Source organism: Cinclus cinclus, chromosome 6, assembly GCF_963662255.1.
Source record: "Cinclus cinclus chromosome 6, bCinCin1.1, whole genome shotgun sequence".
Lineage (NCBI taxonomy): Eukaryota > Metazoa > Chordata > Aves > Passeriformes > Cinclidae > Cinclus > Cinclus cinclus.
In genome coordinates, this window is record NC_085051.1 from 13,106,570 (window position 1) to 13,178,658 (window position 72,089).

Below are 72,089 nucleotides of genomic sequence, written 5' to 3' on the forward strand. Positions count from 1 at the left end.
CTCCCAATACTTCACGTGGTTAAGTAGTAAGAAAACATTAAGTTAAGCTATATGGTTGTGCTTAATGTTAATTCTCTAATCATAAACATTATCCATTAAAAGATATTATCTTTTATGTGAGTTTATACTAAAAATAGGTGTAAGCAAATCCACAGAAACAGGATAAATGATGACTCAAAGCTAACTGGAGTTTTGCCATTCACTCAGAAGAAGTAAAACTATTGTAATCTCATTGTGCTGCCCATCAGCTAAATTTTTGTGAAATTAAAAATAAGAGTACTATTTTGATAAAGCTAATAATGATGAAATGCTTGCAGGCTCTTTTTAAAAAAATAAAAATTAGAAAAAATGCAAGAATTAGATACACTTTATTGAGTCTTTAGTTAAAGTTCTAAAGTTAAACCTCAGTTATCAATAATTTCACAAAAAGACCCATTTTAAATTTAAACTAGAAGGAAATAATTGCCCTTGTTGAAGTTTAGTTGAGTAATTTCTTTTTCTACTTCTGCATTATCTAATTTTATGCTAGCAATGTGAATGCGACCAACGAAATTTGCTTTCTTTAAGTTTGAAATCTTGCACTGTTAATTTTGATTTTGTGTGCCATGTGTTGTTCTTTGATATTGTTTAAAGATGCATCAAGTATTGTGTTGCTCTCTAGGAAACTGAATAACAGTGTGATAAACTTTGAACAGCACTTCTCAAGATATGTCTAAGTTCTCTTTGAAACATATCCAGATTTTCCATTTTCTGTGTTGATGTTCATGGCTTTTCTTATACTTTTAGAAATATTGAATTCATGTTGTCTGATTATATTTGCTATTCTTCTTTTTTTGTATAATTGTTTACCTTCCAGCATCATATATTTAATTTCTATTCATGTGATTTAACCATCAATGTTTCTGTGCTATAAATCTTTCAATTAATAATCTTGCTGCAAGTAATTGCCGTTGTTTATATTTTTTTTTTTAAATCAGAAAGTTACTATTTTTAAGTGTCTACAAGTTCCTCATTCTTTCATGGGCAATGCCACCAATATCTCCAAAGTTTTATAATACAGGGGGAAATATAGAAGAAATAGTATAAAACTTTTGACTGTAAGTGAAAGAATTAAGTATGAAAATCAGATATTAAAAAATAGAAAAATAGGGAAAAATAAGAGACGTTCTCTAATGCAATGCAGTTCAGTTCTTCTGAAAAAGAGATGTAATTGATTTATATATGTTTTTAGTATATTAAGATAAACAAACTGGGGAATTGGGATTTTTTGTTTTGTTCATTGCTAACCTGCCAGCACCTTTATGCTTGTACAGAAGAGTGCAGATAACAGCTCTTCAGGACACGTGAATTTTGCTTGTTGTGTCAGTGATCATTATGTGTACATCCAGTCCAGATTGCACGTGAGGGCCAGCTGTGAATTAATTTGCCTGTGCCCAAACAAACAAGCAGAGAGTTAAAGTCTGAGAACATCCCTGCAGTGGTAAGGGAGTGCCTAGAGGCTAAAAGTTCTCAACTGGCCTCCTGCAAGTCACAAATGTTTTGCACCTTTTATGCTTTGAAGCTCTTCTGCTCTGACATGTGTAGAATTCTCCACAGAATTCTGAGTACCCAAATATCTCTCTCAAAGCCTCTCTGCTGTTCTTTCTTGGTCTGCCAGAGATAAGACACCATGTGGCAGGTTCCCTGGTGAGATAAAATGAGACCAGGGCTGAATCTGGCCTAATCACTGTCTCCACGAACTGGCTGTTAGTGTGACTCTCAGTAGTGGAACACGTCAGCTTTAGGAGATGAGCTGCCAAGGCTGGTTTAGCAGATGCTGAACGATGGTTATCCACATTAACAGCATGGCATTGACAGAGAAGTGCTCTGACTGAAAGCCAGGGATGTGGAGATCCGCAGAGGAAAATATCTCAGAAAATTATTAACTATGAGAACAGCTTCATTTCTTTTTGCAAACCTGCAATAAGCTTGGAGCAGGGCATGATGAATGATGTAGAAAATGTGAGTAGGAGGTGGCATGTTCTCGAACAGAAAGTTCTCCAGCATACTTCCCCACCTCCCTACGCGATCTCAGCTTTTAAATGTGTATGCGAATACATGGCTACTTGTCTGGTACTGGAAAGACAGTTGTGTCTTAATATTAGCATCAACTTTCCCTTCCTCCTAAAAATTCTTTAAGAATAAGAATTGGGGTGTAATTTTGGTTTTGCTCTTTTGTCCTCCTCCCCAAAATAGACAAACTACAATGAAGATCATGAGGGACTCACCTTATTGACATAGTACCGATGGAAACGCACTCTTGTGAAGCACTGAACAGAGGTATAAGGAGTCTTCTCCCTCTGAAAGACAGTACTTAAATTTTAAGCATGGTTAAAAAAAGCTAATATTTAATTAAGGAGTATAAAGTGTCTTGTGGTAATGTGATCATTTTCTCTATTTTGTTTTTTCCATCAAATATCTTCAACTACCCTCCCTGAATCTAGACTATTTAGGGAATAATTTAAAGAACAGTTTTCTAGAAAATCAAAACTATGTCCACTTGCCTTGTTAGCTCTCATCATGTCTCTGGCTTGTTCATTCCTGACACTGATACGACTGATGATTAATTGTCTCTCTTCTTGTAATAATGCCTCAACCCAATCCTGTTAAACACATTTGATGTTTAATTGTGTTAATAAAAAAGAGTAATGTGATTGTCCAAAGAACACAGAGTGCCCCAAAAATAAACTGTTACTTGAATAAGAGAATGAGATAGAAAGTAGTGTTAATGTATGGTACAAAAATTTAACTCTGACTAGTGGAAGTTTTTAATTCTTTATAAAATCAAAGACTTGAATGAAGTCACTAAACTGCTCTGAAGTGAAATCTCACAGGTCCAGTCCAATACCTAAAGCACTGCAAAAGCTTGATCCAATGCAGAGAATAAGACCAACAGGTTGAGCTAACCTAACAACATTTTTTGAAAAACTGCCTGTAGTTCTGAGGCTCGATATTTTTTACTAAATTGTTGGTTTGAGGCAAAACTGTGCATTGATTTCTTGTAATCTGACAGAGGTCTGTACCTTATTCTTTTGTCTCTCTTCAAAACTTCCAGTTATATTCCTGAGTGATATTATAACAGTTTATATATTGCACAATTCTAACCTCTTAACTCACTTTTAATAGTTGCCAGAGGTAGCATGTCTCTTCCACTACTTGTCACTTTTGTTTCTACTTAGTCTAGTTGCCAGTTTCCAGTTGACAGGATGACTATGAGGAGGATTTGTTACACTTGCTTCCTATATTGTTTCTATTTTTTCTGACTTTCTCACTCATTGCCTTTTAAGCATTTTTGCTATAGAACAGGGCTGTTTTTAATTATTGAAGAAATATTCAGTCAGTAAACACTTTGGCCAGGAACCCGTAAACCATTTTGGTTCTGTATTCTAATTCAGAAGATGATCTGTCAGAATTAATTGAGAATGTCTTAATGCAATCAAGTCCAGTTCATTAGGCAAACACTTAAATTATTAATTTAAATACTGGGTAGTTCAACAGCATTTATGAAAGTAACAAATACCAAAGTATTTTAATTTTTAAATTCCTCCTCTGTGCAGAAGTTGATGTCCTTCTATAGCTGCTCTTAGTGCTGTTAGACATAAAAAGTTGTCACCTTGCTGGTATTTAAGCTTCCCATAATCTGCTAAAGATTTATGTTCGGAAAAGACTTATGAAACAAAAATGTATCTTTTTAAACGCATGGTGCTTAAAATTAATCAAGCCTAGAGTGTCATTTTCATTCTTGCAACTCTATTTTGGATCAAGTAGAATTATGCCAGATATGAACTTGAACCAGAAAGTTCAGGGTCATGCCATTTCATCAATTTATAGAACACTTAAATTAATGTATCATTATTTACCATAAATCTACTACTTTAGTACCTTAGGCATTCCCATTTCTTTAGTGCTGAGAATTTTTTTTTTCAATAAAATGAATTAAGCTCTCTTCCATTTTTATTTGCCTTACCTAGAACACAGAGATTCCCCAAATAAGAAAACATTAAGAGGGGAAAGGGGAAAAAATGATGAGGGGAATTGGTTAGAAAGAGTGGAGAAAAAGAAAATGAATAGTAATGGCTTTGAGTAAATGAAAAGCCATTGAAAAGCTCGTGTTGAAAAGGGTGCATATGTTCAATATGTTTCACAAAAACAAAAATTAGTTTGGGCTGCAAGAGAGCTTTAAAGTTACTCTAGTCCAAGCCCCTTAAGGTGAGCCGGGACATTTTCAAGTAGAGCAGCTGCTCAGAGTCCTTCCTACCTGCCCCTGAATATTTCCAGGGATGAGGCATCTACCAGCTCTCTCCCTGTTACACCATCCTCCGAGTAAAACATTTCTTCCTTGTGCCTAAGCTGAATCCTCCCTCTTTCAGTTTAAAACTATTAACCCTGTCCTGTCACAACAAGCCCTGCCCAAAAGGCTATCCCCATATTTCTTACAAGCCCTCCTCAGGTACTGGGAGACCACAAAAAGATCATGCCAGAACTTCTCGATATTCTCAGCCTTTCCTCATAGGAGATGTGCTCCATCCCTCTGATCATCTTGGTGGCCTCCTCTGGATTCACTCCAGCAGGTCCTTCCTGTGCTGCTCTGAGCTGTCAGTGTACATTGCCAGTGAATGTCCAGCTTTTCATCCACCAATATTCCAAGTCTGGCTCCACAGGGATGTTCTCACCCTATCATGATACCAGGGACTGCCCTGAAGCAGGTGCAAGACCTGGCTGGTTTTGAACCTTATGAGGTTCCCAAGGACACACTTCCTGAGCTTGTTCAGGTCCCTCAGGTGTGTCAGCTGCTCAGCCTGACAAGTTTGCTGAGAGAACTAATCCCACTGTGGGTGTCACTGATGAATTTATTGCACCAGACTGGTCCCTATCTCTAGGTTCTTCCCTCTGAGTTGCTCACCTTGACAGCCGTAGCAAGGTTTGCATACAGGGTTTTGAGTGACTGTTTTGGTTATGTGCATTTTAAACCCTTACCTGCCTGAGTGGAAGTGAGAGCAGAGCCTCTGGGGCTGATGTATCTTCTTGTGAAAGCACAGGTACAGGGAGTCAAGGAGTGACAAGTATCCTTACCCCATACTCCAGGGCTGCATGTCATGCCAGGTTCAGGTAGCCCTGAAAGGAAAGGAAATTCTCTTTGCATAAAACAACTGGAAGCCGAGAGGCATAGTGGAGTAATTTCCAAAGAATTTTAATTCTTGGGCTCAAAGGACCTCTTGTTAATGTATAGTCTTGCCTTATGTCACCTTAACTGCAGGAATTTTAATACATACTTTGTTATTTAAATAATTCTTGATGCAACGACTTAACTTTGCATTCAGTTGTAATCTTTTTATTCAGTTTCTCTTAGCCTTTAAAACATTTGCGCTGTGTATGTATTTTCTACCCTTCATTTAAGTAATTTGAAATGCTTTAAAGTTATTTGGATCTAGGTTTCATTGCCAAACTATATCAGTCAAATATGACACAGACCATTCTTAATAACTGAGTGTGGCTTGCATTTTTCCTCTATTCAGATTGCCTGGAATATTAAAAATATTTGTTTAGTAATAAGTCTTTATAATTTTTTAAACTCTAGTTTGTTTCTAGAAATATTTTATTGCAAGAAATAGGGTATTTCCCACTTTGTATTCTCCAGTGTTGGAAGGAAAATAACTCTATCTGTAAAGAGGAAGTTTCGCTTAATAAATGGTGTTCACAGATCTGACTAAAAGAGACATTCAAGCTGAATGTTGCATCTCAAACAGGAGCAGGATCAGCAAGCAATACTGAGGAGGTGGATTTTAAAAATTCTTCCAGACAGAAATTGTAGCACTGGGGAAGGCGCAGAAACAGAAAGTAGTTTCACAAAAAGCTCAGGAAGCACTGGAAGCAGAAAAAAGTCAAATCAGCCTGGCAAAAGCAGCCAGCGGCATCTGAGCTGTCAAACAGGCATAGCAGGTGCCATCCTCTTAGGGTGAGCATCACTCAGGGGGCCTCTGGCTTGCACTCCTCCCTCTGGAACCAGTTTCAGGGGGCACCGCCTGAACGCTTTGCAGAATTCTGCACACCTGCAGAGCCCGTGGGCCAGGGCTGCTCAGGGGCACAGGGCACGTGAGGAGCAGCAGCGATGCCAGATGTCAGTGCTCTGCCACTCCAAGAGATGTCTCTCTTAGGATGCACACGGGAAACAAAGTGTGGCAAAAGGGTTTGCTCCCCAAGAGCTCATCCCACAAAGTCCTCTCCTGTCCCTTGTCCCAGCTCACACATAGATGCACACACACACACACACAACCACCCTTAACCATGGCTTAGCACACAGATGTGCACGGCTATTATGTGACCTCCCAAGCATGTAATTTTTGCCTTTTTTATGAATCGCCTATTTAGATTAAAATTTTAAAGTATTGCATCTCCTCTGGTAAAAAAAAAAAAAAAAAAAAAAAAAAAAAAAAAAAAAAAAGAATTAGGGAGGAAAAAAAATTGAACAACAAAATACTGTGAGATTAAATTTTTGGCTTTTTGATCAACTGATTTATATGATTCTGTTGTTAGGAATGGGATATAAAAGTACTGTAGAAGCCTTCCTATAAGCCTTTTATTACTAGTATAATAATGCCATATGCCTACTTAATACTTTTACAATTCTCTCATAAGAGTTTTGGAATATAAACAGAAATATTTTTCTTTAATCAATTTTTAGTCTCTATAGCAAAAGGAGTCCATAGCTGCATCTGTCATTTCTGTTTGTCTTAAAAGTTTAGTGCTTAATAAGGAGAGGTCTAAAGAGACTTAATTTCCTGTCTTTCCCTCATTAACCCTATCAACCACTCCCTTTTGACAATGGTGCTGTTTGACCTTCAGATTTAAAATTGCATTTAAAATTCAAAATTTGAAACGTGTCAAAGAGAGAGGAAACCCAAGACAAAATTAAAAAGTGGCAGTGGGAGTTTAAGCATCTTTCCCAAATGTTTCATCATTCTGAGCAAAGAGAACGAATTTATCTCCATAACTTCTGTGGTTGTTTAAAAGCATTAAAAAGCATTAACAATGAGCAGTAAATAGATGAAGGAAACCTCTTGTGAACAGCCCACGGTTCAAATGTTATTTATGCTTTTAGGCTGTGTGGCACACACCTGTATTTGAGTGGAAAAGTACACAAAATATGACAAAACTGACTCATTAAAAGAAACTCAGTTTTCAATTTTTTTCTGCCTTCAGAAATGTCCTGAGGAAGATTTCCCCACGCAATCCAAGGAAGAAAAGAACATGGATTGTACTAGAACTTATGTATTCCCAAATTCCATCACAGTTAGAAAAAAAACCCTATCGTTCAATAACAATTTTAGTTCTAATTGGAAGACTAAAAGTAACACAAGATTTTGGGTCTTTTTTTAATATTATATTAAAGCAGTTCTGTTTAAAATGTTAAGAGATGGCTTTGATGAGCAGTGAGATATTAGATATTAGATAACTACCATAAGAAATGTATTAACAATTTGTTCTTATGTGTTGGTAGCTTTGTCAGTGATTACATGCAGGTTGGAGTGCAGTTAAATTTTCTGTGTTTGCTTAGCACCTCTGTGTCAGTCTCAGGAGTTGAACTGGAGGGTCTTAAGCACACTACCTACCAATTTTTTTTGCCAAAAAAGACCAGTGTTTCCTGAGGCACTACTGTGCATGTTATTACTGCTTTATATCACTTTCTGATCTGAGTTGTCTGATGTATTGAATAATGAAATTAAGGCTTGTGAAGGCTGGCTGAACCACAAAATATCCCCTGGGGTGAGCTTGCATTTAACAGGGATTTTTTCAGGGGTGAAGGGGGGCAGAGGAAAAGAAAAGACCTCCACTTAAAAAAAAAAAATCTGCAATAGAGCCAAGATCATCCTTTCCCCCCCACCCTACTCCCTCCTCATTCTCCCCTGCCCATTTACCAATATTTTTCTTGTGTGCTTGAGAAGCCCTTAGCTGTGCTCAGGGGAAAGGGCTCACGCTGAGAAGTAAGGGATCCCAGTTGTACACTTAATCAAAGTGGCATGCTCCGCACTTTGTTTCTGAATAATTTCCGTAGCAAACTCATGTGATCTGTACGTTGTGCCTGCATGAATCAAGTCCAAACTTTGCAACTGACTCAGTTGTTACTCCTGCTGACAGGCAAAATGTTCTTTTGGGGGAGGCAGGGGGTGAGGTTCAACTCAATTTGGGTTGCTAAAAGAGAATGAAAAGGACGATTTGAAAGCCACAAAGACTGGGATGTAAGATTACAGATGCCAAACAATAACTGTCCACGGTAAATTGTTGATTGGGGTATCTATATCAGGTGATGTTTGCAGTCACTACATGTAGTATGATGGAAAACAGATTAGGGCAATGAAAGTAGAACAACAATAGAGTCTGATTCTTTGTTTTCCCTTTTCAAAGGCTTTTTTCTGCTTCTTTCCTTCTTCTTCTGCTTTTTTTTTTTTTTTTTTTTTTTTTTGATAAGGCCCAGGAAATTGTTAGCAACATGCTGGTGGGAACCTATGGAAAAGAATACATGCTGTATCAATGGTGCAGCTCTTATCCCAAGAGCTGTGTTGGTGGGTGTGGGAATAGTATGCTTTCAATGTGAGCTGCTGCAATGAGATAGCATTGAGAAACCAGGGCAGGGAACAGCACATATTTAGTCTGGGGAACCAAGGGCTTTATCCAGCAGTAATGTGTGTAAGGACAGACAATGTAACACTATAGTTGGTTTCACAACAAAGAACTGTAAAAGGATTTGATAGTAAGGGATTGGCAGAAAAGCCGAATATATCTGTATAGTGCAGTAAGTGTTTTTTTTTTTTAAAGATATTTAGGTGAAATAACTTAAAACGACAGTATTTAAAGTTTTTTTTATAATAGATATTATTTTATAGTTAGGGTCATTTAACAGATAGTAAAGGAGTAAAAGACCTAAAAGGGTATTTTGTTTTAATGAGGGAACAAGAAGGCAGAAGAGGTATGTGTGGTAAGACAGAACTGACAGGTCTTTTTAACAGAGGTCTGTTTACTAATTACATTTGATATCTGAACATCTCTATGGCCATCATCACCAGCAAATCACTAAAACATTTCCACCTCTATCACCCACTATGGATATGTCTATATTCTTTTCATATTTAAATTGCTGAAAGTTTTTGCTGCAACTTCAGCAAGACCCCACATAATCAGTAGAGCTACCTGGGCTTGAAATGAGTATATGGTTTTATGAAGCTTGTGTTGTAAGAAGATAGCTATTGCCACAGCATATTAATGCTGGCTGTCCTTCAGAATGAAACAGCATTTCTTTGTTTTTATTGCAGCTGTCATGACCAATGAAACTTAAGAAAGCTTTGGGAATCCTCAGTGTGCCACTGCTGGTGTATTTGGCCAAAGGTGTCAGTGATTAAGTGATCCTATGTGTCGGTAGCAGTTCTGCTGTGGGAAAGATGACTGAGTAGGAAAATCAGGATGGAACTATATTTATTTTGACCTTGTGTCTGGTGACCTTTCTAGCACAGGAAAATACTCTGGCAAGACAGGTAAAAATCAATTAGGAATGTGGGAAAAGTTTTGTGTTTAGTGTCTGATAGTTGCTGGTCAGGGTTTTTTTGAAGATCCCAGCAAAAGTACCTCTGACTAAAAGACTGTACAAAGGGAGGCTTAAGTTGAAAGTATATACATCTCTGCTGTACAGTTAGAGAAATTTCTATTGAATTGGGAACAGTGGAACCTGGTCTGCAGTGTGTGGACCTACCTCTGAACTTAAAACACCAAACTGTATTTTATGGGTTTATGACCTGCATGACTTCCATTAGGGAGTGAACAGAAGCATCAAAACCCACTGCAATACTCTTAAATGCATAGATGCCCTTAGGAATCCCTCCTGTACAATTATGTGGTTAACATTTTGAAATGTAAGTGAATGGCTGCCACTCTGTCAGTACTTTTCGATTAATATTGTATAAAATTCTAGCCACATTGTCACTCTCCAGAACAGTGCATTTTGGACATCTGATGTTCCAGAATAATATGGCATCTTTCTGACCACAAAATAGCCTACAGGGGTCTGCAGCCAGTTTGCCTGATGCTTGAATGCTATATCATTTATCAGGCAAGATACTTATAAACAAGAAATAGAAAGATTCTGACAATCCAGTGCAAACTTAAAAGACAAAGCTTATAAATTTAAAAAAGGCAAATATGACTAATAAAATGGGTTTGCCTACATTTGCACAGCAAAACTGAAGAGTGTTAAGTTTTTCACATTGTCTTACATGCATTTTTATATGAACTTTATAGAACATTCCATTAATTCCCTGTGAATAAACAGACTACATGATGTATGTCTACATTCCCATAGCTTCTTGTTGGACATTCAGTGCTTGTCAGCAGGCAGCAAGGGGCTAAATAAAATTAATGAAAGAAAATGCTTTTTGCATGGGGGAAAGGAAGGGTTAGAGGCAAGATTAGGGTGAGTAGAGTCTTCTTGACAACATATTTTCATTTATTTCACTGTAATATCTTTTTTTTTCCCTAACTGCATAAACTTCAAAGATAATACAAAATTGGAATTACGAATATAACTGCTTTGTAGTGAATGTATTGCAAGATTCTTAAATAATTAAATTATTCCAGTTCTTAAAATGGAGTGTAATTAGTCATTAATGAGCAAAATCTGTTGCTGTGCAGAGTTGTTATACTCTATACAGACCATCCCTAAGTTTTACAGGATTTGGTTTAACTTCTGAATGTATACGAGTGGTAAAAATCAACTGTTGTATATCTTGTAAGATAATAATCACTTAATGAGCTAGTAAGTTACATAACATATCAAATATTTAATTTTTGCATAATAAATCATAGATTTGTCAATTACTAAATTTTCTGTTTCTGTTTAACGGGCAGCTTGGTTTAAAAACATGGTGAGGAAAGGTTTGATATTAACAGGGATTGATAAAATTAAAAGTGATAGGCATTGCACGTGAAGATGACAGTTTTCACTCATAAACTCACAGTTCAAATTCATGCTACACAGGTCCTGCAGGAACAACATGGATCTGTAACAGCCACAGGATACACAAGCACATTATACTGCATCTTGTTCTAGAGGGTTAATACTGGTGGGCAGAGGTTATTTTCTCAATTAGCACAAACAACTAAAAGCTTACCTTTGAAACTATATAAGCATAAAGGGTAAGGAAGGAATGGAACATGGTGCCCTGAGAGGGGAGGTCAAGGCTGCTGCACATTCAAGACACTGTTAGAAATTTGCATTACTGCGTTTGGATTAAATTCCCTATTCCTGAACTAAGAAGGTGTCTCATTAGAATCAGTGAACAGCTCCTACCCTTAAAAACATTTAGGGTTATGTACCTTGCAGGGTTAAGCCAACAAATAATGGAAGCATCTTTCCATTGTTAAAAACAAGGTGGAATAAGCAGCAGCAAAATGGAAATGGGATCACAGACTATTTCATTAGGAAAACACATTTTCTTAATGCTGGCACTTCTGCAAAATACAGTTAATCTTGGATAAATAAATACCATGTGTTTAAAACTGTGGTTAACCTGAATAAATTGTAGGAGTTTGCTCCACAAGCCAGTCATTAAGAGCTCTATGGTGTACAGCACAGACTTCAGTGAGCTAATTAAGCCTTTTTCAAAGATGAAGAGCTTTTAGACCGGTGTCTTATGTTTTGTTATTTTTCATCTCATTTTCTTTCTTGTCAGTGGGTCAAATCCTTTTCCTAGTAAAGTGCTGAACCTTTGCTTTAGTCAGTCATACAAATGAGTTACAGAAGGGAAATGCTGATATTAAGAATACACCATTTAATCATTGCAAATACTCTCTGACCCTTTAGTGAAACACACACTATGTACTATGAAAATACAAATACTTCACACTCAGGTGACTCTGCTTGATATAATCATATGTTCTCTTTGTAGTTCTTTAGGTCATGACTCAATCTCAGTAACGCTAGGCAGAGAGTGATGCTAGTGTTGCTGAAATATTCTTCTTGCTCTGTATAGAAATTGGCATAACATTAAGGGCTAGTGTGCAGCAAATGTTCCTCATCAGAGGTAAAGGAGAAAAAAGAGGTGTAATCTGTTTCCCTTCGTTCATCTTTCCTGAAATTGAGGAAATTCAACTCAAGACTTTTAATTTGTTTGGTTGACTGGGTCACTTGGAGTTTTTTTATTTCTAACTATGAGATTGGTCACATGTTTGCACAGGTTGCCCAGAGGAGTTGTGGAGTCTTTGTCCCTGGAGATGTTCCAAACAGAATTGGACATAACCCTGCTGTAACTGACCCTGCTCTGAGCAGGATGGGTATCAGAAAACGCCTCAGCTGTTCTCTGATTCTCCAGTTAGCATGAGCACCTGTGAAATTAGTGAAGATAGAAATAATTAGAAAAAAAAAATTATTTTGTTGAAGCACTGGTCTTCCTAAGGGATTGAACACTTTAGAACATAAACATAAGTTTGGGTTTATCAGCGAAGAAGAGAGAATAATATTCAACATTTCATCATTCCAAAATATCCTTGGTGGGACACACTGACCAGGCATGCTGTACTGGATCACGCGCTTCAACATAAACAGAAAAATGGCGAAAAATTCAAAAAGACGATGAGAGAGAGCATGGAAACTTCTACAGCAACAAAAAACTTAAAATTTCCAAAATAAGTTTTAGACCAAATAACAAAGAAATTATTTAAGATGTAGAAATCATGTAGGGAATTATACAACTGATTTGGGAAAATTCAACAATTTGCATAAATTTGATCTAGGCATGAAAAGCTAGAAGTGCAGATTGTTAAAAGGGTTGCTTCCATCAATAAATAATTCACTTTGGAAAAGAGACTCAGGATGCCAAGATACCTTTTGTGTTCTATTTTTCTGTACTATATTCAAATTGCTGATAAAAACCACATCTAGAATATGTGAACATCAAAGTGAGGTCTGATTTGGAAGTGCAGAATTGCCCTCAGTGTTTGCTTTAGACTTCCTAACTTTCATAATCATTTTCATGTAGGAATTGTTCTGCAGTAAGAAAGGGTAATAAGGTCTTGTTGTGTTAGAAGAGCATTTTTTTTTTCCACTGGCATGTGCTACCAAGGCCATCTTTGCCCTAAGAATTAGGGATTTCATGTGAGGGATGAAGTATATGGTGGTCATATATTCTCTGGATAAATTTCTTCTCTGTTCAGTGGAGCTAAAACTGCCCTGCTGCTGGTTTTGCCTTCACTGTATTGTTGTTCTAAATGCAGTCAAAATCGTGTGGAATAAAAAATTATTTCCTTTCAGCATGTTATAGAACATAATTATTGTTAATTAATCAACTCATTTTTAAAGCTTTTCCAAAGGCTCCAATGAAGTCACTGTAAAAGTGCAAAGCATTCTCATTCAAGCACTTAGTAACCCTTGTAACTTCAGTAAAAAACCTTCAAACTCTTAGAAACTGGAAAATTAGCTGTTTTTTTGGGTAATGTTTGCAAAACACACACACTGTAAAATGGCTAATTTTAAATTTATGTTAAACTGGTAGTAAAAATACATATGGTTACTTTCTTTGCTGAAGATGTGCTGCTGTGTGTTGATCATCCTTTAGTGCATTTTGAATGATAGTTATTCTGTGGGGACCAGTGAAGACCTCCAATTAATTATTACTGGAGAACATGAAATCATAAACAAAATTCCTTGTAATAAATTTTTAAAATGAGATTGCATGTTTTATTTACGGTACTGGTCCATTTTGGGGCTTTAAATCTATGAACGAAAACAAACATGTTTTTTATCAAACTGAAATAAAAAATATCAATAGTATTTCTTTCTTATCAAAGTAGGACACAATATATGAACTGGACTTCTAAATAACTGCAGGGAGAGAAGCAAGAGGAGAAGAAAAAAACATTTGCTTTTCTCTGATTCATAGAGAGAGACTGAGAATATATATAAACAATGTGGATAACAGCAAGTGCTTCCAAGCATTGTACAGTTTATTAATCTTTCAGGTAGCTGATATGATGGAATTATTTTAAAGTAATTATTTGTTAAAGACATAGCTAATAACTAAGAACTCTCATAAATGTCATGTTTCCAGCAGAAAATGGGTTTTGTTTAGACAGAGGAGAAGCAATGCTGAGAATATGCAATATTTTGAAACATGTTTGGTGACAAAATCCTGCCACATACACACAGCTAAGTGTGCTTCTTATCCCATGAGGATTATAGCTGAATTTTTAAAACTCAAAATGCAATATTATTAATAACTAATAAAACATAATAAGCACCCAAATATTTTTTTTTTATTCTCACTTTTATTTGTCTTTTAGATTCAGTCCATGCTGCAATTTAATAGACACACGTCAGTAGATGAGATGAAGGGCTTCTTTAATTGAAATGTGTGTAAATCCTATAGCCTCTTTGCTGGGTTTTTTTTCCCTTTCAATTGAAAATCTATTACAAGCAGTATGGCTTCTTCCCTATGTTCCAGCAAGAGAATTTACTTCTTTCACCATCAAACTGTTCACTTTCTTCACAGCTCTGACTCTAATTCACCTACACCTTCCCGGGACATGGATATCTCAACGTGCATTCTTGCTCTGGGAGTTGTGTGATGACACCACAGTATCTAAATATCTTTTGAGCAAAAGCCTTTATCAGAGTGATAGCTGTCTACTGGAGCCTGCAGACCTTTTGTACAGCTTAATCCAAATGAATCTACATGTCTTGCAAGTGGGAAGCTGCTGGTCCAAGTAAACCCAGTAATTCATCAAAGGATTATCTGGGCTTTCTTTCTAATGGCATGAATTTCTGCACTAGCCAGACAGGCAGTGATGTCCATGACCTATATTGCTGCCTCTCTCTTTATTCATATGGAATTATAAAGTTGTAGCATAGGGCCAGGGCACTGCTGTGTCTCAGCTGAGTTTTCTTAAATTCTTAATTCCTTTAATCTCTCTGTGATAAAATTGTGTCTAATTTATGCAATCCCTTTCTCCTTCATTAGAAAAGACATCATCAAATCATTTCCCTGTTTCTCATAATTTTCTTCTAGGTGCTGGCTTTCTCTCATGCATGGAGCTGTCACTACCAGGCAGTATAAGATTCTCTCCAAAAGAAATTCCATTTCGAATCAATGCTAGTATTCCATGAGTAATATAGAATGCTGGAAAGGCATTCCCCATACATTCCCCATCCCCATACAAGAGGAAGCTGCAATGAGCTCAAGCCTGAACATCTTAATTAGGTGCATCTTATATAACTTCAGTTTTCTAAAGGTTATCTGTCTCACATAAACTATTCTGGGATCTTTATGTGCCAAGGGAGGTGAAACAGGTACCCAGAGAAGGGAAAAAAATCCAACTCTATTAGACAGCTGCAGTAGCAATAAATGATCCTCTGGGTGAATTCTGACAGCAGAATCAAAAAACTAACATTTTAACATCTAAAGTTGTTTAAGGTGTCTATCAGAGCTTGACAAACACATATATTTTATTTGAGAGTGACAGAAGAGAGGTTTTAGTCTCTGTACTCGAAGATTTTCAAAACCTGGCTGGTATGAGTCCTGAGAAATCTGATTTACCTTTGAATTCAACCCTCCCTTGGGCAGGGAGGGCCTTCATAGGGCCTTCCTAAACTAAGGTATTTTGCAGTTCAATTAATTCCACCCTGGTGCATAATTTCCATTCTTTGATAACAAAAAACCCCCTAAGAGTTAAACGATAGTATCTGCAGGCCCTCTTCTGTGCTATTGCTTTGAAAAGTTTAGTAACCCTACCCTATTCACAATGAATAATTGTTGTTGTTGTTCTCACAATGAAAAATTGCTTTTGCTATTCAGTTGTTATCATATTGATGTGTGCAGCATTTTAAGAAATATGTTGAAAATATTTGAGATAGGATTTATTAAGGTAAACTTTACTTGCTAAATATTCTACATACACTTTAAAAGTGTTTCAAACAAATAAAAAAATTAGAAACCTAATGAAAAATTTTCAAAAAGGTATGTTAGGTAGTAATGTTAATTGCCAGTCTTGTGGGATAAGAACATTTGAAAAGAAAATACACAGTGTTTGTACATTTTTTATTAATTTTGTTTTTCCAGTGCATCCCATCTCCTTTCTTCCTCCTTCCACTATTTTGAAATAATTCCCCTCCTATGTTGCTTGAGCTTTATTCAGTTTGTTGTGCTTTTCCTTTTCAACCCTTAATTAGAGTTTCTGTGACACCCACCTCCAACAGCTTCCAACCTTCTCTCAGCACTCACATGGTGAGTAACCTCTTTAGATATCAGGTTATTGTCATCCCTGCTCCACGGTTGTACTTCCAACTCAGAGTTCCTCCCCTTTGCCCAGACTTCTCCCATCTTTAATGTGTATTCTTTCTCACTCTGAAGATTGCAGGGCAATAACCCAGCTGCTCTTCCTTCTAAATCGAGTTTTCTTCTTGCTTTGTGAACTCTGTAATTCAAAGTCTAAAGAAATTATGTTTCTATTCTCACAAAGTTCCAACAGAACAAACCAGGATGATGTGTCAAGTTTTAAGTGTTTATTATGTTCAATTGTTGATAAAGCTTTTAAGCTTAAGTTTGCTGAGATGTTGGTAGCACTAAACATCATATGGGGATGCTCAGGACTGAACCTTCCAGATCAGCATTTTCTGATTTTAGCAGCTGAAGAGGACCCTCTCTGGCTGTAGCTGCAGCACCAATAAAACAAACAAAATATGAGGCAGTAAGAATTGTAATAGATATCTCTGAGTTTTAGTAAAGGCTGAGGAGTTTTGATTAGGCTGAGGAGTTGTCCTACAGAGCCAGTATCTGAAGAGGACTGGTGCTCTGAGATGGACACAAAGCATGTGTAAGAAACCACAACATGGGTGGTAGCTGTGGGCTTATTGTTCCCGTGTTACCACGTTCCACAGGGATTATTTCTTATTCCAAATGAGGCAGAGAGATGGCACTTCTGGTTGCTTAGAAAGTGAAGCTTATTTTTCTTATCTTCTGCAGAAAATGTGTGTTCTTATTACAGGTGTTGAGAGTGTGACCAGTGGTCACAAGACTTAGGGCTACAAGGTCTTTTAAGGACTTATTAGCCAATTAAACACTGCCAACAGATCTTCATGTTTCTAATCCAATACTAAGAAATTTCATCGAATTACAGAATGACCTTTCTCAGCCAATCCTGTTCTAACACATAGATCTATTCAGGCTATTCCATCACCTTTACACCTACTTTATTCTTTCTATATCTTAAACATTATAGACAAGCTTTTCTCAACTTAACATGTCTCTGCTTTAAGCTTTAAATCTGCATTCTTGCTTCTAGCACTTAAGCTTGGAATTTTTTCCTAAGGCCTCAGTTCAAATCCTGTCTTCTTTTCCAAGCTTTGATTTACAGGCCTAAAGTTCTGAGAATTTCTTGCTTTCTGAATTCCAAAAGGTAGCCATGTGATGGATTGGGGCCCCTCAGGTAGTCAGTCTCTTAGGCACCTTAAATGCCACAGAAAAGTGGGCAGATGAAGTTACTAATTTTTGTTATAATTTTCATGCAGACTATTCCTCATATTCTTGTTAAAACTTGGTGTTACAATAGTGCGTTTTCTGCTCTGCTGCCCCTCGAATAGTCCATTCAAGCCTAACCCTCTAGACTTTTGCAAGTGAGAGTGAAGATGCTCTCAAGTCCAATTTTCAGCAGTTTTGAAAAATTTCAGCATAAGAAATCCACTTTCTCACTACAGGTTTCCCGTATTTTTCCAAAATTTCTATTCAAAACAATTAATACTAAAAAGCTTTCACAAATATTTTCATGTGAATATTTAAATTTATGGGTTTGGGTGGTGGGAAAAATAATAAGATGGAAAAAAATATTCCTTTGTGGTAAACATTTGTTTTATAAAAGTAAACAAATAAAATATTCCTGAAGTACTTAACCATCAGTATTTGAAGGCCTGTGGCAGCGTCTGAAAGACAAAAAAGGAAATAATTGATTAGTGGATTTTGTTTGATCTGCTCAGGGATCAAAGGGACAAATACTGTCTACAGGGATGAAAGGATGGAGAACTGCTCTCCATGCTGCCTCAGTTATCTGGTTATTCAGATGTTCTTGCTACGTGGTAGTGATGTGTGTACCTGACCCTCTGTAGTGCTTGAGGGGAAAAAAAGCCCAAATTAGGTATACTGTACTATTGTGCTGCGATTCTGAAAGGTGTCTCAATAATCAGACAAGAAAAAATACAGTTTAAAGCCTGTGAGAAGGAATACTGAACCTGTTTTTCAGTTTGTAAGCAGTATTGACTTTAATTGTCTGTAATATAATTGTGACAATTTTGTTTTTAATTGTTTGCCTCTTCCCACACATGGAATGTCTAGAATTTGGTTTTGGGACATCCTAATGTATCATAGCAAAATATACACCTATTTTATGTGTGTATGATGCTAAAACACTTTCCTCTCCTGCTCTTTCTGTTGATATTACTGGTTGGTTTTGGTTTATTCTTATGGAGGAAGAATGATGCATTTCAGAATCTTGTCAGTTTTTCCTTCTAAAGGTTTCAATTGCCAATTGGCAATTTAATTAATTCACAGTTATGTGTATGCACATATGGGTGTAGGCTGTATTTTGAATGTTGTTTATTTTTAGGTTTTATTGTAATAATGTCTTTTGTTATGCAAACCCATAACAAAAAAAAAGGCACAGCTTTTACCATTCTCCAATAATGGACAAAGACCAGAACAACTCATCTTAAGAGGAATTTTATTACTCTTAGCAGAGGTCTAAATTATTTGTCATTGGTCAGAAAAAAATGTAGCTGCTGTGCACTCTCGACCCTTCAGCAGTAGCTTGCTGTCTAAGTTGTTTATTCACTGAAAATATTTATGCAAGGGATAGTCATGGAGTAGAGAGGCTGAACAGAAACTCTGAAGGGATAAGGGTAAATCTTATTCTTTCTTAGAAGAATTTGTGAAGCAAGAAGTTCAGATTTCTTTCATCCTCTTAACCAACCTGAGGCTCTCCTTTTCCACCTTCCTCTCTTGCCTTTTAAAGCATGCAAACAGCACATATCACACTGGGTATTCTTAGCTAGGTCTTCATCTCTTGCTGACTAGATAGGATAAGCTTGATGCTGAGCCTCAGCTGACACACAGGAGAAGACCCTGTTTTATTTGGAATACACATACCTTCTGTTGCAGCTTGTTGAGCTACACCTGTGAACTTTTCGTGGTTTGGGTTTTTAAATAAACATCACAATGAACTTCATATCTCTGAGCCCTGCAGAAGTCTCAGTAGGATATACAGGAATTTGGCATTAATTAGAGCTGTTAGTAGAAATGTCAGAAGGGGATGCAGCTACCCTAAACTGTAATACAAAATTAACAGTTTTTTAAACTGCCATATTTCTCAACAGCAGGCTCTTTTTATGTTGAAAGACCACATAAATCAGGGCACATCACCTGGAAAAGTAAGAAACTCCAATGCTACTTTCAGATAAAGTCAACATAAAACAACCTTTTTCTTCACTACTTTGTTCCTGGGTTTAGGTTGAAGCTGTAACTCTTGGAAAGTAGCAAAAATTATAATTACTATGTATTAAACACAGAGTTCCAAATTGCCTGCTTGCATATTTAATAGTAACCCTTTCCAGGTGCAATACCAGTAATGATTGCAGTAAAATATGTATTAAACTCAAGTTATCTAGTACAAATTCAAAAATCAAGTAAACCTTTCTTGCATAGTCATTTCAGGTTAAATGTGGGGGTTTAAAAGTAAGAACAGAGGTGCTAAACAAAGTAAAAGTGACTTTGTGTCTACAACATTTCTTTCTGAGGGCAACAGAAACACTGCCATTTTCCCATTGCAGTAGTGTATGACACTTGGAGAATTTGCATTTCCATCAAGGAGCTACTTGTGAAAGGAGATGGTGCCCACTGTGAGAGTGGAGGACACATTCATCCTTTATGGCTACACTGGTTTATTTTCCAAGGGTGGAAAACTGTAAAAAACCCAACTGTTCCATTGGTGCAGTTTCCACTACAAGTTGCAGAGGATGGTCTGGTAACACAGATAAAAATCCACAGCTGGGATTAATCTTATTTTAGGATGTTAGAGCATAGATATTTGCATCTGAACCACATGCTCTGAAATGCTTTTTTAGACTGTGGAGGAAAAACCAGTCATTTCAGGAATTCATTAATTTCATCCAAGGGAACACTGAAAATAGGTGAGGTGATTCCTACCCTTAGATGTCTAATAACTCTCTGTTGATGTAGGTGCAATCCAGACAGTTTAGAGGGGGAATGGACATGTGCAATGCAGACATCTAAGCTAAGATGAATTCCAGTTCATATGAGGACTTCACTGTTTTGCCTAGATCTACTCAAACCTAACTTCCATTATTTTTTCTCAAATAGGAGCTCTGTTTTCTATGATTCCTATAAAACTGAATTACATGAAAGCAAGCTCCTCTCATATGACCAGGTCTCTTATTGTTATCTCAATGATATGAGCTCTGGAGAAGTAATAGTAGAAATCATGAAGATAGACTCATGCAATGATAATTTATTTCTTCGGGAAAAAAAATGACTATAGTATTTATTGCAAAAATAACCCACATTGTCTGTGTTAACTGCACTGGATGTAAGCTGCAGGCAGAGGTGGTTACAGTCCTAGTAATGGTACAAACCATGGTGGAAATGCAGAATGGTTTCATTTACTCCTATTAGACATGCAGTATTTGTGGACAGGTAGAAGTATCTGTCTAGCATAGTATTCTGAGTTAAAAGTATTGTAAACAGGGCCATCTGGAATCCAGCCCGTTTCCCCAAAAGAATGTGAATAAGAGTGTCCAAATAGTTGGAACACTGTAAAATAACCTTTTAGCAAACTTCTGTGGCAGTTTTGGGTTCTCAAAAGTTCCCATGAATTAGTGACACCATAATTCAGGCATTGCAAAAGTACTGCACTGCAGATTCACTGTGGTGAGTTGTGAATCAGTACCAGATTCACTGACCTGGGGGTATAAATATGGACATTTAGTTTGTCTCTGTGTGTGTGTGTAACAGATGAAACGACAGAAAAGGGAAAGATAGAAATGCAATGGGATGATCTTATCAGTCAGTATCTTTAATGAGCATCCATTTCCAAAATACTGCCTTTGAAAGAACTTCAGCTTTTCCCCAGATTTTATATCTGTCTGATGTAAGACCACTGACTTGGGCACAGAACTATTTATTGCAGGTTCCTGAGAAGAGAAAGTATGATGAAGATAGAATCAAAAGGTACAAAATCAGATTGATTAAAGTTGAAATGGTATATCTCAACATTTTGAAAAAAATACGTAACCATATTATACATTTGGATGTCAAGCTCTTTGTGAACACTTTTAAGCTCATGTAATGTCTAACTTTAACTTCATATACTGGCAATAAGTATTTTTAGCTCTTTCATACATCTTAATACATTTTACTGCTCAGCTTGCCTAAAACTGAAGTTAATTTCCTTGGAAGCTTCTTCTTTTAAGCCCATTCACCTTCAATATTTTCCTTTTTAACAAAATCTGTTTCCGAGTCTTTAAAAAATACAAGACTGAATAAGTTTATCCTTGCATACATTTTTTTTGTCATTTATAAATATTAAAAGATAAAAATACTTTTTCTTAAATTTAAAAAGGTATATTAAAATGCTCATGATAGAGGCGTGCAGGTAAGGACAATTTAAAGCAAAATGAGCATAACAGCTTAATTTTCAGATACAAGATTTTCCTGAGAGCCTAAAGAAACCTCTAAGTGGGTAACAATTATATTTACACCCCTTTTAATCTGTTGCCTTGCTGCAGTTTTATGTTAACATCAAATCCTAAGATTCTTTTTCTACCTGCCTACAAGTTTTTCAGCTCTTTTTACTCTCAGATGAAATACTCCTATGTTTGTGTAATTAAGAAAATCATGAACATATTCTGCATTTGTATATAGATAGGTATTAAAATGATAAAGCTTGAAAATAGATTCTGCTGCATAAAACATCTGAATAACTTCTATCACGTTGTAAAGCCTGGGGAACTTTCATTGCCCAAGAAAAATGGGAGACATCTCTCAAGAATATTAGCAAATTACCTGCTTTTTTTGTTATTATAGATAGATTTTTATTTATGCAGTCATACAGTCCAATTTTCAGTCCTAGCTCTCAGCTTTTACATCAGTAATCCTATCTTATTTTCTTCTGGCAATTTATTAGTTGTGTGAGATTGTGGACACAATTCTCTGCAGGTGAAAAATTCCACCTACTGATTACTGAAGATCACAATGTGGTATAATAGGTGAGAACGAACTATGGTTGTAAAGATCAAGTCTATTGTAGGTACAAAAGCCTATTTTATGTACATTAAAGAGCCTTGATTATTTAAAGGCATTTGTGCTGTTGGTTATTTTACACAGGTTATTTACACTGCTGATTAAATTGCTTGCAAAGCAGTCAGATTTCCATACACAAGTAGTCTAACAGAAATATTATGCAGCCAGCAATTTGCCAGTTGTCTGTTGACAAAGACAGAGAGTAAGCCACTTACTACTGTTTTTATACAATGAATCATTTTTGTAAAAATGGAGCAATCTAATGAAAATTCAAATGTATTGCTTTTCCCGATTCAAACAGAAATCCAAGCACTTCATATACTCTGCAAATAAGCCTCATTTGCCACTGTGTATCAACTAACAAACCATTTCAGTTCTACATGCAGATTTTAAATAAAATTCTCTGAATTTAAACAGGTAGTTCCATTTTGCTTTCCTAAACAGATACTTTCAAAATATTTGGACATCTGTATACGCTACTGTTTAAACTGTTTGTTCTAAAACATAAATAGCTATCTCAGTGTTTGAGTTACCACCTGATGTCTTTCTCATTTAAGGGGAAAACATAAAAAATAATTGGGGTAACTAGAGTAAGGAACAATGCTTACACAGCATATCAACATCCTTTATTGTTCCTTAATTGTAAGAACAGTTGGAGGGGAGCTGTGGGTGGACTGGCTCTGCAGGAGATGTGAAATGCCAGGTCTCAGGGAGGTTTTGTGACATTGCTGAGGGTTTCACCAGTGCTTGTGTGCTCAGCTGACATAACCCAGAGCAGTGCTACTTTGAGGGAAGGGGCGTCAGGCCTGGAAACCAGAGCGCAAAATGAACTTGCAGAAGCCTTCTGCCCCTCTGAATGCCTCAGTGCCAGGATCAGAGCCACCTGTAAGGCTGAGCCCTGCCCACTTTCTCTTTTTCAGCATTCCAGACAATCATGCTTCACTGCCATTACCAACTCTACAAATGTAGAGGATCTTTTGAACTCTGGTCTGTGCTATTGCTGCACAATCCTTTAGGATGACTTTTCCCTACTCACCTGTGCAGCCACACCTTGCTTCTTTCCACCTGTGTGTGCTGCATGTCTGGCTTGCTACATGTTACACATCTGCTGCATTGCATATTTAGGTAGCTGGATTACTACATGTTGCTACATATTTTCTAATAGGTAGGTATTTATGTCTAGAACTGTATTCTTTTTTCTGCCCTACATATGAAGAAAGTAGTCCAGATGTCTGTGAAGTTAATAGAAGCTGGATCAGGTTCTGATCACGAACATTTTTGTCATGTGTCAGTTGGCACAAGCATTAAAGAAAATCAGATTTCAACCATATTTATGTATTGGTGAATTGGAAAAGATCTATGGTGTGCTAAAAATCTAAATTTGGAAAAGTGTAGAATTTTCTTGTTTATTTTGATCTACTCCCTTAAAAAAAAATCTATCTGGAAAAATTGTGTACTCAAAATTATTATTTTTAAATTTTCCCCAATGTGCTTTCTGTAATCCACAGTATATTGTGAAATGTCTTTATTTTCTTACAGTTTCACAAGATCTTTCACACAGCATGTGAGAATACAAAGACTTTGAAAAGTGCTTATAGCATACGTGAATTATGATTGAAAGTTCAAAGAATCTGTCACAAACATTCAGAAATGGATATAAAATACCTGGAACTGCTTTTGAATCAGTAATGGGAATTGACTGTATTATCAACTGAAAGTAACCTTTTTTTTTTTAAAAAAAAAAAAAAGGCTATGTATGTCTGGTATATTCAGTAGTTCATTTTGAGCACAGGGAACTTGTTTATCACTGTCATGACACTCCTGTTGTCTTTGGCAAAACCATCACTGAAATGGAGTGTGATTTGTATTTTCATCTGATGTATATAGTACGCATTAAATGTATAAAATATCTATAAGTTCCTGGGTTGGAAGGGACCTTTAAAACTGCCCAGTTCCAACCCCCTGCCATGGCCAGGGACAGCTTCCATTAGCCCAGGCTGCTCAGAGCCCCATCCAAGCTGGCCTTGAACACTTCCAGGGATGGGGCATCTGCTACCTACCCTGGGCAACCTGTACCAGAGCATCACCACCCTCACAGTAAAGAATTTTTTCCTAATATCTGATCTAAATCTACTCTCTTTCAGTCTGAAGTCGTTTCCCCTTGTCCTGTCACTGCCTGCTCTTGTAAACAGACTCTTTCCCTTTTTCTTGTAGGCTCCCTTCAGGTATTGGAAGGCTGTAATTAGGTCACTCTGAAGCCTTCAATAATAATATATAATATAATAATATATATATAGTTTGTATCTATACAAAGAGATTATGAATTTGTCCTCAGAAAGATTAACTCACAGTTTAAGTAAGGTTGATTCTATGATCAATTAATAACTCGTCATAAATTACCTTAGGCCTCCACAAAATGATGGAGAATGAAACACACTTGCTAAGCAATGAATTTCAGATAAATGCAGCATGCGAGCTAACCTCTGTCTTGCCCAGGAAATGGATTAAAACGTGTGCTTAAGTTAAATAGATGCTCTAGAATTTTGCTGTGTCAAGTTCTACATATTGAATTAGTACTCTGGATGAACAGAAAGTTGTTTCTTGGCAAGAGTCGAATTGCAATTCAACTCCCTGCAAACCTAGAAACTACCTTTTTAAAAAGAAGGTAGGCCCAGCCTTGGGTTCTTTCCCCCTCTGCTCTGAGAAAGAATAGAGATGTGGTATTTCATTTTCAAAAAAAGAATTGATCCATAGGTAGCCATAGTATTTTTAAGCACATTACATACTGATGTTGCTGTCACTGCTATCAGTCAAGCTATCGGTCTCAATACAGAGATTTACTTGTGTTAAATATGTGTTAAATACATATTAAAACATAATATTCATTATAGGATTCTTGCAGTTAATTTGAGATATATTAGCATGGCTATCAGAAATTAAAAATGATAACTGTAATGTTTTTGTTGTAACTGGAATTGTGGAAAAGCACCTCATTAACTGTGTGCCTTCCATGGAGAAATACATTAGAATAGTTGCTGCATTTGGAGCAAGTGGAAGTGAATTTCAGCAGAATCACCCAGACACTGTGGCCATGTGCTAAGGTGACTTCTATATTTTCAGAAATAAGGATAAAGAAGGTTGTGTATTCATGATTTATTCATAGGATTCTTCAGATACTGCCCCCTGAAAGAATACATTGTTCTTTGACCACGCTAAGTCTACCTTTTAGAGATATTTGTATACCTTGGCAATTGTTCATTTTGTGGGTAATGGGTGGTGTGTGTTGTTGAAAGACTGAAAACTGGTTTTCTTTGTCTATATATATACCCATATTTCAGAAAGTTGCATGTTTTTTGTATTCTTGAATTCTAGTCCTAGAAACAAGTTGAAATGGCTTTAAAAGGAAAAAAATCTTCTTGAAAGAATTAAAAAGATAATTTTGGAAAAGGTAAATAATCAGAATTTATTAATTTCTATGGGTAAAAAAAAACAGCACAGAAAAATACTCTGGCTTATGCTTTCAAGGTTGACTCAGGAGAGCAGATATTTTCTGAAATATATGTATTTTCGTATATATATTTGTCAATTATTCCCTTTCTTTTTAAAGGGTAAGATAATTCCTGCTCATTTCTTTATCTGGGGTTTTGCAAAGCAGCAACAAGTCCTATAATGCCAAGCAAATAATTTGAGAGGGAATTATTATTTGGATGTCTGGTTTGAGAATATCTTTTCTGCTGAACTGAAGTAAGGTGAGAATTTTCCTTTACCCAGGGTGTGTATGTGTGTTTCAGTTAACTTTACGTGAGCTAGTAAAAATATTTTGATTACAGGTCATATCCAGGATTGATGGATCCACGTACATATGCACTGAATATAATTAAGAGGAAATGTGTATGTGTTTGTATGTAGTTTATAATATATGTTTATACTTATATGAAAAGTTTTATGTTGGAAGATAAGCACTGCTACCTTCCACAGAAATATTAGGAATAGGAAAACCCTCAGTGTCTCTGGAAATAGTTCAGGGCTATCATATGTCTAATATAAAAAGTTAAAAAATTGTAATAACATTACTGAGTTTTAAGTTAATACTTTAAGTCATTCTTAACATATCATTTGGCTAGTAGAATCCTCCTGTGGATTATCATGGAAATTAATTCTTTTATTAACCCCAAAATGAACACAAATCACATGGCAGGAAAAAAAAAATTACTTTTATATTAGCCATTAGTGCTTTGCAGCTGCATAGAAATATCTATCTGAACAGAATTGCTTTCTGTGTGTCTGTTGCTTATTTGGTTTGATACTGTGGTAGCAACATTTCAAGGGAGTCTATCTCATTTGTTGCTACTTAAGAAATACTTAATTTACTTTTTAATGAAGTTCTTTCCTTAAGACTTCGTATGTTACAGTATTGTTGGAAGATGGAACCTGACCCCACTTTGCTTCTTCTTTCTTCACATATTTGCTTTTATTCCATCAGTTTTACTCAAGTGACTTGGAAATATGCGGATTTTTTTCCCTTTTTTTTTTTCTTTTTTTTTTTAATTTTTTTTTCTGGAAGGAGCCTATCAGTTGCAAGGCCTAGATTGTGAATGTGAGCTTTGATGTTAACAGCACCAGTGCTTTCTTTTTTATTCGGGGCATTAAGTTCAATTACATATTCAAAGTATCTGTCCAATGCTTTTGCTGGAATATTCAATAATTAAAATAACTGAGCTTTTTTAAAGTACACTTTTTCAGTGTTTCAATCCTAGGACAGATGTGACTCAGACTAAATCCTGTTCTTGCTGTTAATTTCATTGATTTCAAATCTCTGTGTTGGTGCTCATAGGCCAATGTAGAATGCTTCAAAAGCAGGACTTTAAGGAGTTGCCTGAAAAACAATCAGCCAAAAGAATATTTACTCTCTTTTGTTTCCTGATTGGAAAAAAATTATACACTCATAACCAACTGTAATTTAGAAATATTTACTTCATGAAAAATATACTGAGTTTGTCCTGATGTTTACTGACCAGTGTAATGAGAAGCAAGCTATAAGTCAGTGTTACAAAGATGATGTGTCTGATGGAAAAACAATAATTACCTCATATATTTTAAGACACAGCAAAAAAAAAATCCAAACACAAAAAACCCTCACCAGCCAACCAAACCCAAATATCAAAATAATTCTAATTGCATGGCCATGCATAAGTCCATATTTTAAAACTGCTTTTGTCCACTAAACCTTTAAACAGTGCTTTTATGATCCGTTTACAGAGGTCCCTTAACATGATAAGATAGCTTATTTCAAAAAGAAATTTCAATAGATTCAAGAGCTGTCTGAGTCTTCAGATACTCTATTTCCACTTCAAGCTCTCCAAGCAAATTCCAAGCCTAGGCAGTTTTCCTCCAAAGTCCCTAGCTGGGAAAACAAGGTCTTGAAAAAAATTATATCTTCTGTTGTTACAGACAGACTGATATTTTTTTAAATTTAGAAAACATTATCAAGCTTCATTTAAATCTTTTGGGAAGGTAAAAAAGAACACTGGGGAAAAAGCAGAAATAGTCACAAAAAACAAAGTAACAATCATAGGTGGTTAAAATACGCAGAGGGTGAAATACGCCCGAGTATTGCATACTGAGAAATATTGGAGGTGGTCAGAAGTTGCACATTACAATTACACCCACTAGTCCCTGTCCCAGTGAGTCAGTCAGAACAAGAACCTGAGCATGAATTTTGTGTTTCCTCTTGGTTTGGAAAACCTTAAAATGTTATTGATGAGGTTTTACAGAGCCAAAATCTTTACTTTCTCAGTTTATTTCCCCTTAAAAACAAAAAAACCCCAGAAAATCTAGTGTAAGCAGGTGAATATACAGTTGTAACTAGAAAGTCAGGAAACAAGGCAGGGAACACAAAAAAAAGGAAGTATTTTGAAAAGATGAGATAATACATTCAACAACTTAATTGAAAATCAATGTTTTTGTCACTACAGAATAAGAGCTTTTCAGCTAATATACTGTGAATTAATAGGACTGCTTATCCTACGATATTGTGCAAATTCTTTTCATGCCTTTAGAGTGATTGTTTTAGGTAAAGTGGAAGTTCTACAGAAATTGTGTCTCAGCCCGAATCAGTGTTTGCATTGTGAGGGAGCATAGGGGTTAAAATTTTATCTCAGCAGGAGAGTGGAAAGTGTAGTTTGGCTTTTATCCTTAGGATGTGCAGCGGCATCAACAGGGAAGGATGCAGTGGCAATGGCTTTCAGGACATCAAGAGTCAGCATCACAAACCAGAGCAGCACGAGCAGACTGTGCTGACGCTGCTCCTTTCTTCCTCTGCCATTAGAAAGTTGGTACTTGCCAGCAGCTCTCACAAAGTGCAATCCAAATTGCCATAGTTATTTCCAGCCCTGAACTTCAGCAAGGGCTGCCCAGCAGTGACAGAGACTGGAACACATCATTCTGGGCACTAGCTCAGAGGCACAGCCATCCTGGATCAGCACAGAAGCAGGGACTTCAGTGGAATGACATCAGTTAATGCCAGCTAGAGATTTGTCCCTGTGCTGTGTGATCCCCTCCTCTAACCCCCCCCGAAGACAGAGCCAAGGCCTCTTCCAGCCACAGAGAGCAACATCCTGGCAGCTGAGTCCAGTCTAATTCCCTGCCGTAAATATAACGCTTCAGGCTGTGAAAAGCAAAGAAGAAATGGTACGGAGTTGTGTACTGTTTTCTGTGACGAGAGCTAAAATGGGTAGGAACATCATCTTTCTGTGGAAGGTTTTGTTTTAAAAAGGAAAAAAAAGCCCTGGTAAAATCTTGGTTGGTATTGTGCTTGGAAAAATAAAAACCTCCATAAAGTATTGGAGACAGTGCCTGCAATTAACAAATATTTTTTTTATTTCCTTAATATTGTGTAGCTCTTCCCTGAAGAGTCTTGAGAAATTTGTCCTCAGGAACGATTTCGGAAAAAAAAAAAAGCTATTCTTTTGCTATTTAAAATTAGTTTGATTAAATATTTCTCACCAGTTGTCTTACAAACTTTTATAACAACTTTTAACCTACAAGTTGCTAAGGTAAAAATAGAGACAACCAAGATAATGTAATTTAACTAAATACTTCACAGTGGAGTGCATACTTCGGCTTGTAGCAAAGTAAAACCAGGTAATTTGTGTAAGTTTTTTATTGATGCGTGGTAACTCAGCTGGGCAAAAAACTTCATCTCTGAGCCTTAATTCTTTTTGCATATATGAACTATCACCAGAGAAATTACTTTTGTGATTAGTCTGATACTCCTCAGTGACCTGCATAAGCTGTGGAAGCAGTCAGTGCACAAGACTCTTCATATATAGTTTCCTCATATAATTAACTATGTATGTTAACAGCTTGACCCCAGTTAAACCAGTGGAACTTGAATAAGAAAGCACAGTATATAAATAAGGAAAAACAAAAGTATAATGTAAATTAACATTTTGGAAATATGAAGATTTACAATGTTATGATGGCACTAGTCAGACACTTCTCATTTTTGGTAGCCAGGAATAAGTTCCTGTCCAACTGATAGGTCTTTTTCTCTCTGTTCAGAAGTTTCTCAGCAAGGAAGATTTTTTTTTCTTTACTAGAATTACATTTTTATTTACCAGATCAAAGCATCCAAGGTTTTTTGTTTTTGTCACAGGTGAGAGGTGAGCTAATAAAATCATCACCCCACTGGATGGATAATGGATTTGACTGATAAAAAGTGGCTTTGGCTATAGCTTGTAATGTAGTCAGTGGTTGTAGATGAAATTTTAAAATCAACAAGCTAATGTGAAACCCTCAAACATCAGCAAAGTAAAAATGTTTTTTAAATTCCTCTAAATGTTGTTGGAATCAGACACTTTTTAGGGCTTACAAGGATTACTCTGACACCACAATCTTATATGTGAAGATATATCTATATTTATATTTATATATATATGTAACATTTAAAAAAACCTTTCAGTGTATATTAATTTGGGAAGAAAACTGATAGCTTAGGATACAGCTAGTAGAAATTGGCAATGTTTGCAGCAAATTCTTATTACTGGTGTCTTGGTCTTTGGATGTTTTTTGGCTTCTTCAAATATGCAGGCCTGCTTGTGATTATGCTTTGTCAAATACTTGCAAGATTAGCCCAGTATTAACTAGGTGATAAGTAAATCTTTTATTTGGACTGCTGGGCTCCCATTTTAAGCCACTTGTAACTCAATCTTGTTGCATCAAAATTTAACCCCAGCTGGCAACTGAGCCCCACTCAGCTACTCCCCCTCAGTGGGATGGTGGAGAGAACTGGAGGGGTAAAAGCTACAGAATTTGTGGGTTGATGTAAGGGCAGTTTAATATGTAAAGCAAAAACTGTGCCCTCCAGAAGAGAAACAGAAGGACTTTATTCACCATTTCCCATGGGCAGGCAGGTTTCAGCCATCTCCAGACACGCTGGGCCCCATCACATTAACAGTGACTTGGGAAGACCAACTCCATCATTCTGAGCACCCCTCCTTTCCTCCTTCTTCCCCCAGATTTTTGTGCTGAGCATGATGCCGCGTGCTGTGGGATATCCCTTGGGTCAGCTCTCCCAGCTCTCTCTCTCCCCAGCTTCTTGTGCACCCCCAGCCTCCTCACTGGTGGGGTGGGGGTAAGAGAGGCAAGAAAGGCCTTGGCTCTGTAAATGCTGCTCAGCAAGGATGAAAACATCATATTATAAAGCCTGTTTTCAGTGCAAATCCAAAACAGCTCTGTACTAGCTTCAGTGAGGGAAATTAACTCTACCCCAGCCAAAACCAGCACAGAGGTGAGCTGCAAAGCTGTCATTGTGAAGGTAATGAGCAGTTCCATGTTATTTACTGCTTCTCCAATCTCACCTATTAGTAACTTGGAAAAGAGAGAAGAGATATAATAAAACTTAGGCTTTTGTTCAAGCTTGTTCCCGACACAAGTATTTTAAAAGAAAACGCAAGGATAATAGAGGAATAAAACAGAAGGAGATTGTAGTGCAGCAGCACACCTCAAAAACCTCAGTCACCTCACCAAAGTTCAGCACAAGTTCAGTACAAAGGATTCTCTTGCCCTTTCACAGGGGTTTGGAGAGTGGGAAAGAGCAGGCAGGACAGTGAGCACACAGTGACAGCAGGAAAAGTGTGGGACCCTACTCATAAGCAGTGACGACTGGAGAGAGTGAGGCTGCACAGTTCAGTGGGGTTTTGGCCCAGAATGCAGGAGGAAGCTCTCACCAGGTCCAGACACAACTTACAGCATGGGCACCTCTTTGGAGCTGCAGCAAGCTGGTGTAGAAACAGAAGGTGTGCATTGCTAATGTAATTACTGGAGATTTAACATGGGAGACAATATATTTGGGTACTCTTTATATAATTTCATCATCCAACATTTTTTTTTTTTTGTTATTTCTACAGGCAGTGCTCTACATACAGACAGCCCCTTTTAAAAAAAAGGCAAGGAAATAATTTCTGGCTGACCTTTCTCTTACCTACTCTAAAGACACAAGAATCTGACGCAAATATCACATTTACACTAACCAAATCAACACTAAACTCTCTGTGAAGTGAATTGATGTTTTTTTTGTAGCTGAATACAGCTTTCTTTGAGTTGTTTTTTTTTTTTTTTTTTTTTTGGGGGGGACACACTGCTGTTGGCTCTACTGAGCACAAGTCTTGATTTTTGCCAAGGTATTTTGTGATTCTGAAGTTCACTTTGAAGACAGTGTCTAGTCTGTCCACTCCTTAGCAAACAGAAAATTAAAAAAACAGGACAAACTACATTAAAACCATGAATGTAGCCCATCTCTGAAATAGAGAAAAGTTTACATGGAGTTGACTGCTGCAATTGCCTTTCTGTGATGTTTGGAATATGAATGTGAGTTTAACAAGATAAGCTTTTTCCTTCCTCAAAAAAAAAAAAATATATATATATATATATATAAAACTAACCTTCCACAAAGCTATAAACTGACCTTAGAGACAGTGGTACTTTGTGATCACATACCCTCTGCATTACACTGATTCCTCCAGAGCAGCATAGGAGGGGGCATTTGAGATCTAGAATAACAGGAACATGCACACTGAGTAGCATTCCTCTCAGCAGTAGCCACCCCTGATGTGTGTATGTCTGTCCAGGCTGTCAACACCTCTGGTTGTCTTTCAGATCAAAAACCAGCAATATAAGGTCAATACCTTGGGAAGTTTTGCCTGTAAATGGATGTGCTGTACATCTGCATGGCTCTGCTGGATGTGAAATGGGAAATTTTGACATCCCAACCAGTGCTAAGAAGGCAGGACGTGGGGAGGGGAAGGAGGATTGTTCAGATGTGGCACTTTCTTTCTCAATCAGTATGAATTTATGTCTGATTTTTTTTGACCAACCAACCTCCTTTACTGAGATGCTAGATTTCTAATAAAGTGGGACTGAAAATGTATACATGGGTGTCAGTTGTGTCAACCTGCACTGATTCTCTTCACATATTATTTTAATATAATTTTTTTGGCTAAGTGATGTCTTTAGTTGTAACAACACAACTGACATTAGATGTTTGCCTTTGCAAAATGAGCTTCATTGTGGTTCATTATTATGGATTTGTCCTTATTACACACATTCAGCTTTCATTTTCAGACTGGAAATTAGTGAAAAGACAATTGTGTGGTAAACCCATCAGATAGTGTTAAAAATTTATTGTTGCATTCAATGACTAAATACAATCTCAAACCACATATTTGACCAGTATGGATACATTCAGGACATCTGCAAGATTTTGTCACTGTTTGTTATCAACAAAAATTACTATTTCACTTTCATGTTAGGAAAATACAAGCCTAAAATTATATTTTATAACACTGTAAGTGCTACTAGCATCATACACAGAGAATCTTTCCTTTCACATGTCAATCCCTATGAAATTCTCATACTTTAACATTTACTGTGGGTCAGCAATAATCAATGAATATTGTGATTTTCATTATGGATGTCATACCTCTGTGATAAGCACAAATATTTTTAGATTAATTACACTCTAGAATTATAAATACATTTAAGATTAGTGTTGTGTGGTACCAGTTAGAGTGTCATCTCTTATCTTACACACCCCTGATAACTGTTTTTGAATGTAGTTGCATTAATATAAGTGGGAAACTTGAACTCAAAGGTTTGAAATAGTGAGCAGGGTAAGTTGTAGGGTCTCAAACAATTCTAAGAAAAACATTTTTCTTGTAGTTGGTTACTTCCTGGGTCCTAGTGAAAAAGCCTGGACAGAAGCAGGAGATTTTCCCTTCAGTTTACCCAACATAAAGGAAATGGAGTTAAGAAGAAGCAAATAAACTGTACTGTAATTCTTGGTTTGAAATTTGATGCAGCATTTACAGCTTAGCCAGTTTGGGGTTGGGGATTTTTGTTTCTTTGGTTATTTGGGTCTTTTATCCCAAAGAATTACTGTCGTTTCAGCATGTTTTGTGGAGAAAGCATTCATAATTCTTTGGGCATTTTTTCTACATGGGTAGAATTTCTACCTTGCTTGTATTATATTTTCTTACTTATACAAATTACCATCTAGCTAGATTCCTAATTGCTTAAAAATTTGGAGCTAATTCAATTTTTTTTTTAATTTCTAAACTGATCTTAATAATTACTTACTAGACCCTTCTATCATGTCTCCAACTTTTCTTGTGTACCTCAGATATCCTAAAAGATTCAGGTGGAAAGATTACCTAAAGTGAACACGACAAGTTTTGTGGAAAACTCTGAAAGATTATTATCTCAAATGTTATCCCACTTGGCATAAATACTTTAGGTAGTACAAAAAGTTCACTTTCTGGTTAAAAACATTAAAAGAACAAACCTGGGTGAGTTTCGTTATTAGTAGTATTTGTGGCACTGCCTAATAAGTGGAGATTTTTGTGAATTAATATAATTCTGTCAAAACCTCTATTTTTTTCACTGTAACTAAGGACTTGTTTTGAACCATCCCCAGATAATGTTACCATGAAGTACTACTATAAGAACATCTAGTAAGATGTAACAGCTATACAGTGTTCCATCCATTACCTCAACAGCAGCTTTTTGTAGGCAGTAATGCTTGTTAAGTCGAGCAATGGGAATGATGGATCTGCAGGCTCAAGGAGGTTAATGTTGACAATGAGCAATTATTATTTTTGACAAGAATACCAAAGGGTTTCAAGATGAGTCCTCTAACTGAAAGCAGATTATGACTTCAGTTTTATTGCTAAATGTCAAGCATAGATGTCAAGCATATAAACGTGTGATATAAAGGAAGATAATTTTATTGTAGTAAGAGACAAAGCAGGGATCGAATAATGACCTTTTTTGTGGGTTTTTTTTCAGTTACCCACAGGAAGAAGGAAGCAAAGTCCTCAACATCTTAATAAGGGAAATGGGGGAAGAAAACATCCGGAGAGGACACTTTCTTACAGATAAAAAAACTGAGAGAAAAAAAGCACAATATGATTTTAATGAAGTCAATATTTGCGGATGTCTGTGGGTACTGGTGTGTGACTTCCGTGTCTTTCTTGTAGATAGAGTGTAATAGTAGGGGGGTGGGACAATGAGCCTCAATAACCTTCCAGAGAGCAGTTCTCTGTCTGTTTGATAATCATAGCTACAAGGGATTTTTTTTTTTTTGTTTGGTCTTTCAATGAGATATTTTCTCCTCTGCTCTGTTGGTATGTGTTGCTGTCTTGATCTTAGACATGCTGGTCTTTGTCAGAGCTATTATTCAGACCACACTACTCTGATGAAAGACAGAAAATATTTATTAGAGGCAGCTCCACCTCTCATTTGTTTTATGTGTGGCTGTGACAATAGCTGGTAAGTTTAGTTTCTGCTGAGAATTAACATTTGAGCAGGTTTCCTTATTTTATCACGCTCACTGGAACACCAAAAGTACTTCTGATCAAAACACTTGAACTCAGTCTAGAACTACATGAACATTTGAATTTAAAACCAAATTTCATTGCTGACCCTAGCTGTAGAATGGTGGGGGGGCAAGTAGGATTCCTTGTTAAAACAGCCTTTGCAGCTGTTAAAAGGCATTGCTTTGTTACTTGCTTAACTTATCTTTATATGGAAGGGAAGTCATCTGTGTTTTTCTGTGGGTGGATTTGACCAGGTAAAGGTTGCAAGAAGTCAAGGACATAACAGAAAGCGGTGTTAGAACTTTTTTGAATGGATATAATGATTAAACTGGATATATCTGAGACTGTGTTAACATTTTTCTATTTCATTCCATTACTCTGCTGGAGACACCATGGGAACACAGTCTATAAGAACTCCCTTCACATAATCAGCAATTGTTCTGATATTTAAAGATATATTTCCTAACCATGAAAAATAAAACTAAATTGGCAAAGCAAGCCAAAAAAAAAAGCCAGAAATGGCATCTTATAGACACAAGCATTTATAGTGAAGCTGAGTTTTTTGAAATTGCAAGAGTTAATTTAATGTGTATCAAGGATGGCAGACTCTCCATGAATGCTATTTTGAGAAAATCAAGGTACTTTCACACTGGTTGAGTTTGTTATGAAAGTAGAGTAGGTATATTTTGATAAAGAGAACAAGCCCCAAATTTGTTTCTTTACCACTATAGTTGTAAGATAATTCTTTCATCTACAGACATCCCTCAATTGCTCTTTCAGATGTGCTATGTAGGAAATCATCACAGTAGGACCCTTTAAGCCCCCAAATACACCATACAGGATCATTAAGGTTGGAAAAGACCTCAAAGATTGTCAAGTCCAACCTTTGACCAATCACCACCTTGTCAAACAGACCGTGGCACTAAGTGTCACATCCAGCTGTTTCTTGAACACTTCCAGGGTTAGTGATGCCACCACCTCCCTGGGCAGCCCATTCCAATGTTTATCTGCCCTTTCCATGAAGGAATTCTTCCTGATCTCCAACTGAAACCTCCCCTGGCGAAGCTTGTTGATATGATGTTTCTAGAACCTTGTGAGAAGAACCTAAAATATGCCTCACCACCCTAGACCATAATCTACCCAAATATTCTTCTCTTTTAACCCTAAGAGCTGGAGGGGAACCAATGAGACCTTCATCTCCCAAGAACATAAATTATTAATAAACATAAATGTCACCAGTTTCTCCAGGGCTCCAATCAGATTTAAAAGTTTCCATGTGAGGGGAATTTCAGGAGGTGCATTGACTGGTATTATTGAGATTATGTTTAAAATATTCATGTACTGTGCAAAAAAAAAAAAAAAATCTGATTTTGTGACACCATTAGCTAATACATATCTGTTACACTTCTTGCATGCTGATTTATCTAGTCCTTCCTTCCAGAGGATGTTCAGCACTGCCCTCTTACCTTTGCCTCATCAGTTTTCTAATCCATCTTCCCTAGCAGTGCAATTCCAGTATACTGGGTGGACTTGAACGTGGATTATGACCATATTTTCAAATGCTTGATGATATTTAAAAATCCTCAGAAGGGTTCAATATTTGTAGGGGATTCCATGGTTTCCAAGCAGGAAAGCAAGAGGTAAGTCTGTTGCTCGTTGACCTGTAATTTAAAAAAAAAAAAAAAAAAAAAAAGGAAGTGTTGATTTTTTATGTCTCAAAGACATCACTGCTCATCTGCTTGGAAGTTTCTGGTTAAAACATAAAGAATATTTTTTAGTTTTTCCATCTCTTGTCATGTGGAGCATATTTTTGCCAGGCAGATCAGGCTTTAGATGTCTCAGCGTCATCCATCTCAGTTCTCAGGACTTTGCAGAGGGCTGTCAACTGGTTTCAATTGTGGACAGAGGAAAATGGCAAGGACCAGACTGAGGGGTTTCAGAAGAGCATGGTCTTATTTAGATGAAGGAGGAATCCTGGGATGGGTCTATCAACCTCAGACAGGAAAATAGAGGAAGAATAAATTTTGCTGCACTTCCTGACAAAGGTGACCTATTTATCTCTGTGTTTGGATACTGAAAGGTCAGATCAGACAGGGTCTGGAGAGTTCTCTTTATAGGTGATTGCAAACTCCTGATTATTCTAAAGTTCGTTTCAAGAAGGCATAACACTCGATAAAACTAAATGGAAGAAATTCTCTGGATTTGAACACTGTGGACTTTTTAACTTTTGCCCAATAGTCCACTCCATGAGGAAGCAGTGGAACACTGGATAAATTCCTCAAATTTTGAAACAATAACATTTCCTGTCTCTTTGCCTCAGCATACATCCGTGTGTGTGCACATGCACAGACAACACAGACATATTTATCTGCCTATATATAATCTTCAGCGGAAGCTCATGTACAGGGGAAGTCCTGGGAATAATTAAGGAAAGGATGCTGCATCCTCCAGCAGACGGAATACATTTTTTTCATTTAAAGCAGGTTTTTTTTTTTTCTTCCCTTTACCACCAACTTGCTGCAATTAGGAGGTTGTTGGAGAGATATCAATTGAGATTTGGGAACTGTTTTTTCTGGAAATGTTTTGAATTAAAAACTAATTGGTAGCTTTCTTTGATAACTATTTTATTGTTGGGTGCAGCTAAATGGAAATCAACCACAAAGGGAATTCAATTTTGTTTGTCATTAATTTTAACTTGATTTCACAAATTATTTACATATATTATATTTTCCCTATTTGTTCTGCATCATTCCTGAACAGCATTTAGACTGATGTAGTGTCATTTTCCCATTTATTTATGTTACTTTAAAATATCCTGCTTTACTTCAGGCATGACTATTGGCAAAATGGTGAAGAAGGAAAAAGTGGACCAAAGTGATATTCCCTGCAGTTTATGAAAAACTGTGGTATTAGCAACCCTGAGGACTAAATTTCATTGGTTTATCCAAGACATATTTGGGTGTTGTGAGCAAAGGAAAATAAACCTGCTCTGCAATTATATTATCATAACAAAGCACAGTTTTGAAGAGATCAAATTGCAAAGCAACTGTGAAAAGCCAAGGGTCAGATGCATGCTCAGGTTAAACGTGTTACCAGGAGGATGTGAACTGAACCATGGCCGTGAGTGAATAATAAGCAAATGTAAATATAATCTAACTCCATGGACCATATGAAAAAGGTGAAGGATACCTGAAAATTAGCACTGGAAAGATTAATGCATAATTTTATGGAAGGGAGATGGATTACAGCCATGACAGCTGAGGCGTAATTTTACTGACAATGAGTGCCAAATAACCTGGGCATGCATGACCCCAGCCAAAACACACTTGTCCAAGTCCAATTGACTCTATGGACTTTGGATCTTGCCCATGGAATGTAAGAGAAAACAGCCACTTGTGTAAATCCTTACAAGGGAGACATATCTGGTATTTTCCTGGAATTTATTAAGACTGTCAGTAGTACCAGACAAAGGCAGAGGTATATAAGTGTTCGCTCATTGTGAAAACACAAATATTGAAAGGTCTTTCTCTTGAAAATGGAGTTAACAGGCGAAAATACAGTAGGGGTTTCTTTGAGTGTTTGCAGCTGAAATGCAGTTCTACTTAGCAGTAAAGAGAAGGATAACATCTTACTAAATCACTGTTTGGGGGAACCTAACATTCCCCCTCTTCTGATTGATTTAGGAATAAAGTAGAGTTCCCTTAATGGGGCATGACAGCTGCAGAGATGTACTTTTCCCAGGAGTACCTAAGCAGGATCCCAGTCCCACTGCCCAGAACACTCCATCAATGCAGGAAATCTGGCAGGAAGTGGAGATGACTCCGTGCATTGCAGTCTCTTAAGTAGCAAACCAGCCACACCTCCACTGGCCCAGTGCTGCCTGAAAGCCTCTTTATAGTTTAATTTTGTTCCTGCTGTCATAAACTTTTTGGCTCTGCAAGACATCAGTCCAAGTTAGGTTGTCCCCCTGGTTAATTTGGAGTTACTTGCATCGTGGGTCCACACAAAAACCAAAAAAAGTTTATATAAAAAGGCAATCTTCTCTCTTAGCAGATGTGCCCTGAAAGTGCTTTAAGTCAAAGATGTTACGGACTTTGGTGACTCAGATATTTCTCAAATTCTTTTTAAACTGCGGTTGCATTGCAAAGGGAGATTTGATTTATATGCCTTCTAGACATGATCAGTATATGATGCTTACATACTTGCAAGTAAGGCTAAAAGCTGGCCATGAAAATGAGCCTGAAAGTTGACCATGAAATTTTCTTTTAAATTTTTAATACTGATAGTAACATATAAGAAAGGAGACAAGTGGTTTGAAAATAAAGTCTTTTCACTTCTTAAATAAGGAACTATAATTGGGAAATTGCTGTGAGACCGTAACTATGAACAGCAGTCATATGGTTTTTATACTTCTCAGATGGAAATTATACATATCAATGTTGTCTTGCATTAACTTTAAAAATATTTGTCTTTTACAAAATATTTTTTCAGGATGTTTAATTAAATTGAAATGGATTTGATCCAAAAGAGGGGATTCCTTTGATAGTTTTATAAATTCCTCACTGTGAACTTCAGAAGCAGGAAGATCGTGAGAGCTTTGAGATTGGCATTTAAATTGCATTGACATGTGATTTTTTTGTTAATTTTTCCTGTGCTTAGGAAACATTTTGCCAGTGTTTCCTGGTGGCTACCTTGGCTCATCCATGCCTCTGTTATCATTATACCTATATAATCATAGATTATAAAGGCAGCAGTTGGTTAAAAGGGTCACACTGTCAGTGAATATCCGGGTTTTTTTCATTACTTTCTGAATGGAGGCTATCTGCTCCCAAGAGAGTGTGATAAGCGTATATCTGTACATTTTCCTGTGGAAAGGTACCATTTAGGTGACAAAACCTGGGGCTTGGATTGCTTTGTTGTAGGAAATTACACGTAGCAGAGAGAGGCCATTGGCCAGGTGCCCATTGCCAGGAGGTTCCCCATGAGATTTCTGTCTTTAGGCTGCTTTGCAACTCACACTGTTATAGCCACAGTATGAATCATTCTGGAAATGCACACAGATGCCAGGAACCTGATGGGATATAACTGCATCTTCTAATAAAGAGAATTGCTGACAGTTTGGTCAGTAATGAGAAAGCAAAGGCATTTCTAAACAACATTTGAAAAGGTAAAAAAAAAGACAAAAATCAGTTTTTGGGCAACTTTGGTCATCCGGGATCTATTCTAGAAATCTGAGTAAGGTTCTTTAAGCCATTTTACCTTAGTCTGTGAAAGAAAAATCAGGACAGACATCACATTCTATACAGGTGATTGTTCCACACTTCTGAAAAAACTTTTGGAAGAGTAGAGAGGACTCATTGTTACAGAGCTTTATCACTGGAAGCTTTTTCAGAAAGAGGGGGAAAGTCAGTAACAGACCCATAGATCCTTCTCTATGTATGAGGGATGGACAAAATCTCCATGGAAGAAGTCTACCCAGGACTGGTAAGTAATCACTGGTGGTTGGGATGTCAGAAGATTTTTTTCCTGTCCTCCTCACAGTGCCATATTTACAAGATCAGACCTGAAGTTAAACTCGGTTTGCTATCATGCTTCTTTCCACCAGGGAGTGCCAACTAAACAGCCTGTGTTCTGCTGCATGGGGACACTACACAGTAGTAAGTGTATAAAATACACACTTAATCCTGAGTGCGTTTCTGCTCAGTTCACTTATGAAAGCAGATTTTAAGGCTGGTAAAATAATATTGAGCATGCACATGACAGGGGAAAAAAATTCTGTATCCAGAGTATTTTTTAAGTAAAGGGCTTTTAGAAAATCTGTGCAGACACACTGGTTTTTTACCTCCTCTTGTTTTAACCTATGACTGATTCATCAGCTGAAGTGTAAAGAAACAGATCTTCTTATGGTAATTGATTCTCAGGGGCTATTAGTGTAAACGTAAATGCTCAACATAGATGGTATGTAGGTGGGTGATAGAAGGAAAACATAAATTGTCAGCAATATAAGGCAGTCTGCTCATACCATAGGGTGAGAAAGTGAAGAATGTTAGAAATCAGAGACTCAGAAATACCTCCCAGAGTTGGCTGTCAGTGCAGTCTCCCATTGTGAGTAATTATAAGAAGCATACTGTGCAAGAGTCGATTCTGGTCCTTCAGCTCAACAGGCAAAACACTTACATAAAACAGAGATTTCAGGTAAGTTTTGCAAAAGAGCTTGGAAGAGTTAAACACCTGGCTGCCACTGACATTCCAAGGGATACAAGACCTAAATTTTTGGTAGTCCTAAAAACTGTTGAAGGTTTTTATTCTTCTGTAATCCTGGACTAAAATTCTTTTATCTTCAAAGCAGTTGCAATTTTTGAACTACGGAGAGTAGGAGTAAAGCATGGATTGAAAGTATTCTAGTTGATTTAGCCCACAAAAAGTGGTAAGGTTAACTCAGAAGTACTCGAAGAAATGGTTTATTACATACTTCCCTTTATTTATTTTTTTCCCTAACAAAGCAAAGATTAGCATTCTACATCATTTTATGCCTTCAGAAAGCAGAACTTCCAGGGAAGCAACAAATAAATTTTAGAAGTTGTGATAAAATTAGGACACTGAATCATACTGCATTTATCTAAATAGTCTGGGGAATATAATCTTCATTATTGTTGTGTGTATGAGTTTCTCTGTGCTGCACCTGTCTGGATGGTGACTGCAGGAGGACATCCTCCTGTCTCCACTGCCCAGTGGGAATGTTGCACATGCACATTGTGACACAGGGCATAACAGGAGGAAACAATCTTTTAAAACTCTCATCCCCATCTTGCATACAATTCCCAGTCCTCTTCAGGAGGACCCTCAGGCAAAACTCCTAGGCACTACAGGATCAAACCTGTACTTAGTAGGAGACGTTTTCCTCCCTTATTAATTGTGAAGTGTCGGTTCCCAGCAGCAAGCACATTCTAGTATCTGCCTTTCTATGAAGATGTGAGAACCACAAGGAGTCTGGCATTCTAAATTAATTTCAGATCCTTTATACAAAAAAAAAAAAAGTCCAGATGTTGCACAAAAACATTTAAAGAACTCTATTTGAAAAACATTTTCTTTCTAAATGGAAGTTTATGCAGAGTACAATTAAACATGTTTTTCTAACTAAACATCCTAGTTTGTATCATGTGGCAGGGAAAAATAAATATGTAAAAATAAAAACCATCTGAGACTTTGCAGTTAATCGTGGTGTGCCAGCTTGAATCAGATCCCCCAACAAAAAGACATGCATTTTCTCCTGCTGCAATCCCAAACTTCTAGATCTGTCCTTAGGAAGAAGGTCTTCAATCTGAAGACTCAGTCTTGCATTTGAGAGGGAATACATCTCAAATTTCTTAAATACTGCTGGCTTCTCTACTCCTGCAAATTGTACCATGCCAATCCAATTACATCTGTGAAAGTGCCAAGAGAGAATTGTTGTGCATCTGGTAATGTCAAGGTGCAGTTTTCAGAACTGAACAGTGGTTTCTGGGTATTTACCTTAGGATACACTGTGTTTTCCTGACTTTTTGAGACAGGTGACTTTCTAAAAGTGAAAAATCCTCTCCCCTCTCTTTTAAAGACAGTTTCCAGTTTTCCAGTTCTGAGGGACTTTCCCTAGCCTTTCCGCATTCTTGAAAAAAATGATTTCTGGTTCAGAGATTACCCTGACTTGCTTTAGAATAACTTTAAGGTGAATTTTCCATCAAGGCCTGCAATGCATCTAACTCCTCTGAACCCACTTTAACTCATGTGTTCACATTGCAGATTCGACACATACTAAAATGAAAAATCTAGCTGTAGAGCTAAACTTTTTGATGAAGAAGGACTTAAAGGGGCAGAAAACACCTTAGTCTGTTCTATGACACCCACTTGCTTTTTATTTTTCTTACTTCAGTAATGGATATTTCATTTTTTCTTTCTTCATTAATCATGAATCAACATTTTCTATCCTAATAACCTTTTATTTATTTTGATACTGGTAAGACATTTAGTACTTCAACTTTTTTTATCTAAATATTATGTACACATATTTTATACATCTATTTGTACACATCTCTAGTCAAACCTGTTTCTGTTTTGTTAGTCTTTATTTTCTTTTGACTTACACTACAAAGGCCTTGAAGCTTTTATATTACTTTGTTACATTTCCTTTTTTGTTTCAACTGAGACAAGTGGCAAGTGTGGCTTTAATATTTAATGGTGCAACCACCACTTTCTCCAAAGTCCTATTTTTCATACAATGTATTGAAGCTATTTATAAGAATCTACCTACTAGATCCCCCAGCTGCTTTCCTGTGCAGCTCCTATTATTCCTTATTACCACAGTCCTTCTTTTCTCTTTTGTAATTTTTTTACTCTTTTATCCTCCAAGATCATATTTAGAGCAATAGATGGATTTTTATCATCACCTCATTTCAAACCTTGTTTGAAGATTTCCTAACTAGACTAACAAGCAATGCCTTCGCATGAATTTCCTGGACTGCCATGGCAGACAGTTTGGGGAACAGAGCTGTCGAAGATAAAAGCCCTGGATTCAGTATAGTTGTGGTTTAAGGCCTTCATCTCTTTCTCTGCTAATTCTGATGGTTACTTCTGGAAATCACTAGAAGAACCGAAGGTTTTATAAAGATGGATAAGTTCAGGCTGCTCAGGTCCACCTGTGTCCAGCTGCTATAGACACAGTGTCACAGTGATGTGGTGAGCAAACACAGAGTGGAGAGGGGAATGACAACTTCTTAACCTAGCTTGACTAAAAATGATCTATAAAAGAACCTTCAGCAGTGCTACAAGAGGCAGGTATTGCCACTCCTTAACTCTTCCTGTGATGATTACTGTAGATATATAGAAATAACACAGCCTTTTCCACCTGCCAAGGGTTTTACCCAGGGGCAATCTCTTCCTTTGGACCATACCTGGAAAATACACATAAAGCAGGTTCTGGGTATATTTTTGGTTTTAGCTTTAGTGGTGAATATATTTCTATAATCGGGCATCATTTAATTTAGCTATAACTTGTTCTCATATAAAAAAGTTTCATGCATTAGTATTACCTGTGAGTCATCTGATATATGATGACAATAACAGTAGGAAGGTTTTGTTGAGACATTAGTTTGATGGGATTTAAATCTTGTATATATCACTTGATCTCTTCCAGTGTAAGGCTGGGTGCAGCTGAAATTTCTTCAACTGCTGAGAAACACACTCTGAATTTACAGATTGCCATCAAGCTGGAAGTATATTTTTTATTTCAGCAAAATTTCTTTATGTAACCCAAAGAGTGGGGAAGAGTTTTAAGCAGTTAGGAAAATTTAAATATGCATCAGCTTTTATAGATTATGAATGTACTAATTTGATGGGAAAATACTTTGTTCTGTCTTAACTCTTCTACACTTCAGCTTCCATTAGAACCCCTCTTATTATAACAACAGTATTTTTATGTTTGGATCTTGACATGATGTGGAGAGGGTGAAGTACAGAAATAAACATGCAGTTTCAGGTTTTGGGTTTTTTTTAATCTCCTTTGCATTCAAGTTGTCTTTCTTTTCAAGCATCCCTTGCACAACTGATACTTTCTTTTATTGGATTCTATTGTGCTGTCAAACCTGGTTTAAAAGACAGTAATCTCATAGATACATACAATTATGAATATCTTCTGAATTCACAAACATATTAAAGATGCGTAGGTAGCAAATTAGCTGAGAATCCCTACAAACTGCACTTAGAGTAAATATCCTCCTTTTAGAGAAGTAGGATGCCTTTAAAAGTCAACAGTTGTTTTGGAAGTACTTTGTCACACTCATGAAGCACTGCATCACATTTATGGCTCACAGTGTCATGATAAGTTGTCCAAAGTGCCTGTCAGGTTGCCTCACAAACTAAAAAAAAATGGACAGCTCAGAAGATTACCTTAGAGAGTAACAAGCAAACTTCAGAGGTTAGCATATTTTTCCTTTTTCCATGTGACTCAAGTAGTGTCATTAAACTTTCTCTTGTTTAATTTTTTTTCAGTGTAATTTAATGGAAATAGACTATTTTAATTTTTAACCTTGAAAAGTTATAAATAAAGGCATTTTAAAAAGTAAATAAATTTTAGGAGCATTTTTAAAGCATGCAGCTGTTCTAACACAAGAGATCCTAGTTAAATTTTTTTTTTTTAATACAAACCACAAAGAGGTCAAAGAATCCAGAACTTTTTTTTTTACTACCCATTCACATTTAATGCAAATTCCAGCAATATATTCACACTATTTCTTTAGGCAACTTCATAGTGCCAGCAGGTAATTGAGTAATCTGAGCCAATGTTGCTTATGTCAGAAGCCTAAAGAAATACCCTGAGGATGATATTTGGAGCTGACTTATCTTATACTCCTGTTTCGCAACTAAGAGGAAGAAGAAACTGTCAAAATCTAACAAAAAGTAAGAGAAGTTCTAATCAAAACCTTTTCTTGCCAAGGATTTTGTTCATTGTGAATCCTCCAAAGGAATTTATTTTGATTTGTCCCAAATACTGTTAATATGTACCACAAACAGAGTATAACAAGCAACAAGATGTCATTTCCCAGCATCAAGAAAACACATTCTTTGGACTATTAGTTCCCAGAATCAGGTCTCTACTTTTTATTTTGTTATTGAAAAAGAAGCCTCTATCTTCAGGGTTGAAAAAGGGGTTTAATAATGGACTCCAGCATTAGAAGTTAGCCAGGAGAAAGACAGTGATCTCTGTGGCAGTGCTAGCTCAGAGAATTCTCATGTTTGAATTATTCCTCCTTTAGCTGGTAGCATGTCAGAGCAATGATACCATCAACAATAAACCTTGTTTTACTATTGTTTGCAAAGTCAAATAAAAAGATAAAAAGAGGCTTGTCTCCCAGTGCAGGAATAAGAGAGGTCAAAAACTAAAACACTAAAACTACAGTTTTAGTAGCAAAAACTAACATTTTAATTGGATGAAAGAGGGCTTCAACTTTCTATTTTCAGGGAAGTGCTTTTCCAGCGTGTGTCCGTTATGGATGCTTGTTGTATGGCCACCCCTGACAATTGCTGCATTTTCAGCTGTTATCCACCCCAAAAATGTTTCTTATCATTTGAGAACATGTGAACCAGTTCCTACTTTAAGACATGGATTTTATCTGAGGGCACTGCCTCTCCCTGGCACTCCAGCTGGATACTTGAGGTTGCTGGCTTTTAGCATTTCTTATTGCTACTTCACTCATCAGTTTAGGGCCCTTGCTATCGATATCTGTTTGGGTTTTTTTTGGTTTTTTTTTTTTTTTTTTTTTCCCTAGAAAGGAATGCAATGAAATGCTTTCTATACAAGGCAGGTGGAGATATGACCTCCTTGTGCATGCCTGTGTGCCAAGACACATGCACCAAGTTAGGGACCAGTGATTAACCTGGGGAAAACTTTCCAGGGTATTTCCTAGGAGAGGTCATTTAGCCAAATGCATAAAGAAGCAAGAATTGTCTTTGGAGCCTTCCTACTGCCAGTCTCATCCACAAAAGGGGTAACAACACAGAATGTTTTACTACAGATAGGAAGTCTTTTAGGTCTGACTTGGCAGCATGGAAGACCCTGGGACATTTAGCACTTAACTCTGTACCTGCTCTGTGGTCACACTGCTCTACCCTCTCTGCTGGCTGCTCCTGTGCCCTCCTGCTCTGCATTTACATGCACCTGTCTCCCCATTAACACCTCGTTAAGGCACACACCTGCTGTGGTTTCACTTAAATCCACTGCACTGCAGCCATTACCCCTGTGCGTTTCATTATGAGGCACTCAGCACAATAGGAGCACTGAGTAAAGTTCACTAATGAGTCATGTAGCCAACAAAAATTGGATTTGTACAGGTTCGTTTTGGTACAATTTCTTCACACCCCCCCTTACTTAATAATTGATTATGTATTAAATATATTTGCGGGGAAAAAATACGTAAGTGCATATGCTTTAAATCCAGCTGAAATGTCACAGTTTTGAGACAAAATACTAATGGATAGAAATCAACTACATATTTATAAATGGTAAGAAAGGCAACAGTGAAAAAACACTGCCGTAGGGCGTAGAAGACCTTACTACTATTCCAAAGTTTGTCAAACATCTGCAGATTCACCAAGAAGTTGTATCATCTATCTGTGCTATTTCCAATACAAGAAGTGTATCAGTGTATGTGATTAGGCCAGGATATACATCCAGACTTCACCAAAATAAGAAATGCAAGGCAAAGCACAAAGCTCTATAATATCAACTGTACTGAAACAAAATCAACAAGAAGAAAGTTCATTACTATTTGTAGCAAACTGTCATGGAAGAAGCTAGTGTGCTTGATATAAAGTTCAGAATCAAAATTGTGATGGTAATTTCTCCAGCAGTTGCACTGACTTTGTTTCAAAATCTTCAATTACAGTGTGGCTTGATTAGGAAAATAAACTAGATAAGCAAACATGGCAGGTGATTGCTCCCTAACTGTGTAATCAAGAAATACCACAATCCATTATTTGATCATAATTCTATGGATCTACCACAAGGAAAATATAAGCTCTGAGGTTTATTTAGCATCAGAAGTTCACCTTCCTGTTAGACAGCTAAATAAAGCTATTAAATATGCTACTTTAATAGCACAGTAAGAGGGACCCTTGGATGCATCCATACATTTGATCAATGATTTGCTGCAAATTGCATTACAGATCAGTATTTCTTACTAAACACCCATATGGAAGGGTAATTTGCTGTGTAATTGCTTTTCATCACTTCTTTATCATGGACTGTTGCTTTCCTTGTCCAATCTCTGATACTTATACCATAGAAGACACAAGAGTTGCTCTTTCAAATTTCATTGTGCTTATGCTCCTTAGTAATATGGTTCTGTGTAGATGCATAAACATACTCTGTGGGGAAAGTCAAAAGATCTCTGTGTCACATGCATTGCAATTCTAATTGCAATTCTCATTTGAAGATGAACTTTAACATAAGGCCTGAATTTTACAAGGATCAGCTCAAAGATATTAAAATTCTTGAAACTGTATCCAATTTAACATTTGAATTTAAATGCATAAGACATCCATTTGTTCCACTGTATCTTAATAACAGTTTTCCCTTTGGAATATTATTCTCTCATGGAAATCTCTTTTTATTCTTGTTATTCACTTGACTGGTACCAATTTTGCTGATGATCATAGATGTTTTTGCAGAATCAATATATACAGAAAAACCACCTTACTATACAGAAATGGTGGTTGTTCCTGCCCTTTCCAAATGCATACTTGGAATGGAGATGATAATCCTGGTAAATATTAAAAGTACTGAAGTGCAGTGTAAGGTGATCCACGTATAAACCAACCCATTAAATCTGGCCATAGAGTTTACATGTTTCTTCAGCAGGGAAGCCCACCAATGGGGTGTTTTTAATAGGCATTGAAAGCTACACTTTATTATTCACTGAGTAGGACTGACACTGGACTTGATTCAGTAAGGAACACTAACTGCATAAACAGATGTCAACTGCTATTTGATCTGGTGGCCATGGACTGGAGAAATAAATGAAAAATCTAACAAGGAGCACAGAAGTAAATATAGGGATCTACTTCACATGACAAGAGGATGAGCTTGCTAGATAACTGTCCAGCTCAGTATCTTTCAATGTACATCTGGAAAGAAGAAAACTGGGGGTCTACCTCTCCCCAAAACAGAGAAATAGATCATTATTCATTATCAGTGCTGTCAAACAGTTTCTGAGAAACACATAATCCTTGTTTCATATTTCATAGTCAGTATTCACTGTTATTCATCAAAGAATAGCTTTGCAGGTTGCCACACTCATTAGCTACCTGGAGCAGAAAGAGGGCCCACTGAAGCCAATGGGAAAGGCTCTCCTCAATTCTGACTAAACCCCTAGGCCTACCTACAATGGGCAACAGGGCTAGAGCCAGTTAGGCTGGCAGTAAAAATGTGCAATCCGTTTACTTCTACTGGCAACGGTGTCAACATGTTTTTCTCCACCATAATCTCTTATTCCTGTTAGTATGCAAACCTCTGCCTGACTACAGCAGCAAAGGTTGTGCCCCATTCTACTAGACCTCTTATAAATATATGAATGAAAAAATCTTCCCCAAGTTTCTTAGTCCTGGGCTTGTGCGAACATTTTGTCCTGTATAGTGGAAACTTAATGTAGAACCTCCCAAATGCTGAGCATCAGAAGCAGAGAATGGAGTTTGGACATTGTAGGTCAGCTGCTGGAGGAGACAGACAGAGTAGAGTTTGGGGTACAGTTTCATATTCTACCTAAGCCATTGTAGCTCTTGCTGGGAGCAGCAGCCCTGCCCTCACCTCTCTCCATCTGCCCCAGCTGCAGCCATTCTCTTGTATTGGACTGAGCTGCGCGGTCTCCTGGCTGCCCAGCAATTCAGTCCAAATGAGTGATCTAATTGCAAGAGATGGGAGGAGGGCAGGGGGAAATGAAAAAAAAAAAACAATAAAAATCACCAAGCTGGCAGTTGTATGACTTATGTTGCAGCCAATGTTATTTGACCTCATGCAAAAGAAGTGGAAGCCTGCTGGCTGGGAGCAGCCAGGAGAGTGAGTTCCTTTCAGGCGCCACTCACAGCTACACCACGAGAGGAGGAAACTGAGCCCTTTACTTATGTTATGGGAGCAACAGCCCTCACAGCCCTGAAAAAGTATTACAAAACCAGGTAGTTTAAGCAGAGCTTTAAAATCACTCATGGGCCCAAGTCTCATACAAGGGGAGCATAGTCACTGAGAATTGCAGCCTTTTCTTTCAGTCTTGCTCACTCCCTGAGTCTGGAAGCTCATGAGTTACTTAAATGTCCACTGAATTCAGCAGAAGCTAATGAGAGGCATATTACTGGGACTAAAAAGCTTTAAAGATTACTCTTACTATGAAGTACTCTACCTGTAACCAAATATACTTATCGTTATTGGGAATTATGTAAATAAAATACAAACCACCTGTCAGACAGTTTTATACTTGGGTAATAGTCTCAATTTAAAATGGCATTTTAGAATTTATGCAATTTAATAAAACAATAAATTTCATTTTTTCCGCTTTTGTCATTACAAAGCTTAAAGCTAGTTCCATGTGTGGCACCTACTTCCATTTCACTCAAGGGTTTATTAAAATGAGCATCACTTTAAATTAAAACCTTCACATTTTCAAAGGAACATAAATAGTTAATGGTGTCAAAATTATTATTCTTTTCTACACAATCCCATAAAAAATTCCCAATGAAAAAGCTAATAAACCAATGGTGAGACACTTACATATGCAAATACGTTTCCGTGAAAGAGTTAAAGTGCTTTATAATATAAATTTGCTTTCAGTGCCAATATAATTAGATTGTAACAAGCAAACCCCTGCAACATAACACAGTGAAAATTTGAAAATTTGATTCTCCCTGGCAAACAACCAAGTCCCTGCGTGTGCACAAACCTGACATTAATAAGCTACAAGAGATTACATGATTTAGAAAAGAAGCACTTGGTGTTACAAAATCAAATAATAGATCTCTAGGCTATAATTAGGAGAATTGGGATTCAACAATGAAGTCATAATAATGTAATTTAGCTGTAAGTAACAGAGCCATGGAGTCACATTAGGAGGTGTGATCACATCTTTCAGCAAAGCTCTGCAGTGTAGACTTATTGCTGTTCAGTTTAGTCTAGTGCACAGCAACCTGTTGGCACAGAGCTCAGGCTGACAGCCTCTTGTTCTCTAGGTGCAGTATGGCAAAGTGCCACCCATGCATTTTTAATTCAGTCCTCCGACTTTTAAGTCAAAACAATAAAATTATATATACTGAGCGTAGAGTTGCCTGTGAATATTTGTATAAATTACTGCACAGCGTGGGTTTAGGGGCCGTTTAAGAACAGATATATTAAAAAAAATAAAAAGGCAAAATAAACGGCTGAAGCAAGGTGTTAGATTTCTAGCAGGCTTGATGAACACGTATTGTTAAGCTACTTTATTCATCTATAGGAACTTACTGCAGGTGCACTCCTGAGTCTTTTGCTCACTCCTTTACAGCAGTGTGGAGGGATTGCCTGCCCAGCCCTTGGTGCAGGCAGCCCATGGAAGTGGGTGACAAATGGCAGAGCAGGATGCACCTCTCTGAGTCCCTGAGCATCCCAAGCACAGCCCTGCAGCCTGCCAGGCTCCAGAGGTGGCCGTGGCAGAGGGCCCAGCTGCAGGGAGGTGCCAGGGAAACTCCGGGCAGGCAGGGTGCAGCTGCTCACACTGGTTGGTGACAGGACATCAATCCCAGCTCTGCAAGTTTTGGGAGGGCTGCCCTTTGATTTAGGCTGTTACAGAGAATACATCACACCAGCAACCCCTCTGCTCCACCTCTGTCCTGCACAGCTAAGGCCCTTTCTTTGGCCCATTATCAATTTAAGTTTATTCCAAACACTTTGACCACAACAGTTTCTTTGTCATCCATTTGTCACAGCTGATAAAACAGACACTGATTTGTTGTTTTTCTCCTTTTCAGAGTTGGTGCCTAGTTAGAAGTGAAATCTTCCTTGTTCAGTCATTTATTAGCTGATAATTTTCTTCTCTCCATGCACACCTCCTGGTGCTTATGTCTCATCCTACCTGTCTCTCCCTGTGTCCCATCCTGCCCTCCACAGTCATCCTAAAAGCACCTGAACTAAACCCAGCTCCCTGATCTCACTCCTCAGCACAAGCAGGGCAGCTCCAGCAGCCCAGCTTGTGTCCAGACCTCAACTCCAACTCCACTCACAAAAGACACGCACAGAACTTCAGCTGCTTGTTGGCTTCTGAGGTGTTTGAATCAACACTTTTGGCTTTGGGAGAAGGGACCTGGCAGGGATTGATTTGCTTCTTTTTAAATCGTGTGGGCCTACCAAATAGTGGGGGAAACGGGCATCAACTTTGCATTCGTACTGCCAGAAAATTCAAACATATTCGCAATAAAAATTTTAAGATTGGTTGATTACTTCTTCTTATGGTCTCACAAGCTAGGCCCACTTGTCCAACACCATTCCTATCTTTTGGAGAAATCCAAAATCTTTTGCTACCACTCAGTCTTTGATGTAACGTGAGCAGCCACCTGTTGCTCCTGTTAGTTCAGTTTTATTTTTATTTGCAATTTCTCCCAATTACTGTTTATTTTATTTGTTCTTTATGGTTTTGCAATTTTTTTGTTTTGATGACATTTTGATTTGTTTCAAACTGCCCTTTATTTTAATTTTCTTTCCCAAGCATGTTGATTTATGGCCATTTCTTTTATTTCTTTTACGCTTTAAATGATCTGTTTGTTTTATTTCCTTTATTTGCATAGCACTTACTTTTCATGACCTTTTTGTTTCTGCAGCTGCTGCTGCTTCTTGACTGCTAGTATTTTTCTCTTACTTATCTACCAGGAAACCAAATCCTGGTGAAGAACAGTATTCAAACACAAAATCTTTTCTGATAGGTATTTATTTTATTATTCCACAATCTGCTAAATGGGCTGTGAATTCTCCAAGTGTGGAATCTAAAATGGTTTCTTTTTTAAAGAAAATAAGCATAATAAAGGAACTCTGGGTGCCCCTATCTAGAGATCATATCTGAGCAACTTCTTTTGGGCTGATCTAACATTTTGACAGCTCTTCCAGGAACAAAGATTTTTGTAATGGAGGCAGCATGAAGAACATTCCATCTTGCAATGGTCTGTCTACAACTTTTAGTAGAATCCTCATGACTAGTGTAAAATACTGTATGGAGAGTTAAAAATTAGTATACTTTCAGGTAGTGAAATGCCTCTTAGAAAATGTCATTTATGTTTAATCATGGCTAATGAGTGTGTGCTGCCTGACAGGTGCATTTGCATACTGCATTCACATGGCATGTGTGTGTGTGACTGTCCCTGACTCTAGGCCATGTATGTCTACTTGTTTTTATACGCACCCACTCATATATGTCCATATAAAAATTATACCTTGGTCATCTGCATTCTTTTAGTTACGGATCTAGATTGCTTTTATTCTGCAAAAGCTGATGCTGTTTCTGATATTTCCTAGCAAAATTATTGATATCAGGATTATTCCTGAAATAGATTTTGTCAGGTACACCAGGAAGAAAATAGCCACATTGCTTCTTTTAAAGCTGGTGTTACTATTCTTTTAGCAACAATGAAATTCTCAACATAGAATTTAATTTCAATCCTCATTTTTATGGTGCTGTGTCATAAATTGACATTTTGCCAGGCAAACAGGATTATGTACCAAATCACCATCTTTTATTTGCATGCTGGGTGGTTTGCAGTGACCTGTTGAGTGATGCCTGCATTAACAACGTGCTTCTTGGAATCTCTCCCTGCCCCCTTAAAAACTTTCTTATTGCACCTTCCAATACTGGTGTTTGCACTATTGTACATCTTTATGTGTCTAATATAAAATGTATATATTTATACATCCACACACATCTATAATGAGCCAAAACCAGAACAGCCTCTGCCTCAGCTTGTTTGCACATTATGCACATTCTAGGGAATGAAATCTGAATGCTGTTCAAAGAGAAAGCGTGTGACTTAGCCCAAGGGCAGGAGAAAGTCATGTGCAACAGGTTACATGATTTTACATAACTTTTTGGTGAAAAAAGAAGCACCTCATGTCAATGCAGGAAATATTTTCAGATATTTCTGGAATAAACTGAATGTTTTTCCTCATTGCTTCATGCATGTACTTCAGTGTACTGCAGTATAGTAGATTGTTTGTTTCAACATAATTAATGCAGTCTTTTTCTCACCTTCGCTAGTATAATCCATCACAAACACACACACACCAAAAAACAACAAGAACAACAACAAGAAGAAAACCCCCCCCAAAAAACAGCAAACCAACCAAAAGAGAGAGACCCTTTTATTGTTTTATTTTTGATAGTTTTTTTAGCTCTACGTCTCTCTTCATTTCCAGGGTTGGCATGGGAAAATTTTGAGCTAACAAGTCCTTCCCATTGGACTCGTGAGGACCCTAAGAGATGAAAGGGTTTGCACCTTTTTGAGGGCCAGCAAGAAAGGGATGGTCCCTGGCAGGGTGGACAAGGTGACACATCCTTGAGCTGATTTTTAGGCCTCTATTCTTGGATCCTTCTCTGCTCACAGGAGAAAAGCTAGCAGTGGTGATAATGGTCCTTTGAACCCTGAGTAGGATCCTGGCAGGGTCTTACAAGAGCAGCAAGGGCTTCCAATTCCTGGTGCCCTGGAGAGAACATAGAGCCAAGTGTTACCAGCTCCTGCTGCATAGGAGTAGGTCTGCAAAGTCAAAAAGAGTTTGGGCACTCTGTGGGTTGGAAACAGGGTGTGTCTTGCCTTCGCCTCTCTGTAAAACTTCTGCTAACCCAAAATTTGTTAAGGAAAAGAAACAAAAAAAACAGAAAGGAAGGAACCAGAAAAGTAATTTCCATGCTTAGAATTTACAAGCTCATTGGAGAGTAAACAGACACATCTGCTCTTTGCACTGCCCCTCTCTCTCCAGGTTCCATGTTCTGCTCTTACAAGGTTATTTTTTTGTTGATTTTTTTTCTATAAGTGCTCATTTGCTACACCCAAAGTCTCAAATTCTACTTTCAATTTAATCATTATCCCATTTCCTTAATATATTTGTGAGGATTTTATGATTTCTGGGAGAAGCTGTTGCTTCAATTTTTTGAGCTGAAGGTCAAAAAAAGTGAAGAATTCAAGTAGACTCTCCAATAAAAGTAACATGTCCCAGGAAGAGCAGCCATATTCCTGAGTTACAAATGCAGCAGTTTGCTAGATAGATATAATTCATTACAGAAAAAAAAAATAAAAGAAAAAAAAAAAAAAAAGCTTTTTTTTTCCAAGATAGTATTTTCAAAGAAATCCAGCTTCCTAGCATGTTGGACCTCACAGATTTTTTCAGTTTGGATAATTAACAAAGACCTTCAGTTAATCTCAGAGGGAGGTTAAATTGAACAGCAGCAGGGTATCAATATTTTTTACAATAACATTTTGATCACTGACCCTATGATGACCCCACCACTGTTTCATTCATCAAAGCCTGAACATTTTACAGAGGTCATCACTGACCCCAAGGTTTCCAGGCTGAAATCACAGCACACAGGGCTGTCAAGTGCCTTACACCAAAGACATGACACGAAGGCTGCTGTATACACACAGCTCAGATTCTGAACCTCATTTATGCCTCTGTCAGAAAAGATAAAACACACCTACTGCAACACAATTCTGCACTCCAATCTAGGACTCCTACAACAACAACACATCCAAACATGGAAAAATTCTTTATGCAAATCTCAGATCGTGTTCACTGCAGTTTTGCATTTGGATTTGTTTTTTTCAGCATTGGAAGGTCTTCAGAATAGCAGTAAAGCTGCTATATATCTAACTGAACTCCTATACCATTAGGCAAATTAATTTTACATATAAATTATTTAAATTTAATCTGTGATTACTTCTCCATATGAGCAGTGATATCACTATAGAACAAGTATTTTCCTTTTCAGAGAATTACAGTATGATAAATAAATGAATAAAGACTTTTAGAAATGTATTCCAGCACATATGTTGAGAAGCATTCTTATCAGAAATCTTGGAAATCACAATATTCCCTATGGTCCCCCTAGTCTGCATTAAAATAACTAAAGACTGTATCATCTTTTATTTCCTTTTTTTTTCCTAAATATGAAATGCATTTTATGCAACAATGCCTCAGATAAGACACAAACTCAACAGAGCTCACAAATATTGGACATTAGCTCTTTGCATAGCCTTGCTTCAGCTAACAGGCCTATTGGTAACTATAGATGCACTGAAACCCAGTTTTTAGATTAAAATTCATGAAAGATATCTCATATTTTAACTGAAATGTCTATTGTTGGCTTTCTAGTAGGGGTAAGGGAGGTGGAAAGAGAAAAATTTAAGAAATGGGGTAAGTAGTACTACTTCATTTGCCTCACAATAACAAAAAGATTTTGTGTTCTTCTGTAATCAGTCATAATACTTCTTATTGCAATCAGTAGTATCTGTCCTGGCTCTTGATTCTTGAAGACAACTCACCCTAACAAAAATGAAAAAATATTTGATGATTTTGGTGGTTGTCACTCAGTTGTTTTTTTTGTTTGCTTTTTTTTTTTTTTTTTTTTTGCATTCATGAGTCAAAATAGCTATTAGGGTGAAAATCCCTGTTTAGGACACCCACAACATAATAAATAGATAAAAAAAGCTAACATAACCAGTCTAGTTTATGAATAGTCAAGAAGAAGTTCATTTTTAAAGGCTGAGCTCTGCTAGTCTTGTTCATGGCCACAAATCCACTTTGCAGCTCATTTTCATTAATATCAGAAAAGTCCTGACAGTAAATAGACACACAGGAAACAGGTAAAATTAAAGCCTCAAATCTCTAAATTTCTTCCAGGTTTTTATTAATTGTCTCAGAAGTCTGTTCAAGTGTTTTTTATGTTTGCAAACAATAACAAAAAGGAAAAAAAAATTGGTTTTGCATTTGTCCATCCATAAACACATTCCTGTCTGTTTTTCAAGCAGGGTGTGATCCCATTAACTTGTTTAGTTGATAACCTTATATGACCCAACAAGTCCTCACAGAATGAATCCCTGAAAAAAAAAATATATTTTTTTATTATTCCTCTTCTATGCCAGTAATTTCCTGATTTCTTCTCCAATAGATCTGCCTTGTTCAAAAAAGCCAGGCTGTGTCAACTGTAAGCCTATTACTTGCACATCTACTTAACAAAGTATTGGAAGAGGATTTCTGATTGTTTTTGGGGTTTTTTTCTGAGGGGGAGGGCTTGGGGTCACAGTGAGGTGCCTAGGATGTTTGTTTCAGGTTTTTTGTTTCTGCTTTTCTAACAGGGGCTTAACAGGAGTAATTTGAAAAAAAAAAAAAAGTAAAAAGAAGCTACAAACAGAGGTTATGAGGAAGGAGAATACAATTTCTGTGCAATTCAAAGCCATCCTGCAAGGTATGTTTGCAATAGATTTTTATCAGCAGAACCATACCATAGTGGAATCACTCACTGTTGTAGTAGGCCTGTGAAATATTTGTGAAAGGATTTGAGAAATTCTCTTCTATGCAAACAAACCACATTGCCTCTGTAAACTTGCCTACAGGTAATAGACTGGTATCCTTTAAGTAATTTTTTATTTTCCAGAAGAAAAATCCAAGGTTTGCTGGGGGTTTTTTTGACTGAAAATTAACATTTCAAAGGCATGGAATGCTCACCCTTAGATGGAAAAATGACAGAGAGAGAGATAAAACTATAATTTTAGGTAGCTACTTGTAGTAGCTGTTAGGCACCTGAAAGCATTTCTTGATTCTCACAGCCTAAGTGAATTTTTTGACCACTGGCCTGCTACAGCACAGAGAAGGTGTGAACTTTTCAGGCAAATCTCTCCATGACTGTGCTTCAAATCCAATAGGGAAGAGCCCTAGGAAGAACATTATATTTCATCTAGAAGTTACTGTACCCTCTGTCAGAAGAGCAAAAGGATCCATTCAAAGGTCACAAATGTGTTTGTGTCTGTTCAGACAGCTGGCACTTTGTCATCATCCCATTTTTGTTCACAGGCATCAGGACAGGTGCACAAGTCTTTACCTGGTTATTGCATTAGAGAAAGGAACCAAATTGTTCCCTGATACCATACCAATTAATTACAGCTGCATCACCATACCACATCAGCAATTACACAAGGTAATTTCACCTGAGATTATTTGTTTGCAGGTGAAGAGCGGTCCAGGATTGTGGTAAGTGATAAGCTAGCAAAGGATGTGGAGCAATAAACATTTGCCTTGGTTTCAAATTAAGGCCAAATTCATGTGAAGAAAGACTTCAGAAACCTGGACAACCTGATAACTGCATCAGTTATTATCATCTCAGTAATACTTATTAAAGAAGAACTCAAATTAGTATAACTATACACATTTAAAATTAATACTCATCTGAAATATCAATAATATAGTCTGACCCTCAGACCTAGAGGCCATCTTGCCTTTTTTTTTTTTTTAATCATAGAATCATTGTTGTTTTAAAAAAATATTAAACCATAGAATTTGCTCAGTTGGAGGAGACCTATCAGGACCATGGGGTCCAGGTCTTGATCCTGCACAGGACAACCTAGGAGTCACATCATGTGCCCAAGAGCATTGTCCAAACACTTCTGGAATTCAGATAGGCTTGGTGCTGTCACCACTGGGGTGCCTGGACAAGTGGCCAACCACCATCTGGATGAGGAACCTTTTCCTGAAATCCAACCTAAACCTCTCCTGCCCCATCTTCATGCTGCAGTGATGATAGGTTTCCATACCTGGTCCCATGGGCTGCCTATGAACTAGATTACAGAAAACGATAGATGAGAATGGAAAGTAAGCCTCTTCAATAGCAAAGACATTCAAGAATCTGGCTTTCTTTTAGTATATATTTCTCAGAATAAGATTTCATGGGAGGTGCAGGAGTGGGGAGGAAAGGATCAAACAAGATATCAGTATTCACCAAACTAAAATTTCCAAGTCTGAAAAGTGAGCATGAATGAACAGCTGTGATGTCTGCAAGACAGCCTGGTAGTAATGAACAACATTGCTAACCACACTGACAGCATTACACTGATTTCCTGAGCTCAGGGTAGCTATTGAGAAGCTAATACATTAATGGTGGACTACTAATATGAATTAAAAACTAAAGAGACGCACAGCTTTTAGTCTGCCTTTCCTTCTGTCACTTATTTTGTACTGCCTGAATGAGCTATTACCTTTTTGTTTCCCCGAGATGTTGGTTCACAAGGGTAGAGTGAGCAGACTCAATTTCACTGAAAGTAATGGAGTGAGATTATCCAGAATTATTTCCAGTGGGCTGAGTTTGTTACATTCCTTCTGTTGTGAGAGTATAAGTAAACAACTAAACACCTTTACTGAAAGCTGAGAATCTTCACAGTCATCACCTCTTCCTATTTCCTTGGATTAGTCCAGCATTTTGGGTTTAGCCATGCTCAATTAACTCATCCAGGAATTGGTCCAGTCAGAAACAGTTGATTTAAGTGAGATAAACTGGGCATCTGTTTGGAAAAAAATTATTATCCGAAATATGCTTTCATCATGAGAAAATGAACTGTGCTATCTCCATATTTAAAAACATATGCTTCTAAATAGATTCCCTTCCTTTGAAAGCTTAAAAAACAGAAAATAGTAGCACTGAATATGAAAATTAAACAAGCAGGTAGGAAGTAAAAATCTAGTAAACAGTGTGTTAACATTTTAATGTACTGGAACTGGACCTTAATCAAACCACTATATAAACTGCATTGAGTTAAAGTGATTAAACCCAGCAATAAAACCAGTCACTGCAGAAGTGATTGAAATATGGAGGGTGCTTGCATGTGTTTGCGCTGGTGGCAATAAAAATACTGTCATATTTAGTCACTGATTTGCTTTAGGATAGAAATAAAATCAGCTGACAACATTTGCCTGTTTTGTTTCAATTAATAAAGATTTTTCTCTTAAAAAATAGAACTAAAATTAGAGACATGATTAATAATTAAGAGGGAACATCCATGGAATTGGAGAATACACAGCAATAAATATCTTTGGCAGGTGATTAAATACTGAATTGGAACTGAAGCTGTTGATAACCTCAGAATCTCTTTATTGCAAGTGAACACCAATGCTTCAGTACAATTGCTGTGATTCTGGAGTATGAATCAAAGTGATAACAGCAAAAAATAAATAATAATTTATTGCAGATGATTTTTTTTTCTTGTTTTGTATGCATTTGAAAATATTTTTATATTACTTTTGGGTTGATGAGCCATTATCTAATTAATCTGCAGTTAACAGCAGAACTAAAATTTTGTATTTTTAAATGGGCCTCACTCTAGCCTCCAAGCACAGGCAAATATGGATGCAGTGAACAGATTTTAAGTTTCTACATGGAGTACCTCAGTTCCTGATCTCCCTAAAGTTCATCTTCGAACATTAAAAAACTCAAGAGCCAGCTCATTCTCCAATCAAGGCCAGTGATTGAAAGCCATGTTGCAGATTTAACTATTTGTAGCATTTAAAAAAACCTGTTGACAAATGTAAAGAAGGGTTTTATTTCTCGGGATGGTCAAATAATCATATCGTAAAATATATCTTCATGTAATCACATTTTAATATACCAGTTGGAAATGGTTAGTCCTCAACTGAATCTCATGCTATCCAAAGTACTCATTTGCAGGAAATAAAGGAAAATTTGCCAATAATCTGTGGTAAAATATGAACTGTACTGCTAATTCAAGTAGCACAGATGCAGCATGTGCCAATTTAGAAAATATGTAAAGCCAAAAGGCTACCAGAATCAGTCCAATTTGTGCTGAAGTCACGGAGATGTTGGTTTCAGATGTGGCACAGTTATGTACAGTTTACAAAAGAAAATAGGAGCTAACCAATCTATCAGGAGCAGACATGCAAAATGGTCCTCAAAGCTCCGCATGGAATCCAGATTCAGGAGTGCTAAGAAGGAAAAAAAAAAAAAAAAGAAGCAAAAGGATGTAATAATAGATGTAGAGTAAACCAAATAAAGTAATTTGGAAATGACTAGAGAGCAACAGTAAACGAAAAATGCCTTTGGGTACACCATCTGTTTATCCATTCCATATTATACCTTTTCATCACAATTACCTAAAGTGGTATAGTTGTCTTTCTGTAATGTATGGAATTCATTACATAGTTTTGCAATGAAATTATCACACTGTGGCTGGGACATCTGCACCCTGTCATATATCATTCTATTCATTTCTAGTTAATTTAATCCTAATATCTGCCTACATGACAAGACAGATGTTCAGCTTTACTGTATCTTCCATAGTTTTCTGCCTTGAAGAAACTTTAAGTCACTGAAAGAGCTGACATCTTTCAAACAGACATCTCACGGGTTTGGGAAGTATGTGTGTGCAGATGTGTGTGTTTGTATGTTTGTGTTTATATGCCATGTACTTTTCTTTTTTTAAGAAATGTGTTTTACAAAACAAAAATCTACTACAACAACACTTAAATATAAACATTTTTCATTCCATGGACATAAGTTGCTTTTGAAAAATGAGCTTTAATAATATTTTGGTATATTTGTTTAATTATATTCACAAATACAGAGTATTTCTTTCAAATTACCTTTTCACTTGAATGAGACAATTTTTTTTTTCTTTTGTCATTGCTGGTTAGAAATTTTGGGCCAGTCTTCCTCTTTGCCTTTTGAGCCTTGGCCCCCAAAACATCAAAAGTCAATCAGGCTTTCTAGCCAGCAGTGCTGTGCATCCTGTCAGATACAGATGGGCCAGCCAAAATAAGATATTGGCTTCCATGTGTTTTAAAGCTGTTAAAAGCACCATGCAGATGGATCCATGCCATTGGTCACTGGTAGGAAGCACAGAAACTTGGAGCAGGCTCACGTGGGATAAGGTGTATGACCACAAATGAAAAGCACTTGCTTTTCACCACACTCCTCTTCAAGTGGCGCTGTCAAAGAGCTTTTTTGTGCCTTCCACTTGTAGCACAACATCTTCAGACCAGACTTGCAAGAGGTCTTAGGCAGACTTTGACACCCATTCCCCAGCCAACTCCACATTTGCCTCTCCTCAGCCCAATTTGAAATTCCTTTAAGCAGCACAGCCCATGACAGTCTTTCCTCATTTTGACCTGACTGAAGTCACACTTGTGACTGTGGTTTACAGGACTACAGCTCTGCCAGTTAAATCCCTTTCATATGTACACTTATGCATGTTCCCAAAATCTCAGCTCTATCCTGCGAAGCTGTTAGCTGGGTAAATACTTGGAATATCATCTGATGGCATTTTGCTGTCCTCCAAAATATATAAGTGTTTAGAGGCCCCTATGTTGTGTAATAAAAGGTGCAAAATATCCAACACAAGTCAGACGAAACAGAGCTCTCTGCTGAAAGGGGATACTTTCATGGTAACTCTTTTCCAACACTTTTGAAGAATATGTAAGTTTAATTCTATGCCTGTAAACCGCCAGATAAGCCAGAAATAAATTATACCCAGCTGTTGTGTTGGATAACAGCATCAGATTGCGTAATGGACACCCAGATAAACATGAATTGATTTAGAGTATTAATTATCTAAAAATGGCAACCGCTCCTCAAGTTGTTTGGCTGATGATGTTGAGGGTGAAATAATTCAGTTAGCTTATATTCACCTCTGGCATGAAGAGAATTTAAGGGGAAAATAAAGCCCTGGAATTACATCTAGCCCTTGGAATAAATTCTTTTAGTGTCCACACAATTTAGGACAATGATATCATGATACAGTTTAAAGCAGGACTATATTAAACAGAGCTACCAGGCTAGGGACTGGCTAGCATTTGTTAATACCCATTTATATTTTAAAATAGAGTGTTTGCTTCATCTGAATAAGTCAGTAGACACTACTATTTTTCCCCTGAAGTCTGTGATATCCAGAAGATAAAAATCACTGCTTGCTTTGTACAGTGGTGACATTGCAACATCATTTTCAAAGCTTCATAAAGATAGATCCCAAAAAAAAGCAAACAGGTGCTGAGGTGTTTCAAACTAACAACAATTCAGCGAACACCAGTATCTCTGGATTGCTCATTAATTATGTAAGCCTCTCTGCAAATAGTACAGCACACGACATTTGCTAACAATCATCATTTGTGTCTATTTCCACAGGCTTAGGAAAGGAAATAACTGTGGTACATGCTGGCAAATATAGCATGTTCTGACTCTGTGGCTTGAGACCTGCAGTTTTTCAGTAATGACTGCTGCAGTTAGGATGGCAAAGAATATGGCACCAGTAACAGCTTTAGTGAAACTCCACTGCCACCAAAAATCTCAGCAGCTACCCATGACAAGTTCTTAGGAAGCCCAGCCTTCTCCCCACTGAAGAAGTGCAAAGGGATGACTATCAGGAATTTAGCCAAATTCCAGCACAGAGTGTTGGTAGGCTGCCTAATACATCTGAGAGGTTTTAGGTTTCTAATATGGAATGGATTAACATTGGCAGTGGGCCTAACACCCTTGTGTGATATGAAACAGTAGCATAAACCCTGGGATTTTGGGGGGATTGTAAGGTTATTTGTTTAATGAAATGCATTTACATAGGGTTTTCTTAATTAAAAAAAAATATAATAACAAAAAAAAGAAAAATTAAAAAGACAAAAAACCCTCAAAGATATAGGAATTCCTGCTGCCTGCAATTCAGAGAATGGAGACTGCCTTCCTCCTTGGGGAGAGTTTGGTCTGTTTGATGACATAAGGTAACAACATTGTTCAGTCAAAAAATATATGTACTTAAATGAAAAGAGAGATATAACTGGAGTGAACAAAGAGTTTATGAAATAAAAGTATTGAGTATGATAATAAATTTTTAGAAATGAGAATATGCAAAATGATTGGACAAACATAGGTCGCTCTGTAGATCATGCAGGGAGACTCCAGAAAAACAAGCATTTGAGTTTGTTAGACTGGATGGCTTAACTTGCAAATAAGACCTTAAATAGTGAACAGCACTAATTATTTTTCTTACATGAAGGATTTTTAAGTGTCATATTATACATGGGTTCTTTGCAAGAATGGCTCATTTATCTTGTTTACTGTTTTTGTGGGTGATGACTCAAAATACTCTGGTGACAGTGCAGGCTTTTGACATCAGGGATGTTTGTGGTGACAATATTTTGAGAAAGTTTCAAAAGTTCCTAAAAATCTAAAAAGATTTTGATGTTAACTTTTTATAGGGCACAAAAATCTTGGAGTTTTTTTGCAGCTGAAAGTTGTTTCTTCTTTAATTCAGACCAAGAAAGGAGTGAAAGATCATTTTTTCAGTGTTGAGAAGGCTTCTCTTTTTTTTTTTTTTTTTTTGATAAAGAACTTTATTCGTTTGGTTTGCCTTTGTTCCCTCATATATATAATATATGTATATGTGAAACAGTAGACACACTGATTGAATTAGAAACCCCTAAGTCAAACTCCCAAAAGTCAAGCCTCAGACATAGAAACAACCTATTGTGCAATCTTTAAAGCTTTTTAAACAATATATGTTTAGGAACTTTACTGGGCAACAATCTAATAGCTGTGAACCTCAGCTGGCCCCAGGGTGAGCAGACAACTGAACAGGGATTTAGAGGAGTTTTGAAGCAGAAACAGTAAATTAAATGCAATTTTTCCTCTGGATAAAACATTAAATGTCTTTCAAGTCTTTTCCAAAGAGCATTAAAATGTCCCTGAACAAAATTCTACTGTTTAGACAAGTCCTAAAGACTGGTAAGATAAAAGCAGAAGAATCAAATGCATACAGAGGAAGGTTATGGTGTCTGAGTCTGTATTTGGAACAATATAACAGATTGATAAATTTGAACTGCAAAAGTTAGAGATTGCAGCAGAACAAGGAGAACAAGCAGAACATTGAGCCTACTTCATCTCTTTGCTGAAGCATTGGAAAATTAAAATTTAAAAATACATCCCTTAAAGTAAATCACTGTATTAAAAAATCTTGGATGAATATAACCACAGTTATTATAATTATTTTACATGTTCCTGTATAGATAAAGGACATCAGTCTTTTATAACTTTCAATTGTCATTATTTTCACTAGAAAATAGCCAGAAAATTAAAGGCACAAAACATTTTTTTTTTTCTTCCACTATGTGCAAGTGTGAAGGCCTGTGTGTAATTTGACAATGATTTTACGTGTCTCCTGTACTAAAACCCTTGTGTGCAAGGGTCATCCAACCCTATGCAGATTCAGGGATTATAACTTTAAATAAAGTCAGTGGGAAATGAGTTCCCATTCCCATAGGAATCTAACGTTCTCCAGGATAAAAATATAAATAAATCCACAAGGATTGCATCTAACATTGTGAGAAAATTTGTCATAAAACTCATCTGGTTTCAAGCCCTTTTCTGCAAAACACAAGACTTCAAACTCCGACAAGGCTCAAGTGAGCTGGTGTTGATGGATGGCTTTGATATATTACGTGTAAAGCACATGGTTATGTTTCTTCCCTCTCATAGCCAGATACAGTTTTATTAGCAAGGGACAACCTGGAGTGGCTTTTTCTCTTTTAAAAATTTATAAAGCAAATAGTACAGCGTAACCTCAGTGCCCCCTGGGACTCTACAAAGCTGTCATACTATCAGTGTATAAAAGCATAGAACAATGCTAGAAAGCTACTTCTAAGATTGAGTTTATTCATACCTGAAGAACTCAACACAAACCAATGGATAAGGACAAACAGAAGAAAAATAGTCATACAGACCAAAATTGCAAGTTATACTTAGGAGAGGCTGGCTGCTCAGGGGAGCTGTACAAAGCTGAAGATGATGTATAGCACCCTGCATGGATACTCTATTCTTTGTGGAAATCCTTGGGTTTTGGTCTTTATTTTTAAAATGCCCAAATTAGCAAGATATCTCATGTTTTCAAAATGCTACTCTAGATATTAAATGCATTCAGGACTTGCCCCCTGTCCTGATTCCTTGAAAGCCTCATTCACTACACCTGCAAGTCAATGTAGCTACCTCTGTGACACAAATGGTCCCTTTGACTGTTTAGAACACCTTTGGATGCACCCCAGCTGCAGCCTTCTGTGCCAGTGGGTAGCTCTGAGAAGTGCCCTGAAAAAAAGTTGAGGTTTCATCCTGATAACATGCAGCACTATTTTTTCCTGTTATTTTCTTTTTTACGTTTAAGTCATTAGGGAACTCTGAATGTATCAATTTGTTGCCTCAATAGCATGAGGTAGCTGCTAAATTTATTTGGTTTATACTTGGTGATTAAGGGAGACCGGTTCTCTTTTCCTGCCCTTTGAGGGAGCTTATGGTGTTATGGGGGGCATGTCAGCAATAATTAAGAAATATCCTGGTACAAATCCCAAAAGATACATATTTTTATAAGTAATTCCCCATGGAAAAACTTTTAAAATGATGTACTTGTTCTGAAAATGCTTCAGGCCTCCTCTAAATAGATTATATTGCTGGGTTTTTTTTAAGAGTGCATGACTTGAGGTGCACATTTTGCTTGCAACTCATAAAATCATAGCACAGTTATGTGAGGCAAAACACAGGAATAATCTGAAGTGAACTTCAGTGCCTCACAAGTGGTTTATCATTCAGACAATAACCCAGCTTCCTATTTTATTCAATTTCAATGCACTAAACATGATAGTTTCTTAGGTCACAATCAAAATATATTTTATTGGCTTCACACTTACTACATTTTTTTTTGCAATTTTCTTATGTAGACTTTTGTCTCATTTGGACTCCATGGATTGAAATTCTTTTTCTCTTTAGATATTAGACTTTTATTGTAGTACATATTTCAAAATGCTTTCATACTGCACAATCCCTTAAGCTTTATGGTGGCTGTGTTTTGCCCTCTAGTTTCCCTAGCAGCTTCGTGTGGAATAATTGCATCACTTAGCAGGATCTCAACCACAGATGCAGTCCTTATAACAACAACCTGTGTGTGTCAGCTGACTTAATGATGTTTCCATTTCTTGGTTGCAATAAGTTTTGTCTAATTTAAAAGAACTGAACATCAGAAAAAATATTGGTCCAAAGCAAAACAGCCTAACCTGTTCCATCTCCCACTTAGAGGCCAGCAAAAGGAAAAGGAGAAAGGGAAGGAAAATACAACACATATAAATTGAGGTGAAAACAAAACAGAAACAAATGAGAAAAGGCTAAAAGCCAGAAGAGAAATCCTTGAATACAGACAGTAATTCAGTAAATCTGTAAGTGTGAATTGACAGTTTTTGCATGCCAGTCTGGGGCTCTGCAGTGGTAAAATAACCCCAGTGCATATGTGGAATTTCTTTGGATGCAAACTTGTTTAAAACCCTCAAGACTTTAAGACACCCATCTTAGAAACTTGGACTCCAAAAAGTATCCCTATTATCCATCCCAGTAGCTGTGACCTACTTTTCTTATGGTCCACTGCCTTGCTCAGCTAATGCTACACATTCCCAAAAGTAAGCTCCAACATGGAAAAGCTCACAGTACTGGCACTATGGCACAGTAAGCAATGTGCCCCTGTAGATGTTGGGGTGGAGGTTTTTCAGTCAGGACTACTCTGAATAGTGGCAACCTGCTGTGTGAATTCCCAAGCAGTTTAGGAGCATCAGCTTAACCTCATCCCACAATTTTATCAGGTGAACTCATAACTGTAAAGTGATTAATCCCATTATTACCTACAAAATCTACGGCTAACTTGGGAATGGACTCCCTATTTTCTAAGCATGAAGATATTATCTATCAAATCATATTTCTTACCTTGAAGGGCTATAGATAAATTCATTTATCTATACATTCTAATCATATATTAAAGATCTATCTTTTCCCTGCACATCACAGCAAGTGAAATAAAACAATACATGTTGGTTATTTAAACATCTGTTTATGGCACTTGTATTTATAACATGTGTCAAAATGGGAAGGCAGAGGTTGAAAGAAACAGATCCAAGAACAAAACTCTTTGTCCTTCAGGCAATGAAGGTCAGGGCACATAATGGACTGGTCACACTGACCCTCCCAAGGGAGTTGCATTTGACACACCACATTCTGGTGTTTTTTTCTGGTCTGTCATGGAGTTGTACAAAGCACTGATCATAGTGAAGGGGCTGCTTTTTGCTTAGGTTTTCAAGAGGGAGATAAAAGATGTAATCACAGAGATGATTATATTTTACATGCGATGTCCTTCTGATTAATATTGATCTACCCATAAACAGCAAGAGCTCAAACAGCTGAGCAAGCCTGGATCCAGGACCCTTGGCCCCATCACCTTTTCAAAGGTAATTATATTTAAAAATAATATTCCACCCTCATGAGATACTCTGGGCTATAGGAAGATAACTAAACATGAAATCTGGAACAGGCATCTATGAAAGCTGCCACAGGGAGGTGACTGACTGTAACACATTAGAGATCAGCACATACCAGTAGAATCATACAGGTGTGCCAACCAGTGGGTAATAGTCCAATCCTCTTCTGTTTCTTCCACGTGGACAAAGAAAGATTAGTCATAAGAGAAATTAGAAAGCAGCTGAAGCTTATTAGAGACATGGACTACTACAGGAGGAAAGTCCTTATGAGTCTACAAGAGAATATTTTCCTGCCAAAATCACAGCAGTAGCGTAGAGCCTTGTTGATTCAAAAGCATCTCTCAGTGCTACATCCTTTCTTCTATCAACATCCATGTCATGTGCACAGCTATTGATGCTTTGATCCATCTTCTCTCTGATCAGAAGCATTTTCTTAAATATTCAAGAGAGGGTGAACTACACCAGGCAGCACATTGATGTCCAGGAGGAGGAGATCGTACCTCAGACTTCCAATGTCTTGGATATACATGCCCTGCCTTCTTCACAATGGTTTTTATCCATATTCAGGATAATCAAAACAAGTACCTCTGCAGTTGTGTATCAGGATCTGTACCTGTCTTCCTCTCATCTGTGCCTCCTTGTACAGGTGCAGATCCTCTTGCTCTGCAAATCCCTAAGAAAGTCAAAGCAAAACAGTTTTAGTACTCTTCATAAGAGCAGGGATTCAAGAATCTGGCTCGAGTTTTCTCTCCCTTTGATCTTCCCACAATCTTCCATTCTCACTTCCATGCATTATTGCAGTTAGGATTCAGTAGAACTCAAATTAAACTGATGCTGTAGAGAGCTGAGCTGGAACGTTACCGTGTGCTTAAAGCTAAGTATGAGCATCTGAATGAACAGTCATGGATTACAATTCTTTTTTTAAATTACCAAAAGTATCCTACTTTTACATTAAAAAATGCTGCAATGTTAACTCACTTATAAAGAAAAAAACCACACATTTTTTAATTGCAACAGCAAGGTTCAAAACATATTTATAATATCAGAACTGTGCTCTAAACCTTGACCTGGAATCTTAGATCTTATTTTCTAATTTTCTGAAGTCTGGGTTGGTTTTTTTTGGGTTTTGTTTTTTTTTTTTTTTTTTTTGAGTTAATGAAGAAACTGAGACATGAAAATGGGATTTTTTAGCTAGTAACTCATACATTTAGATTTCTGGGTTTAGGTTTTGGAAAAAATGCACCTAGTTGTTTTCTAATTACAATACTGCTGGTTTTGTTCACCGGTCCATGTTTTTCTTGGAATGTGGTAATGTGGAATGTTTTAAATTAGAGGTTTTGCTTTTTACTATCCAATGTCTACTAAATAAGTCCATCATCTAATTCTAAAATTGTGAAGCAACAAACATACACTTGTAGCCAGCAATACATATATTTTTACTCCAGAGAACTGCTCTTCTGTTCTAAATTTACTGCAGAAAGTTTCAGAGACAAAAGAAAGGCTCCTTGCCAAACCTAGATTTGCTTCTTTATAATCCTTTAGGTCTCTTCAAATATCTTAACTAAATATTGTAAACTGCTGAAAAGTTTCCAGCAAGACTATAAGAGATAAATAACAGTTGCTAATCTTCAGCTGACATAACATTTTGTACATAGAATTGTTTCAAAAGAAACTACAGAATGAATGAAGGCATTAGATTGGATGCAAATATTAATAAAAGTCATATTTCATACCTTAATTTTAGTTATAATCAGCTTTTGAAACATGAGCCATACATCATATTAAAAATACACGGGATATGATCCCTGCTACTGCAACCCACTGCATATTTTGCCTGCCACCACAACAATCCCTATTGTCTTCTGAATGCACATGCTGCTTGGAATGTGCACTGACGGGTGCATTAGCAGTGTTGGGAGACCCTCGAGGGGGTTGGATTTGGGGTTTGGTTTAAGTAAGAAATGTAAAGCTGGAATTACAATCTGGTACTTATTTGAAGCTCTAGAAGGCTACCCATAGAATTCCTTCTCTTAAAATCAGAACAATTGACCCTGTGATTGATGCAGCCTGCTGGCTCTGGTTTCCAGCTCTGACACACATGTCATCTGTTGACAGATTTCTTGCCCTAAAATTTGGGCTAGTAGCTCAAAATTATCCTACTTTGTAGTACTCTGTGCTTATTCTACTGCATCTGAGCAGGAACAGTCTCTTACTATATGTACACTGTATAAAATTATGGTCTCTCTCTCCCAGTTGAATCTCTAGGTACAGCTGCAAAAGTTATTAGACGTGCCTAATTTTTTTTTTTTTCCTTTCCAGAATGAAAAGATTTCACACCCCACCAATCCAACAGTTTTGGAGTCCACAGATTAATGCTGTATTTCCAAAACAGGAGAATAGGAATTCTAAAATTTCAGTGTCTCTTTCCTTAGCAAGATATTTTGCCCAATTTAAGAAATTGATTCTGCCTCATACAGACTGAAGCACAGCACAAGGAAACACTCCCTAGATGCCTTTTCAGACACCACTCCCCATGGCACTCCCTGCCTAAAAAAACCCCACCAAACAATCCAGTACTTGGAATCGCAATGGACATCTCAGAACCACAAACTATGATTGGTTTCAGTTTGATTGGAGTGCTCTTTGATTGCCATTGATAGGGGTTTTGAAGCAGATTTACTAAGAACCAAAACCATCCTTTTAGAAACAGTTCACTTGAAGAACTCCACTCCAAGCTCATGTGGTAACTTGTGAAGGTACAGGCATTTTGTTCAATATTTCATAAGCCATGAGTCTAAGAGGACCCAAATTTAACGAAGGAAAAAGAAATCACTCCCATCTAGCCATTTAGAATACTGAATAAGGTATTGTCCTGAAGACCACAGACCCACAAATTTCAGACTGTGCTGAACAATTCAAGATGCCTGCTCAATCTCACCCCTCTCACCACTGCTCCCATACAAAACTTTCTAACAGTTTGCTTGAAAGGATCCAATAATTTCTCTGTGCAGTGTGGGTGTTGAACAGGTGCATGTGAAGAGCAGCATGGTTCCCACACAGGTGGCATGGAGTGGTTAGCTGAGGAATTGATGTCAATGCACCGAGGGTCATAAGGAGCACTGATAATTTATGGGTAACATTTTTCATATTTTTTTTGTATAATAAGGATCAACACTTGTACAACCCAGCTAACAGGATTGTGGACAAACCCCCTATGTCCCATCTAGAGTTATGGTGTTTCATAGCGCAACATAAGACAAGTGAGAAGTTCTGCCTTTAAAATCCCATGCTAACAAGAGAAGTTGGCATGTAATAACTTCTCATTAGAAACTTTTTATCCACTAAGCACATTTGGACCAAACCAATCACCTCTTCTGCCCTTTCCCTACTTCCGGCAATATTGTGTTTGTAGAGTTGAAAATATTTAGATTAATTTTTGGGCTGGTTTTAACAAAAAATAAGACAAATCAGGAATAAGAGACACTTGGCATTTTTTTTTTCAGTTCTGTGGGGAACATCAGTCTGCTGTTAATGTTACCTGGAAGTGCTCTTGGATGGGATTTGTACTAGACAGGCATACATTTACTGCAAAGGGTTGATATATGGAACTTGGAAAATCAAAAGAGCAGGTTAAGATAGTACTATTATTCTTTTCTTCCCCATGTTTATTCTTCAGTTTCTAGTCAGCTTGTATAACAAGGAACAGCTGCAGAACAGGCAGGATCTATAAATGAAAACAGAAACAACAAAATGTCACATTTTGATAGTATTAACTAGTATTTTCATGTGTGTTCACACTGGAGACTGTGCCAAACTATTCTGAATGTTCTATGAACATTCACACTTCCAAAAACTTTGACAAAACTGGATTTCGGTTATGGTTCACACACGTACTCTTGCAGGAGGCAAGATTTTCATCACGTTCACCAGAATGCCACTAACTGAAGGAAATGCAATAAACTGAAATAAAAACTGAAAAGAAAC